Genomic DNA, 59,473 nt, shown 5'->3' with positions numbered 1-59,473 from the left:
GTTCCAAAGTCAGGATGTTTGGAGGCCATTAAGTGCCTTAAGATCTAATCCCTCTTTTCTCCCGCTCCAAACTTTCCACTGCACTTCATTTTACCAGGTCGAGGTCAAAAGTAACAGCCGTGTCCCCCACTGGACACGGCCACATTTCCAGGCTTTGTTTTCGGTTGCAACAGATAATGGAATGTTTATGTAGATGTAATTTAAACACACAGGATATACACATTCATGGAAAACGATTGAAGAATCACGACTTGGTAATGCCATCAGTTTTGTGGTGTTACATATAAGCTATGGTGATTGTTCATATCTAAATTACTACAAGTAAAGAGCAAAGGAGCAGTATCTGTCATAGGTCCATTCAGGTGGGGAGAGACTGTGTAACTGTTGCTGCCACACCCAGTCATGGTGCCATACCAGCCCAAACCTTGTGAATTTGATAAACTGCAACAAAAAAGGGCAAAAAAGCCAAAGGACTGTGATCAGGATGTAATAAGTCATGTTGGCATTTTTAGTTTTCAATGAATTTTATAATACAGTTAGTATCGAATATATTGAAATATGTTCTTTGCCAAATAACATAATGGCTCTCTACAAAATTCAATGACTTTTATCTAATATCATTGATTCTATATCACATATTAGAAAATAATGAATTAATACCACTCAAAAGTAGTAGAACTTGATTATCAGATAATAACAATATAGTGCTTATTATGTAGTAGGTTCTATTCTAAGACATGTTTGTGTGTGTGTATATATATGTATATGTGAGTATACATACATATGTACAGTATGTTTACACACACATACACTCATTTAATCTTTACAACAATCGTATCAGATAGGTTCTATTATCATCCCTATCTTACAGATGAAAACAGACTAAAAAAACTGAGGTTAAGTAACTTGTCCAGATGAAGTGAGGATTATAGAAAATGCTACATAAAACTCAAAGCATTAAGGCTTTACATCAAACTTTTACATCAAACTCAAAGCATTAATGTGTGCATTAAGGCTTTCTCTTTGCACTGCCACATAGCTAATGGTATGGACTTGCAAAGATTTTGGAACAAGTAGGGCACATGAAGATTTTCTATGGCATCTAAGCTTTGCAAGAGTTTTATCTAGGGTTTCTCGGTGGATTTTGAACAGCAGACTAGATATGGAAACATATAAAATCACTATAATAGTATTTCTTCCCTGCTCACCAACCCCCATCAGCTCTGAACTAACAAGGAATCCTGCAATGAAATGGTACCATTTTACCCCCAAAGGCATTTCTCAAATAAAGGTAATATATGGGCTTAGAATCAGATGATAATTCTTTATAGTACAGGTCCCATCATGGGTTTAACATCTACTGTTCTAAGCTCCAATGTTAAATGATCTTATTTATTGACATATATCAGCAAATCACCCTTCTCATATTTGGGTTAAAGCTTAGATTTGTTCTTTTGAATCTATGTCAGTACTAATTCAGTACATCTACCTTCCTTCTCTTGAACTTCCCAGTCTTGACAAGTCATCATCACTATCATATCGTCTTGGGTTGTCAAAGAAGTATGCTCTGGAACTGTAACTGTGACTATTTATCATGCCAGCAGGTGCCTGTGAACAAAGTATTAGATAGCATAAGAAGATTTACTTTTCAACTAAGAAAGGAGGCTGGGATCTATAACGCTTTTTAGTCTTTGCCAAAAATAGAAAATCAATATAAATGTTCCATTATTTTTTAAAATAAGGAGGACAGACATTAGGTAATATTATGACATCATACCAAGTTCTGGTTTAATCTCTGTGCCCGGAAAAACAGTACCACCGACCATGCTGGCACATGTTCCCACAGAAAGAGGACCATTCCAAATACTATATACTCTTCTCCACTTATGTCTTTTACATGAGCCTGTAAATAGAATATGGCAGAGCAATTTTAAAATCTGTTTTATGTGTAAGAAATCACCTTCCACAATCAACTTGCTTCAGGTAGGGTAAGTTAAAACATCAACTTACAAGCACATAAAACTCTAAATTAATTTTCTATATTTCATGGTTTCTCATGTAATGATATTTATCCTTTAAAGGTCATAAAAATGCTTTGTTATTAAATAGAATAAAGAGGTACTAACTTTTTCAATACATCAATTTATGAAAATATTTTAAATACATGGGTAATGGGGTAGACGGTTTAGGCCCCATAGTCTAAGGAGAATTATAAAAGAGACTACTGGTTCCAGCTGCTCCAAAGGCAAAATAATTACACTTACCCTGAGTTATACCTGTAGAGAAATGTAACATGCAAGTCGCTCAGCTCTGTTGCTACTTAAAAACATGCTTTTGGGCTTAAACTCCATGTTGGATTTGTTTCTATTCTAATAGATGTGGGAAGAGAGAAATGGGAAAAGGAGTGAAGGGAATCTGCTACATGGGACCACATGTGAAAATTCCTTCTTAGAAAGATAACTGAAATTCTGATAAAATAGTATCCCACAATGCCTTAAACTCAGTACAAAGTTAAATTAATATAAATAAAGATATGACATGTACCCATGTCAAAATGTACTTCTAGGAAAAGGATGGAGAATGCTGGGAAGTCAAATATGCATAACTAGGACACCAGGAATCACTACAGAAAACACCTGGACACCCAAGGAACTACGAATGCTCTCCCATTATCAAGACTGATAATGCCAGATTTTCATAAAAGTCATACATCTAAAACCGAACCAAATATTTAGGTTATATGTTGCTCTTGGGTAAGAGAGAATTAATTTCATCCTAACAAATTAAACACATAACCATATTCACTAGCTAATGACAGGCAACCAATTTATCTAGAGATATTTAAACACTATCCTTTAAAAACTAGTAAAATAGGTTTATGACCAATAGATTTAAGGCACTGTTAGTATTATTAACAAAAAGAAAAGAAAATACTACTTTGGGAGAAGTTCTCTCTGAAGAATGATTTCAAGTGCCACATATAAATGAGGATTTTTAAACATAGAACTTTTAAGTATGATTACTGATAGTAGCTAGAGATTCCATAAAAGTGTTTGTAAGTCAAGCACTTAAAAGGTTCTCCTAGTCAGGCTAACTTCATTATCATACACTTAGATTGGCAATACATGCTAGGTACTTACCTTATCTGAAAGATTATCCCAGCCATAATTAAATGGACTTTCTAATGTATCCTGAGATATGGTGATCACCACCAAATTATAACATGCTCTTGAAGAGTAGAGAAGAATGACTACAGAGCCTACGACAACAGTCTGGCACAGAGACATACCCTAAAAGAAAAAAAATTCATCATCATGAAACCCCGCACATTTGTCATGACAAGCCATTCATCCATATACAATATAGTCACCTCTTGCAATGCACTCCTAGAAAACACTGAGTGAGCACCAGTTGAAATAAACTCTTGATTATCTTGCTTTACAATTCCTATTTTTAGAACCACTTGTGTTTAAACTACCCTTTTAATACAAATAAGTTCTTTGCCAACTTGCCCAGTGGCAGCTGGAGGAAAATTTTGTTCTGCCAAGGTTACCTTAAGTAGTATAGGAATAAACAACTTGGCAAAAGATCTGAGCTTTAATTGATGTTAATCAGAGAGGTAGTTTTGTCATAATGAGAAAAGAATGGGAAATAAAAGCATTAGTCCATTTGATACACTTAATTTCCAGTAAGATGAAAAATTAAAATAGAAATACAACTCCTGTGCTATTTGCTTTGTTCTATTAGATTTTGTTAGTTGATGTTATTCCTCTATTGATGCTGTTATGTTGATAACAAAATGATGCAGGCACCCAAATGGACTTTCAAATCCAAAATATTTTATTACTAAGGCTTTCACCATTTCCCCAAATACTGTAAATTGAGGGAAATTTGTCCTTCATTTTTTGTTCAGAACTTTATCAAGAATGGTCAACTATTTCAGAAAGGCATGAAACTGACAACAACAATGCTTGTGGTATGTAAAGCACCAAAGCAACACACCTGTAACAGTGTGCATTTATAGCTGTCTCAGTCACAATTTCTATGTATAGATACAAGCATCTGACTACTACATCACCCCAAATTTACATACTGAAATATTTATTAATTACTTTCCTTTTATTTCCTCTTTATATTACAGTTAGGACAATTGCACTGAACATTTGAAGTTATGTGTGTAGGTATGTTAAACAATCTATTAATTTCAGGATAGAAATAGGTTATTAAAATGTTATTAGAAGGGGTCACTGGGTTTGGTAGGATTGAGAACGATTATTATAACTGATTTCCTTACAAGAACAACACATTTTAGACATATATGAGAAGAAAGCAAACTAAAAGATGAAATATATCTTGAAAGATGTTGAAATAGCAAAAGAGTACCTTCTCTGAGCTGACCTACTACCATAGCAAAAAGGATGTGTGAAAATAAATAAAATTCTAGCAAGATTACATTTTTTAATCAAGGCTAAAATTTTCTACAATGTGATTTTTTATTGTTGTGAATCTCCCTAAAAATGTTGTTAATAAAAAGCTAATCTAAAAGCAATCCAGTTTCCAGTTTAAAAGTACTATATTATTAAAGAAAAGTTAGGTAGCAAGAAAAGTTAGAATGCTGTAAGCGTTACTGTCCTTTAATATAACCATAAGTAAATTTACAGTCACTGCTTTGAGAAATAAAGTGACTGCTGAAAATACATCTTATAATATGGAGATACTCTGCTTATACTTGTAAATACTATAAAAACTACAAAAGTATGAGAAAAGAGCAAAGAATAATATCAAAGCAATTAATAAAATTGCAGTCAAATTACCTGCCTATAACAGAGAAAGAAGCCCACCGATTTAGAAAACAAAATAAGATCCTTCCCACAAAATACAGGATTATAAAACAAAAGATATGGATTCAGCCACCTGGAAAGTGGTGTCGAAAAGTTAAAGAAAATCTACCTAAACTGAAAAGTCATGACAAACAATTCCACTCAGGAGCAATCCTCAAGGAATGATTCTCCCTTCTTCCACCTCTGACATCTACATACCACATTTTTAGACATTCCACACTTGGCAAGTAAAGAAGAGTTAGACCTCACTCCAGCATGCATATCATTAACTAGAGTTCAGTATTTGTTTACAGGTATTTTTAGATGCAGATATGCAGAAACCTCAACTTACCATTCATTGAGTTTTGACAAATGAGTATACAAATAGAGAACATTACCATCACTCCCGAATGTTCCCTCACATCCCTTCCCCATTAACCAACTCCCCAGCACAAATACTCTCCTGCTTTTGTCTTTTACCACAACTTAGTTCTGCCTACTCTAGAACTTCACATAAATGGAATCATAGGATATGAACTCCTTGTGTAGGTATCATTCACTTAGCATAATGTTTTGAGATTCATCCATGTTGTTGGATGTACCAGTAGTTAGGTGTTTGTATTACTGAGGTGGACAATTAGGGTGACCAACTCCTGGTTTGCTCATAAGTTTCCTATTAAAAAAAAAGTTTCCTAGTTTTAGACTGAAAGTCCCACGTCCCCCAAAACTTCTCAGTGCCGGGCAAACCAGGACAGTTAGCCACACTAATTCCACTGTATAATTACATGAATTTGTTTACATGAGAATTTGTTTATCCATTTTTTCTGTTGATGGACTGTTTCTGAACGTTCTTATTCAAATCTTTTTCTGGACATACGCTGCTTTCACTTCTTTTAGGTAAATACCTAACAGTGGAATTGCTGGGTCATACAGTAGGTATAAGTTCAGCTGTATAAGAGACTGCCAGATCTTTTTCCAAAATGGATGTACTTCCAACAAAGTATGGGAGTTCCAGTTGTTCCAATTCCTAGAAAACATTTGGGGTTGTCAATCTTTTTCATTTTAGCCATGCTGGTGGATGTTTTGGTTTTAATTTGCATTTCCCTGGATGAATAATGATATTGTGCTTATTGGCCATTTGTATATCTTCTTTGTGAAAAGTCTGTTCATATCTTTGAACATTTTTAAATTGGGTTGTCTTTTTGAAAATTATTGAGTTGTAGGCAGTCTCTATGTATGCCGGAAATGAGTTCCTTATCAGATGTATGTATTGCAAATATTTTCTTGAAGTCTGTGTCTTGCCTTTGCATTTTCTTAGTCTTGTCTTTTGATGGGAAATTTTAAATTTTAATTAAGTCTAGTTTATGAATTTATTCTTTTGTGATTACTTTCAATGACCTGCCTAAGAGATCTTTGCCTATACCCAAATTGTAAAGATAGTCTCCTGTGTTTGGTTTTAAAAGCTTTAGAATTTTTTCAGTTATATTTAAGTTTGCAATCCATTTTGAATTTTTGTGTGTGTGTATAATATGAGATGGAGCTAAAGTTTCATTTTATTTCATGTGGATAACCAGTTCTTCCAGCACTACTAGCTAAAAAGATTTCCTTTCCCTTTGAATTGCTTTAGCTTCTTTGTCAAAAATCAAAGACTACATAAGTGTGGATTGTTTCCAGGCTCTCTATTCTGTTTCATTGATCTGCTTCATGCCAGTAACACACTGTCTTAATTACTGTGGCTTTATACTAAGTTTCAAAGTCATGTAGTCTAAGTCCTCTTCTTTTTCAGAGTTACCTTCTGCACTGTTCAATATAATAGCCATTAGCCACATGTGAGTACTTACATATTCACATTTAAACTAAATGAAAAGATTGGTTTCTTTTGGACTAGCCCTCTTTCGAGTGCTCAGTAGTCACATACTGAATAGTGCAGATATAGAACATTTTCATCATCGCAGAAAGTTCTATTGGAAAGTGCTACTTCTTAAGTATTTTGGGTCCTTTTTATTTCCATATAAATTTTAGAATAAACTTGTCAATTTCTATTTTTAAAACCTCAAGGTAGTGTTATGATTGGGATTGCATTGAATCTATAAATCATTTTGGGGAGAATTGCCATCTTAAAAATACTGCATCTTCTAATCCATGAACAATGGTCTTCATTGATTTATGTCTTTTTAATTTTTCTCAGCATTATTTTATAGTTTTTAGTATAGAGGTATTGCTTGTTTTTTGTAAAATTTATTCCTAAGTATTTTGTTTTTTTATGCTATTAATGTTATAGAATTGCTTTTTGAATTTCATTTTCTAACTGATTGCTCCTGGTATATATGAAAATACAATGTAATTTTGTATTTTGACCTTGTATCCTGATAATTTGCTAGTAGCTGTTTAGTAGATTCCTTAGGATGCTTTACATAAACAATCATGTTATCTACAATTAGAGACAGTTTTACTTCTTAATTTCCAATTTTATACCTTTTTGTTTTTGCTTTATTAGAATATTGAATAGAAATGGTGAGAGTGGGCATCCTTGCTTTGTTCCCAACCTTAGGGGCAAAACATTCAATACTTTAAGTATGACACTGATTGCAGGTTTTTTATAGAACTCCTTTATCAGATTGAGGAACATTCCTTCTATTCCCTATTGGCTGAACATTTCATTGTTGTTATTTTTAAATCATGAATTTTATTCATGTTATTAAATTTTTTTTTTTTTTTTTTGCGGTACGCGGGCCTCTCACTGTTGTGGCCTCTCCCGTTGTGGAGCACAGGCTTTGGACGCGCAGGCTCAGCGGCCATGGCTCATGGGCCCAGCCGCTCCGCGGCATGTGGGATCCTCTCCGACCAGGGCACGAACCCGCGTCCTCTGCATCGGCAGGCGGACTCTCAACAACTGCGCCACCAGAGAAGCCCTCATGTTATTAAATTTTTAATAATCATGTTATTTTAAATCATGAATTTAAAATTCATGGTGCTGAATTTTGTCAAATGTTTTTTCTACATCTATTCAAATGATTATTTGGTTTTTCTCCTTTATTCTCTCAATGTAGTGAATTACAGTGACTGATTTTCAAATGTTAAACCAATGTTGCATTCCTTGGATAAACTCTTTTTAGTCATGATGTATTATCCTTTTTATATGCTGCTTAGATTCTGTATCTCTAAGCATAAGGGATACTAGTGTATAATTTTTATTTGTTTAATAATGTCTTTGTCAAGTTTTGGTATCAGAGTAATGCTGTTCTCATAAAACATGTTAGGAAGTGTTACTTTCTCCTCTATTTTCAAAAGAGTTTGTTTACTATTGGTGTTATTTCTTCTTTAAATATTTGATAAAATTAACCAGTGAAACCATCTAGGTTTGGAGTTTTGAGGGAAATTTCTGATAACAAATTCAATTTCTTTAATAAATATGGGGCTATTTATATTTGGTATTTTATCTTTAATTAATTTTGTGATGTTGTATTTTTTTTAATTTGTCCATTTCATCTAAGTTGTCAAATTTATCCACAAGGAGTTGCTCATAATATTTCCTCATTTTTCTTTTAATGTCTATAAGATCTATTGTGATTGTCCCTCTTTTATTCATGGAATTGGCAATTTGTATTTTCACTCTGCCTTTTTTGGTACATCAAATTTGTTGATCTATTAGAAGAATTAACTTTTGGCTTTAATTTCTCTATGGTTTATTTTCTGTTTCATTGATGTCTATTTTTATCTTTATTATTTCAGTCCTTCTACTTACTTTGGGCTAACTTAAAAACAAAAAACAAAAAACTTTTTCATAGTTTCCCCCAGTTGTTTCTAAGGTGAAACCTTAGGTCACTGATTTTATATCTTTCTCCTTTTCTAATATAGCATTTAAAGCTGTATTTTTCTCTTCAAGCGTTATTTTAGCTGCATCCCACAAATACTCGTATACTGTTTTTCACTATTCTTCAGTTTGAAATATTTTCTAATTTCCCTTGTGATTTCTTCTTTTTCCCATGGGTTATTTGTAATTATGTTGCATAATTTCTAAATATTTGGATTTTTAAGAAGATATCATGTTGTTATTGATACTTAATTGCATTGTGGCCAGACTACATTCTTTGATTCCAGTCCTTTTCATTCTTCGATTGATACCTGTCTTATGGTCCACTGTATGGTTTATTTTGATGACCATTTCCATGATCAACTGAAAGGAATGTATATCCTCCAGTTATTGGGAGTCAGTTGGCTCAGGGGTGTTGATAGTGTTGTTCAGATTTTCTATGTCTACTGATTTTTTCTTTTATCAACTTCTGAGTATGGGGCATTAAAATCTCCACTATGATTGTAGAGATTTTTCCCCCTTTTTTTCTTACTATTTGTTAAGTCTTTTTTCCCCTCTTTATTCCTATTATTTGGCTTCATGTACACATTTATGATTTTTATGTCTTTCTGATGAAATGTACTTCTTTATATTTGGTAATATTCTTTGCTTACCTTTTTATATCTGGTAATACCCTTTGTCTTGAAGTCTCTTTTATCTGATATTAAAGTGCCTTCTAATACTTACTGAATGAATAGTATATTAGTTTTCCATCTGATTATTTTTAACTTATATCTGTCTTTATATTTATTTAAAGTGCATTCCAGAAGCCAGAGTATAGATGGGTCTTGTTTTTTTAGAAATTCATTTTGACAGTCTCTACATTTTAACAGGAGTGTTTACTCCATTAACATTTAATATAATTAGTGATGTGTTTAGATTTAGGTCTTACATTTTACTATTTGCTTTCTGTTTGCCCTTCTTTTTGTTGACATTGTTTATTTGTTGCTCCTCTATCCATCATTTTCTGCATTCTTGTGGGTTAATTGAATATTTTTTAGAACTCCATTTTAATTTATCTATTGAACTTTTAACTATACTTTTCTATTTCTTTGTTTTGTTTTGTTTTGCTTTTTGCCTTAAGTGGTTGTTCTAGGGCAACAGTTCTTAAAGTGTGGTCCAGGGACCTTAAAGATCAAAATCAAAATGATTTAAAAAAAGAGTACTAAGATGTTATTTGCCTATTGTATTCTCATTCTCTTTTGTATACACAGCAGAGTTTCCCAGTGGCTCTATGACATGTGACGGTGTCAACACTCTGTGTACATGTATGTTCTTGTGTTTTCTAGATTCCTGATATAATAGAATTAGGGTATAAATATATGCATTTTCAGAGATTAACTCAGCTTGTTCTCTGTAATTTTACTGGGTTCTTGTTAGTTTTCTTTGGTTATACCTGCTATATCTGATAAAACCTCATTATTACCAAACAAGTAGTTATTTTAAAATCCTAAAATTTTCCTTGTATCTACATGGCAGCACAACAAGAATAGGTACAATTTACAGATTTGTTTTATAATATTTAAGAATTTTTTTCAAACACTTAAAAATTTTTTAATTTAATATTAAACTATTTTAGAAATTAATCATTTTACTCTAAGATGAAAAATTTATAATTTTTTTCATATTTAAGAATGGATTATTGGCTGAGGATTGGGGACTTACTGTTTCACTGGTACAAAGTTTCAGTGTGGGATGATGAAGATGTTCTGGAGATGGATAGTGGTGATGGTTGCACAGCAGTGTGAATGTACTTAATGCCACTGAACTGTACATTTAAAAATGCTTAAAATGGTAAATTTTATGTTACATATATTTTGTCACAATAAAAAATATTTTTCTCTACATACAGCTTCTTTGTTTACTTCTAAGATGCTGAGAAAGATGAAAGTGTTAGAATTCTCTGGTTCAATGAAGAAAGAAATCTACATCAAAGTAATTGGGTGAAACTGATTTCTTGTTTTGTTTTATCAAATGAAGTGCAATGAAAACTAACTTTCAATAGGTTTTATAAACGTTAATAACTTACCTTATTGTGTCTGCTGTGACAGAACATTATGTCCAAGTTAAGCTGCAGCATCATTTGGAGACCAATCATTCAGAGTATAAAGCACAAGGAATTGAAATTTTAAATGCAGGTGTGGTGGGCACTTTAAACACCACGAATTGTTTTTATTACTTTCCAAACTAGAAATTAAAAAGCCACTCAGGCATTTTACAGGTTAAATTACTATATTGCATTGGCTGGCAAAGCACTCATAGTAGATGAGAGACTAGTAAAGCCTTGTACAGTTAATATTGCTGAATGCCTGCTGGATGAAAAGTCCATAAAAGAAATTATGGCATTGTCATTTTCCAAGATAGAAATTCACTGATTCAAAGATTTAGCTGAAAACATAGTGATTTAATGTATTGTCAATAGACTTGTATTTTTGCCTTACAAATATATTAATCTGATATAGAAGGACTAATTTTGTTTATATTCATCAATTATATTCATAATTTTTTTATGTTCAAAATTCATTCATCATTTTGTTTATATTCATTCAGTAGCAACTAATCATCCAAGAGGGCATTCTTTTATGTCAATGCCTGAGAAGAAACACAAGTAGTACTGAAATATTCAAAGTGTTGAAAATTCTTCTGATTGTTTATCCTGGGCCAATTGTACTGATAATCTCACTAATGGTACAAAAGCAATGGTGGGTAAAACTTTCAGTCTTAGCACAAATCAATGCAGTGTCACCAAACTGTATTGTATTCTTCACTACTATGCACTCCCAGTTAAAAAAGAAAGCTTCACTTAAGAATCTCCTTGATGAAGGGACTTCCCTGGTGGTACAGTGGTTAAGAATCCACCTGCCAGTGCAGGCGATACGGGTTCGATCCCTGTTCCAGGAAGATCCCACATGCCGTGGAACAACTAGGCCTGTGAGCCACAATTACTGAAGCCCGCTCACCCTAGAGCCCGTGCGCCACAACTACTGAGCCCGAGTGCTGCAACTACTGAAGCCTGTGCACCTAGATCCCGTGCACTGCAGCAAGAGAAGCTACTGCAATGAGAAGCCTGTGCACTGCAACAAAGAGTAGACCCTGCTCTCTGCAACTAGAGAAAGCCCACGCGCAGCAATGAAGACCCAATGCAGACGACAAAAAAAAAAAGAAAGAAAAAAAGAATATCATTGATGAAGCAGTGAAAATATTTATTAAATACTGAGCCTAGAGTACGTGTCTATTTAATATTCTGTGTGATGAAATAAGACACGCAGTTAAAGAAATTCTGCTGCATCCTGAAGCATAGTAGTTGTCTTGAGGAGAAGCACTTATGTGATTACTTGACTTGCGAGCTGAACTAACCTCTTTTTTCATGAAATCCCATTTTCTACTTAACAGACAACTATGGCAGACAAACAATGGTTATTCAGACTTGGTTAATGGGCACATATTTTTTGAAAAATAAATGAAATGAGCCTGTCATGTCAAAGAAAACATCTGACAGTATTTATGGCCAATGATGAAATATGAACTTACAAGTGAAAATCAAAACTTTTGAAAAATTGTAAGCATTTGTATCCACTGTAAGACTGGCAGCTTCCCAAAACTTAAATACTTTTCTGATGAGATTGCTGGTGATATTAACAAATGTGATTTAGGTTACTGTCTAATGAAATGTATCAACATTTTGAAGATCTGTGACCACTGTTTTCTAATGATCAATGCATGATGTTACAAACTCATTCAAAGTGCAAGATAGACCAATGGAGAGTACAGAAAGTTCACTAATATCATTTTAAGTTCCACACGGCAACTAACCTTTAAGAAACCTCCACTTCAGAGTTTTGGTGTAGTATTAAAGAAGAATATCCACAATTATCTGAAAAGGCTATTAAAATTCTCCTCCATTTTCCAACTACATATATTTGTGAGGATGGATTTTCTTCATATACTTCAACCTAAACAACATATCACAACAGATTGAATGCAGAAGCAGACATGAAAATCCAGCTGTCTTCTATTATGTCAGACATTAAAGAGATTTGCAAAATGTATAACAATGTCAATCTTCTCGCTATTTATTTTTGTTTTGGAAAATATAATTATTTAGCATAAAATATGTTATTCATGTTAACATATAATGGATTTATTATTGGCATTTTAAATGAATTAATAAATGAATATTTTTTAAATTTCTCAATTTTTTTTCTAAAATGTATATATAGGTAGATATAATCTACATAAACAAAAGCTCTTTGGGGTCCTCAATAATTCTTAGGAGTGTAATGGGATCTTGAGACCAAAAAGTTTGAGAATCACTGCTCTAGGGATTATAATATATATCCTTAACTTTTCACAGTCTAAGTAATAGTTAATATCATACCACTTGATGTAAAATGTAAGAATTTCAACCATATAGGCCCTGTCCTTGATGCTATAGTGCTATAGTTGTTATATATACTATATAGAGAATTAGGTATGATATCTACATATGTAAGCCTCACATTATGTTATAATTTTTGCTTTGCACAGTCACATTTATTTTAAAGAAATTAAGAAATTATATTTACCCAAATATTTATTATTTCTTTTGTTCTTCATTCCTTCCCGAAGGGCTAAAATCCAAGCTGATTTTATTTCCCATCAGTCTGTAGAATTTTCTTAGCATTTCTTGTAGTATAGGTCTGTTGGTAATGAACCCTCTTAGTTTTCTTTTATCTGAAGATGTTTTTTATTTCTTCATCATTCTTTATGAATATTTTCACTTGATGTAGATTTCAGAGTTGACAGCATTTTTCTTTCAGCATTTCAAAGATATTGTTTCCAAGTTTCCTGGCTCCATTTTATCTGATGAGAAGTGAGTGATCATTTGAATCAATGTTCCCTTATGTATATGTCATTTTTCTTTGCTCTCAAAATTTTTTTTCTTTTTGATTTTAAGCACTTTGAGTACAATGAACTTAGGTAAGATTTTCTATATATTTATCCTGATTGGGCTTTGTTGAGCTTCATGAAACTATAAATTTATGTCTTTCATCAAAACTGGAAAATTTAGGTCACATTTCTTCAAATATTTTTTTCCAATCTCATTTTCTCCCTCTTTTCCTTTGGGAATTCCAATTATACATAATTTGGCCCTGAAGCTCTGTTCATTTTATTATCATCTTTACCCCCAATACCCTCTGTTCTTCAGATTGGATAATTTCTTTTGATTTAAGTTCATTGACTCTTCTTTCATCTCCAATCTGCTGCTAAGCACAACTAGTGACTATTTAAATACTGTATTTTTTAATTCTAAAATTTCTGGTAGTTTTTAAAAATAGTTTCTATTTCTCTGAGATTTCTTATTTATTCATTCATTCAAATATATTTTCCTTCACATCCTTGAGCATATTATAAAATCTTTGTCTGATAAATCCAACATCTGGGTCATCTGTGGGGGACTGCCACCAATGATTGCTTTTTGAGTTCTGTTTTTTGTTCTTGAGTATGAGTTAAATTTTTCCTGTTTCTTCATATATCTAGAGACCTTGGATTGTATTTTGGACATTGTGAGTGCCATGTTTTAGAGTCTGGATGCTGTTATAGTCCTCTGAAACGTATTGATTTTCCTTTTTTTCCCTTAAATTTTTTTTATTTTTTTATTTTTAGCAAATATTTAACCTGGCTAGACTCAAATACCAAACTATCTCCCATGAATGGATAGCAGCTGAAATCTCAGTTCAATTTCTTTATCCTTAACTGTGCTGCTGCTTGGAGTATGTCCTGCACATGCTTAGTTCAGGTATCAGATAAAAATTTGGCAGAGTTTATAATCAGAATTTGGAGCTTCCTCTATCTGGCTATCTTCTTCCCGAGATTTCCCACTCACTTTCCATCTGGAATAGTTTCTTGAATTTTGTCCTATGATTCTTCAAGCAAGTAAAATAGCAGGTTTCTCTTCAAGTTTTGGCTGCCCCATGGATGGGACTTTCCCTCAGGCTAGAAGCTGTAAAAAATAGGAAACTCACTCAGTGTCGGTTCCTTCTTCTAAGGGGTTGCTCTCCAGTGCCTTCAGTGCTTTTTATATTTTGTCCAGAATTTATCTTTGCTTTCTGTAGAAGGTTGGGTCCAATGGAAGCTACTGAGCCAATACCAGAAGTAGAACCCTGCACACAGTTTTTGAATTCATCTCACAAATGCTACTTCCATTTTGAAATTAGAATGCCAAACTAAGCATCAAAAATAAGAAAATAAGGTAGTCTCAATTAATAAATTTTAAAATGTATTTTGATAATTATAAGGCCTAAAACAGTCTCAAAAAGAGTTTCACGGTGCTAAGACACAATGAAATTAGATCTCTGGCTCCTATGACCCTACCATTACAGAATAGATGGCTTTTAGTGGATGGACCTTATGACCATGGAAAAATAAAAAATTCTGAAAATGCTGGCTGGTCTAGTAAAAGAGTCTAGAAGTATAAGGGAAAGCTACTTGAGCTTAGGAGTAGATAAAATATATAAACCCAGGGTTGTAAGCAGGGATTTTTCAAATGGGACAAGTGTGTGGAGGGTTGGCTCAGCAACAGAATAGAACAGAATAGGAAATAAGGCTTGGGGTATAAGAACTGGAGTAATGAAAGGAGTAAATTAAAGAAGTACCACAGCTTAAGATAGATAAAGAAAATCCCAGTGACTCAGGAGAGAAATTATAACAGAATATTGGGAAGGTGGCAATCATTCCTATTACAGAGGATGATGCAGCCTCTATTTTTTTTTACCACCATCCTCACCAAATTCTGGTGAAGTCATATTTCAGGATGGTGGAAGTGAGACACTAATGGCATTTTAGCCTATTTCTTTAATTATGGCCTAAATTACCATACACTTCTTCATTAGTCTTATAGGATCAGCTGGTCTGCATGAAAGATCAGAAATGTAGTTTAGCTGAATGTTATTGTGTCTCTGCAAGATGGTAACGATGCCTCCCATCCTAATACATTAATTAATATGGCTCAAGGATTGAGTGAACATGGGACAGAAAGGTTTACATAGTAATTAAAACTGTTAGACATTCGGGAGAGAGAGAGAAAATGCATTATTTGTAAATGGCTAACTGGGCAGGGAGATAAGCTGACCTTGAGTCAGATAATGATTCCTTTTACACTCTTATCCAGGTATAAAATTGTATGTGTCCTTGACCAGAGATGTAAGGCTGAAAGCTTAACTTTTATTCTCACCCCACCTTTGAGTGGTCTTTCATGTAGATAATTCTAACTTGCCATTATAGGGACTAAGCATCTACCATCGGTTTACACCTTTTTGTGCCAATCAGTTATTTTTTTCCATTAAAAATGATATGTCTCCTATATTCTTATAAATATGCTTATTTTTTTCTAAAATGGAAAGGAATATTAGAATAAAAATAATTTTATTGTGTGCATTTTAATGTTAAAAGTTATAATTCTGATAGAAGTAAATAAATTCAAATATACCACAGAAATCATACAAATAAAGGCAAAGCAAACAGCAATAAAAAAACCTTAATGGGAGAAAAGGACCAATACCAACAAACAATCATATCAATAAATATAAACTATTTGTTTACCCTATAAAGTTTATATAAAAAACTATAATATTTTGTTTAAAGTTAATGAGACACACTTGAAATGTCAGCAATAGACAAAAACTTAAAAGCTAATATCAAAAAAAGAAAAAAAAACAAATAAAAAGGCCATTACATAATTTCAACAATACATGTTCCAAAAATTTCTAAGAAAAATGAGTTAAACAATGAAATGTAATCTATCAGAGACTTCAACCCTTACAAAATCTGTGTGGGATGGGATATAAATAGAGTCAAATAAAATTACAATAAATTATTTAAAAGAGAGATCCTGTTCTTCAGTAATCCTTATTCTTTTACACTGTTCCTTTTGAGAATTTGATTACATATATAGGATCTGTCTCCAGATACAATTTGCCAACAATTTCAGGTATTCAAGAACTTCCTGAAGCCACATTACCATCCCTTAGTACACATTAGGATAATTATGGCTAACATTTGTAAGTTAATGCATTCCCAAGTGCGAGGTATTATACTAAACACTTTATATGCATTTTAATTTAATTCTTATAACACCTTTATAAGGTAGGTACTACTTTTACCCTCAACTTATGAGATCAATACTGTCATTATTTCCATTTTACAGATCAGGAGAGTGATGCTTAGATGTACTGTTACTTGTGCAATGTCATACAGCCAATGAACAGGAGAGATGGGATTTATTTAGATCCTTATCTCTCTGATCCCAGGTTTCCAGCTCTTAATCACTATGATATACTGTCTCTCACTAAGGTCTTTTCATATTAATTAAAAAATCAATATACCTGAAAAAGAGATATAAACATATCCCAAAGTATATCCAATCCCATTTTTTATTTATATCACCCTCATTGCAAAAGAGAATTTGAAGTAGTTACAGAGATACACACAGAATAAAAAATAAACATAGGAATGTGCGGGGGTGGGGGTAAGAAAGTGAGATGAAACTAGAGGTAGACCCAGAACCAAAAATGAGTATCATAAGGTCATCTACGATTGATATAAAGGTGAGTCACATATTTGCCTCTGAACAACATAGTAGCCAGGGAAAAGAAGAATTTAATCAATAATGTTTTACCTAGTACTGAATTGGAGGAAAAGATCTTTTCTAGGGAACATTGATTGTGTGGACAATATCCTTAAGAACATAATACAGTAGAGACTTTAAGATAAATGTTTCTTACAAGAATTTCATACATATTTCTTGATGTAGGCCAAAGCATAATGTCACAGTATATGTTGGGAAAGACAATTCTATCCAGGGTACAATGTAGTCTCAGAATACAATTCTGTAATGAACTGGATTGGGCAGAGGAGAAGATATGGAATAGACAGGGAAATGGACAGACTGTACATACTTCAGGTAATTTTTCCAGCAATTAAGCCTTTGAATTTAACAGTTGATAGTAAATTTTTTCTAACAAGAACCTGGAGTACAGAAATTCTACATTGTTTAGTAGGCCACATTCATATGCATGGACAATCAAGCAGAAGGTAAAACTGATAATTTCTTATGGAGGTTAGGGGGCCTGAAGAGGACAGATATCTGAATTTCAGACTTTCCACCAAAGGGAGTGTAGAGATAGTATCTATCTATATGTAGAGATAATGTGTAATTCGCACTGATGTGTAAATATGTAGTACTTGAGACATGGCTGGAATCCAAATGGAAAATTTTCTTTTTTTGTTGTTAAATAAGAATGTTGCTATAATATAACGATATTATGGAAAGCTGCCAAGGCAGTACTTGAGAAAACATATTGCTCTTAATACCTTTATTAGTTTACAAAATAATAAATTAAGTATCTATATAAGAACATAGATATGGAAAAAAGTAACAAAAATTAAAAAATGAAAGAGCAGAAATAAACTATTCAAATTGACAATAACTAATATTTAAAACGCAAGTTAGAGTTGCTACTTTGAAAAAGACCCAAATCACAGCATTGTTCTAGTTGCTAAAAGTATAAAATTAAATTTAAAAGAATTCAGATAGAGAGTTATTTCTAAATTTTATTCTGGAGATGGAGGAGAAGGGACCAAATTGAGGTCATAAAAAGGGGTAGGGTTTCCCTGGTGGCACAGTGGTTGAGAGTCTGCTGCCGATGCAGGGGAACACGGGTTCGTGCCCCGGTCCGGGAAGATCCCCATACCGCGGAGCAGCTGGGTCCGTGAGCCATGGCCGCTGAGCCTGCGCGTCCGGAGCCTGTGCTCCGCAACGGGAGAGGCCACAGCAGTGAGAAGCCCGCGTACCACAAAAAAAAAAAAAAAAAAAAGGGGGTAACATTAGAGTTATGCCTTTAAAGTTGGGTAAGATAAGGACAAACAGGAATAGAGCACTGGGAGGGAAAAACATTCCTGGAAGATGAAACGGCCTAAGGATATACAGACAGGGAAGCATACTGTGTGCCATTTAGAAATAAGGTAGGTAAGATTGGTTGAGACAAATCATGGAGGATCTCATTATCACCAAATATGTAGAAGAAGGAAGGAAGAATAAAGAGAAAAACAGACTGAAGTCTGAACTTTAAGGAAACTCTCTGAGAGATAGCAAGAAACAAGGTCAGTTTGAAAGTGGAGGATATAAATGCTCAACAGACGTTTGTTGATTGAATAAAAGAAATGGCCATGACTATATGTTGTTATAGAAGTCAAAACACAAAAATGAGCCTAGTGATTTTACAAAGAGAAGGTGAAAGCAAGATGACGTACTATTTGAATAAAGAAGTTTATAACCTAATTTAGGAAGACCAAGAACTATGGAACATATATTACAAATAATCTAATATCTCATATTATATTTACCTTTATAGGTATGTATTTGAACATGTTTCTCTGTAGTGTTCCTAGAGAATTCTGAATCCATGTACCTTTTAAATTTAATACCTTTCATATGATAGCGAGGGAAAGGTATGTGAAATAATTCTGGAGGAGTTATCAGATGAACTTCCCTCCTGAGACTGGCAAATTAACTCTATTCAGAGAATTTTCTATATCAGAGTGAGTAAAACCAAACTTAGAAAGTTGCTAGGTATTCAGAAAAGAAGCCCTTTAAATTCAACCACATCTGTGTATGCTTTATCACTAGACAACAAGAGGTATGGATTCTATGGTGATGTTATCACACTATGAAAAGATGCTGTTGCTACACCAAAAGGTTATGCACCACAACAACAGTGAGTGTATTATTCTTAACACTGAAACTGAAGCCAGAGTTAGCTAAAATATTTAACTTTTAGGAAGTAAAATTTAGAAGTTGAATAAAATAATTTTCTGGGTGAGATTAATGGGTTGAAAGTAAGTCTGTCTGTCTATCTGTCTCTCTCCTCTATTTCTATTTTTATTTCTATATTTATATTTCTACTGATACATGTTTAAAAAATAAAGGTAACATCTCCACATAAACTTAAAGGACAAGTTAATTACCATGCATTTAATTAACTTTAGTAGGACTATATTAAGGATAATAACAATATAGAAGTCTAAAAATATTTCAGAAGACTGTTCTGTTTAAGACACTATCTTGTTTATCTTCAGTGAATAGGCAATGATGCCACATTAAAGCAAGCTTGTATGTATGCATAAGCCCAACGAGCCCAACACCACTCTGGAAGCATAGATGAGGAACTCAGCCTGCGATGGGCTATGAGCCAATATCCATACATCTACACCCCACATCCCATGCCATACATACACTGGGACACTGATTCATCACTCAACCACATTGTCAATCAACAACAGTAGAAACATTCAGGGTTTTCTGTTAATAGGTTAACACTGGCTTTTGTTTACTGACCCAAAGTATAAGGAAAGGGAGAAGCAAGGCATTTATAAATTTAGTCACATGACTAGCTGTTTCAAATGTCATAGGGACTTCATATTATGGGGTGAAGTAACATTTTCTAAACCTTTATACAAATAAACACCCCTTTACCAATATGACATCTTAACATTGCTAACCCAAATACAAATAGACATGATGTGGTAAATTTGTTTAATGACAATACTGTCACCCTTACTGATGAAATCTTGTTAGTATGGCTTTGTATATTAGACTATTTGTGATACATTCGTATAAATTCTGGTTTATATCATTTAATTAGCCTCCAGTGTAGAGGATATAAGTCATAGAAAATACAATATGCTCATCATGAGCTTCTTTTTTTTTAAAAAAAACATTGTTTAGTAAGGGCTAAGTTTTGAATACCTTTTAATTTCTTGTGATCATTCTTTCATGCTCAAAAATGTACCTGACATTCAGAATGCTTTCTGAAGAATTATAAAATTTCCATTAAAATATGGTTCATAGGATGAAGATTTGAAGTTAGATTTTCAAGTATAAATTTAAGAAATATACTTACCTTTGATTCGAGGTAGACATTTGCTGATGACATTTTTGTAATTTTGCATATGTAACTAACTAAAGAGATGGCACAAAGAATAAACAGGCTATCGTTAATTAATGCTCGAACAAACACAGTCCATTTCAACTGATTTTCTGGGACATCTCCGTGGACTAGCATTGCACAAGTCAAGTTCACCACTAAAAAGAGAAGGCTTGCCAATATAAAGCCCAAATGCAACAGAATTCTGAAAGAAAAAAATGAGTTTATTAGATGTTTATAAAACTAATGAGAAATTAAACTTAATACTGAATTCGTGTGTACTTACTTTAAGTACAATAGTTCCTTCAGTTTAAACTGCTTGTAATTTAATTTAATACAAATTTAATAATTACTTAGAGTTACTTGGGATATTTTTGCCATTATGAAATTAGTATCTAAGCCATTTAAAAATGGCATGAGATTCTAAAGCACTAATTTAAAAATAATCTCATGTGGACTTGAATTCAGTTGTCTCTACCAGGAAGAATAATATTGGACTATTTTAACATTAATTCAAGTAATCCTGAATTTTTCATTTTTGTAACTGCTGAGCACATTTTCATTGACCTTTCCATTCTAAGAATTATCAGGTTTTTATAATTTGCTTGGAAAATTAATATACAGTATATAAATTTAAATTGATCACTAATATTAACTTTAAGAGGTAAGGGAAATGTGTTTTAAACAATGTTCAGTTTTATGAACATCTGATTATCTATAGCAAACATTTCTTTCAAACAAGACTAAAGAGGAACATAGGGACAATATATGTAGAGTTTCACACACTCATCAATACCTCATCTTCTTATAAAGTTGCATATTTACTATGCATACAGAACTACTCCCAAAGTAAAATGCTTAACCACTTCCCCCTAAGAAAAATTGGACCACCTCTAATTTTTAAACTCTTCAGGTAAGGTGTGGCTGTCTGTATCAAGTAGCTGGAACAGCTTCCTGTATGAAAGTAATCCTAGTTCAAATACATTTATACCCCAAATTAACATGATCTAGAAACTTATTTGCCATTCTAATATCTTCCATTTTGGTCACTTTCAATAGTGGGAATCATAAAATGTTGTTTGCCTTTGGGAGTAATTTACACAAGGAAAAATTGAAGGTAATGTGTAATCTGTAACAAGCAATCTTTATTAAGTATACATGCAAAGTACAAAGATTTTAGTTTGAGAAGTTTAGATCTTAATATTCCTTCAGATTAAATAATAAAAATAATAATTATATACTTTGAAACCCAAAATGGATCTTGAAATTATCCATGCATCCAGAGGATTATAGTAGTTTAGGAAACAAAGCACCAAGACGTTAGATGAGTTGCATAGCTGGCAGGTTTGTGGGAGAATTGGTCTGAAACCCAAGTCTTCTGATTCCCAGGTTTAGCAATCTCATTTTTGAGGTGAATCAGTACTGAAATATTACTTATTTCATGGAACTGTACTATATATTCTTACTCTAAACAGCATAATCTATCTTGAGTATTTGTGGACCCTATGAAACAGTACTAAAACATCTGACATCTGAAGTGGGCCAGTGACAGAGCAGCAAAAAAAGGTGTTTGCAGCAATACTGCTGAAGGGGAACGATCGGATTACTCAATTCACTTCCTATAAACTAATCTAACTACTTGATCTATAAAACTGCTAAGGCAGCCTCAACTACAAAGCCCTTCTACCTTGGGAAGTGTACTGTGAAACAAAATATAGATCTTGCTACTCATGAAACTTACTTGTGTTTGTCAAGTTCAGTTGCACATCTGACTTTACATATAACCTATAAAGAGAGTACAGAAAGAAAGTTTTGAAAACACGTGTAATATAGTATTCTTAAATTTGTTTTGATTTTGTGTTTCAAAGTGATACAACAAATAATAATAGATAGCAAGTAAAACTCAAAAGTTAACAGTTGAACTATGCTGAAGAAAAAATAGGCAGATTTCCAAAGGTTTAATATAAGAAATTAATAACTTTCTATGGTAAAATCTTAAATTTCTATATATATATATATATATATATATATATATATATATATTTTTTTTTTTTTTTTGCGGCACGCAGGCCTCTCACTGTTGTGGCCTCTCCCGTTGCGGAGCACAGGCTCCGGATGCACAGGTTCAGCGGCCACGGCTCACGGGCCTAGCCGTTCCGCGGCATGTGGGATCTTCCCAGACTGGGGCACGAACCCGTGTCCCCTGCATCGGCAGGCGGACTCTCAACCACTGTGCCACCAGGGAAGCCCCTAAATTTCTATATTTTTAAACAAAATTAATTCAGTTTAAACATTTATTGAACTTATTTTTTACATTGGAGTATAGTTGATTAACAATGTTGTATTAGTTTCAGGTGTACGTACAGCAAAGTGATTCAGTTATACATATACATGTATCTATTCTTTTTCAAATTCTTTTCCCATTTAGATAATTACAGAATATCAATCAGAGTTCCCTGTGCTATACAGTAGGTCCTTGTTGGTTACCCATTTTAAATATAGCAGTGTGTACATATCAATCCCAAACTCCCTAACTATCCCTCCCTGCTACCCTTCCCCTTGGTAACCATAAGGTCATTCTGTACATCTGTGAGTCTGTTTCTGTTTTGCAAATAAGCCAGACAATGGGCAGGATGGCTTGCCACCTATTCTAAACTTCATTATATCACTCATGTTTTGTCTTAAAATGGAACAACTTACTTAAATATGAATATGGGTGAGTGTTCTTCCAATATTATTTACCCCTAAGATGAAATAAAATAGTAAAAAGAAAGAAGGGAAAAAAAAATGAACACAACGATGAGATCATATTTAGTGAACTTACTTTCTTCATAAAGCCTTGCAAAAGGCAGGTCCTCAAATATTTGATGAATAAAGTTAAGCAGGTAGGTTAAGTAGAATTTGAATAAACATGGTAACTTCTGAAAACATTCTGTGGAAGGTCTCAATTCCTAACTGGTGAATATGGACTTTATTATTTAGATAATGGGAAGATATGGAGGGTTTTTATGTAAGCACTCCAAATCACAGAATTTCATTAATCTGGCATCAACGTAAGGCAACTGCAGAGAAACTTCAGACTAGAAGTAAAAAGACTAATTACAAGACTACTGAAATAGAGTATGAACTTTGAGCGGGGGTTGGGAGGGCCTGGAAAGAAAGAGGCAAGTACAGAACATTATAAAGGAAAAGAGTGTAAGTACTCAATAACTTACTGATTCCATTCAAACAGTTACTGAGCACACACTATGAAGGGTACCATGGATTCATACATACAGTAACTGTTTCTGCCCTCAAGGAGCTCAGTATATGGAAGAAAGAGATAAACCAACTATTTTGAAACATTATGTCAATGCAAAAGATGCTACCACAACAGCTAAGAAGGGGGATAGACTAATACAGTGCAGGAAATGGTGAGAGGTAAGGGGAAAGAGGAGAGACTGTGTAAAGGGTCAGGCAGGCAGGACTTAGAGAAGTCACATTTGAGTCAAGTTATGAAGGATAAATGAGTGTTAGACAGGTAAAGGCTCAAGCAGAGATAGCAGCCTGTGCTTCTACTCATATCTATTGTATTTTGGTTAACAAGCTAGATGTGATAGAGGATTTTAAAATACTACCCTATTAATCTCAAATTGTACCACTTAAATCATCCTCAGATACATCTGTTTTTTTTTGTCTTTACTACTATATAGCTTTTTAATTGGTCTCTCTGCTTCCATTCTTAACTCCATCTGTATCTTTAGAAGATAACTATTCATTTTGCTATTTTTCCTTTATTCTCGCCTCTCTACATGTTTTATTTTTACCTAAAAGTTGTACTAAAATATATATGACATAAAACTACAATTTAACTAGTTTTTAAGTATACAGTTTCATTGCACTGAGTACATTCACACTGTTGTGTAACCATCACCACCATCTATCTCCGAAACTTTTTCATCCTCCCAAATTGAAACTCTGTATCCATCTAACAATAACTGCTTATTCCTCTCCCCTACAGCCTCTGGCAACCACCATTCTAATTTCTGTCTCTATGAATTTGGCTACTCTAAGTACCTCGTATAAGGGAAATTATACAATATTTGTCCCTTTGTGACTGGCTTACTTCACTCAGCATAATGACTTCAAGGTTTATCCATGATATCACACATGTAGATGTGTCAGAATTTCCTTCCTTTTAAGGCTGAATAATATTCCATTTTATGTGTATATCAAATTTTGTTTAAACATTCATCCACTGATGTTCACCTGAGCAGCTTCTACCTTTTGGATACTGTGAATAATGCTGCTATAAACATGTCCTATACGTGAACATGTTTTATATATGATTTAAAAAATCATTTGAGAGTAAGTTGCATATGTGATGTCCCTTTACCTCTAAATATTTCAATGTATATTTCCTTAAAAAAGAAATTCTCTTATATAACCAGTATGATTATAAAAATCATAAAATTGATACTGATAAAATACTATTATCTAATCTTCAGACCTTACTCAGATTTTGCCATTTGGTCCCCAAAATGCCATTTATGGGAGGGAAAAATCCAAGATTATACATTACACATAGATCTCATGTATACTTAATCCCTTAATTGTCATTTTTCCCCTTTGTCTTTCATGATATTCAGTTTTAAAGAGTTCAGACCAGTGGTTTTGTAGAATGCTTCTCACTGGGTTTATCAGATGTTTCCTCATGATTAGATTCAGAATTTGCATTTTGGTAGGAATGCCACAGAAATGATGGTGCTGCATTCTTCTCAGTGCATTATATCATGAGGTTCATGATGTTGATTTGTCCCATTATTGTGAGGTTAACTTTGATCATTGGTTAAGATGGTATCTACCAGGTTTCTCCATGGTTAAGTTACTGTTTTTCCCACTGTAATGAGTATCATGTGGAGAGGTATTCAGAGACTAGTAAATATCTTTTATTCGTCAAACTTCCATACGCTAGTTTTAGCATCTATCATTCTTGCCTGAATAAATTATTACTATGATGGAACACCTTCTTTTAAAAAAGTAAATCTGATCATACTATTCCAGGAAAAAGCCCATACTCCTTTGATACAGAAAAGGTCTTTTATCACCTAGTTCCACCTTCCCATCATTATATCCTTTTATCCCCATCTTCAATCTTATGGTCTGCTCATTCTGAATTATTTACAACTTTCAAATAAGGGGTTTAATTTCACATCTCCATGCCTCTGTACATGCTTTTACTTCACCTGAAATATGATTTCATGGTCATAAAGCAAATTCCAACTCATCCTTCAATAACTTACTCTATGTCATTTTTTACGTTGTCACCTTAAGTGCCTTAGGAAGAGGGAAACCACTCTGTATCCCTGCATTACAAATCATACTTTATGGCATTTGTTTACATTTTTATTCCCTTCTTAAGAGAGACTGTAACTTACTCATATGTATAGCCCCAGTGCCCAGCAAGATACCTGGTTCACAGTAGGTTCAGAAAATGTTTGCATAAATGAGCAGTGAATTTAGGTCAAAGCAAGTACTTTGGCATGTTGTGGTATGGGTGTGTATGGGAAATACAGCACAAGCAGAAACTGAAGGGGAAAGCAGTCGTCTGATCACAGAGACCTTGTATAAAAATGTCAAAGGATTAGACCTTAACTCCCACAAACTCTGTAATATGATTTTTGCTCAAGTGATTTCTTAGGTGACAGTGTAGACAATGGATTAGAATGGCATAAAGAATTCCAGTTAAAAGACTGTTGCATTTGAGTGAGTCCACGCAATCTCATTCTCAGGTTTTGAATCTAAAGAACTGATAGAATGAAAGTCCCACTGACAACAATTTTAAAAAGTCAGGTCATAGAATTGATTCTTAGTTTTAAAATTTATTAGATATAGGCAGAAACAGAGATGGCAGGTGAGTTTTGGAATATAAGAAGTAAATCACAATCACCTACAGAGGGGACAGCTGCAACTCAAAGTAGAATATATTTGGGGGAGCAAATGTAGAATGAGAAATCAACCTGTGATATGTTCACATTTAATAGTCAAAATGAAAAAGCCCAAAAAGTGAAGAAAAGAGAGATGAGCAAAGGACACAGACTTAAGAATCAGACTAGTCACAGCAGTGGAGTAGTTCAGAGGTGAAAGGAAGAAAGTTCAGCCATTGTTAAATTCTGCAAAAAGTCAAGAATAATTAAGAAACAACCATTTGATTGAGGTATCTTGAAGAGAATAGTTTTCAGTGGAATGACAGGAAAAAATACAAGGAAGTAAGATGAAAAAGGCAGTGAGCACAGTCTATATGAGATATATTTGAAGACAGGAGATAAGAAAAGGAAAATTTGTATTGGAAATCATGTATTGGAATATTGCAGGTTTCTGCATGCCAGGTTTTCTACTATGCAAGGGGTTTGCACAGCAAACATCCTTGAAAATTAGAGATAGTGTCTACCTTAGGGTCAGAGGGAAGATCTGTCTCCTGACTGGTATAATATAGAGAACATTTCCCTCCCTGGAGATATTCCAGGGGAGTAAAATCTTCTTCTCTCTCCTTGGTGAAGATTTGCTTACATTCCAGAGTAAAGATAAGGTCTGTCTGTCTTCCTCATTTTGGGGTTTCTCTCCTGCAACATACTTTGCTGCATACACAGGTAACATCTGGCTCTCACTGTGTTGCCTTACAGGAATTGGGCTTGGGCGCTTGATTCAAAACATTGCTTTGGTTGCTTTTTGTTTTTTGCCATGAGTTATAAATGGTCTTTTTCTCTGACCCATGGGTCTTCTGTTTTCTGTTGGTATATGTATTATAAAACTGTGGCAGGCTAACCTGTCAGCTTTCAAGTAGGGTAAAATCTCAGATTTTCACAGTTTCTGATTTAATAATCTGCTGACCAAAAATGAACTAGAGGGGGCGAAATGGTAAATGGAGGAGAGTGGGAGTGAGGAAAGGAGAGTTCAATTGCTAAAGAAGGCTCTAGGTGAGGTAGGTCAGCCCTGAAAAGGAAAACACATACTATTGAGTCAAGAGGGTAGAAAAGATAGTTGAAGAAAAACTTGGAGGTCTGCACAGAAAATTTAAAATAATCTATAAACCTCTCTTTGCTAGAATAAGAAGTGGGGATGTAGCATAGACACAACATTTTGATGTAGAGAAGATGGATGAGAGAATTTGGCAGATGGATTCTATTCTTTTCTAGTAAAGTAGGAGGCAAGGTCATATCCTGAGAAGGGATGTTAGATTTAAGCCCTTGGAATATGGAAAACATTTGGAACACATGAATAGAAGGGCTATAATAGATTATATTGAGAAGCAGAGAGGTCCAGTTAAAGTCAGGCAGTTGACAGTATATGTGGTCAGTAAGGGTTCCTAATTTGAAAATTGAAACACTCTAACAGAAAAAAAAGATGCCATTATAAAAAGTTCAAATAACTACACTGCATTTTTTCAAGCAAAAATTTAGAACTATTTAGACACGTGGAACTATTGTAGAGAAAGAAAAAGTGGGTGAGTGAACCACATCGGCACAGCAAAGTCAAGGGATGAGGAATACTAGACTGACCATAGGTTCTAAATGCAAATGACATCAAAAAGAAGCTAATGGAGTGGGGAAACAAAAGGGGTAAAGTGAGTAAAGGTTAGGATGAGGGTAAAAAACATATAAAGGGATGAATTTCAGATGTATAAGGGGAAAGAGAAGAAACTTGTTGGAAAGAATTGCTTCATTTTCAAGAGTTGATCCAAGGTGTGGTCATGTTGTTGAGTAGCTCAAATAGAAATGGAGGGTTTTAGAGCTCTGAGAAGCCACTGAACTGAGAGACATTGGATGCATTATCAATATGGGCTTTGAAGAACATCTATAGATGTTCAAGAGACAGGGCCAGGGGAAAGAAAGCGATGATTCATCCAGGAAAGTGGAAGTTATGATTATAGCCAGTGATGACCTAATCAGATGGCATGGGTTTAAGAGAGATGATGATGATATAACATCAGAAGGTGTACCGGGAAACATAAAACAGGCTGACTGTTCTTCCCACAAATTGAGATGGGGTGTTTACGAAGGGTTGTCTGGAAAAAGCTAGAGTTCAGTGAGGGCATTTAAAAGGTTCAAATGACGAAGAGGATGGGGACAGGGTAGAAAGTGTAATCTAAAAGGTCATGGGATGGGATAAATAATGAGTGTGAGAGGGAGTTGAGCTGAACAAGGAAAGAATTAAAGGTCAGCAGTGGTCCCAGATTTGCAGAATGTTACAATGCATCATATAAACACAACCAGGTGCTTCAATCACATTGAGATTATAATAAGGTTAAAAATGATGACCTGATATTAGTAGATTCCAAGTATTTTGTAGAATGTAGCTAACAGGACATGATGCTAGGTAAACAAAATTAATATAAAAAATGTCAAGCAATTATCATTTGTTAAGATGTTAAGACAGTGAATGATAGTTCATGAAGCACAGTAAACATGTACTTTATGTAGATTTCCAGAAGTTTAAAATAGTAAATAGCATACATGTAAATGATTTGCTGATGCCAATTTATGTCAGAGGGGCCATATCTTTCCAGGTCTTTCTTAGTATCACAAAAACTGAATAAATGGGCCATTTTATTTTACTTTTTAATTAAACATTAAAAAAATTGAAGTATATTTGATTATATTAGTTTCAGGTGCACAACATAGTGATTCAAAAATTTTTTGTAAATTATACTCCATTTAAAGTTATTATAAAATATTGGCCATATTCCCTGTGTTGTATAATATATCTTTGCAATTTATGTACTGTACATAGTAGTCTGTACCTCTTAATACCCCTATCTTAATACCCCCTCTTCCCTCTCTCCCCGGTAACCACTAGTTTGTTCTCTATATCCGTGAGTCTGTTTCTGTTTTGTTATATTCATTAGTTTATTTTTTAGATTCCACATACAAATGATAACATACGGTATTTGTCTTTCTCTGTCTGACTTATTTTACTGAGCATAATACCCTCCAAGTACATCCATGTTGTTGCAAATGGTAAACTTTCATCCTATTTTTATGGCTGAGTAGTACTTCACTGTATGTGTATACCACATCTTCTTTACCCATTTATCTGTTGATGGACACTTAGGTTGTTTCCATATTTTGGCTATTGTAAATGATGCTGCTATGAACATTGGGGTGCATGTATCTTTTTGAATTAGTGTTTTCACTTTCTTCAGATATAAACCCAAGAGTGGAATTGCTTGATCATATGGTAGCTTTATCTTTAGTTTTTGAGGAAACTCCATACTGTTTTCCATAGTGGTTGCACCAATTTACACTCTCACCAACAGTGTATGAGGGTTCTCTTTTCTCCACATGCTCACCAACATTTATTTGTGGTCTTTTTGATGATAGCCATTCTGACAGGTGTGAGGTGATATTTCAATGTGGTTTTGATTTGCATTTCTCTGATGATTAGTGTCTGTTGGCCATCTATATGTCTTCTATGGAAAAATCTGTTTAGGTCTTCTGCCCATATTTTAATCAGGTTGTTTGTTTTTATTGATGTTGAGTTGAATGAGCTGTTTCTATGTTTTGGATATTAACCCCTTATTGGTCATATCTGCAAATATTTTCTCCCATTCAGTAGGTTGTCTTTTTGTTTTGTTGATGGTTTCCTTTGCTATACAAAAGCTTTTATGTTTGATTGGGTCCCATTTGTTTATTTTTGTGTTTGTTTTCTTTGCCTTAGATCCAAAAAATAGTGCTATGATTCAGGTTAAAGAGTGTTCTGCCTATGTTTTCTTCTAGGAGTTTTATGGCTTCTGGTCTTTAATCCATTTTGAGTTTATTTGTGTATATGGTGTGAGAATATGTTCTAATTTCATTCTTTTACATGTAGCTATTCATTTTTCCCACACCACTTATTGAAGAGACTTGTCTTTTCCTCATTGTATATTCTTGCCTCTTTTGTCCTAGATTAATTGACCATAAGTGCATGCATTTACTTTTGGGCTCTTTATTTTGTTCCATTCATCTATGAGTCTGTTTTTGTGCAGTGATAGACTGTTTTGATGACTTAGCTTTGTAGTATAGTCTGAAGTCAGGAGCGTATCTCCAGCTCTGTTCTTCTTTCTCAGGTTTACTTTGGCTATTTGGGGTCTTTTGCATTTCCACACAAATTTTAGAATTTAAATGGGCTATTTTAGAAGGATATGATTCTTTATTCTAAAATTATGAACAATTATATGGGTTGATGGATATCAAATGTTTTTCATCATATAACCTACCTTTTTCCCTACCTACAAACTAGCAGTCCCTAATTTAGAAAATATCGGTTTATAATTTTTGAATTAATGAAGATTTAAAACACTTATCACTAGCAAACTTATTTTAAAATATTTAACCTATTTATGAGTGATCTGAAACGATTTTGTTATTTTGTAATTCAAACTCTCATTTTTGTCTCCCTATTTAGTTCTTCAAGTAAAGGGAAGAAATATGAGAGTATGATAAATATATTTTATTTGTGAATGTTATCTAATATAACTTTAGTTAATACAGGTATCCCAAGATTTGAGGAAGAGTCACCATGGAGCTATATATCACTTACTGTCCCCCATGGCATTCAGAACCATGCTGCTTGGAGATAGTAGATACTGAAATACCTATAGAATGGGTGCTTTTCTATACAATTTCTTTTTGTCAAGTCAATTTTCCCATGTTTGTTGATTTGAAATAGAAACTTTATTGGAGAACATATCTATATAAACTTTGGAATTGATGCAAAAATAAATTGGGGTGAACAAAGTCTCTTCCGCATTCTGAATAGATAGGCATATATTTCCAACTATGTAGATTTCTTTCACAGAAGCAGTTTCCTTAGATTCCATCTCAATTTAAGTTCCTATGCAGAGTAGTGCACCATTCCCAAGCTTGCCATTGCTAGTGCTGCATATTAAAAAAATGAAGCTTTTATATGCCTTAGCTATAAGGTGAGTAGCCAGACTTTTCTCAGATGTTCTCTTTCAATGCCTATCCTATATTTCATTTTTTTAAAACTCCTTTTTAAAAATCTTCTAAATATTTTTTTCTTTATGGCAGCCTCTTCTTTCTAGGATACAGAGGATACAATCTCTTTTTGTCACTCTCTTAGGATACTAACATCTTTTTTTAAATTTAAAGTTTCTTCTCTTTGCTTAGTCTGTTTTCTCTCAAGTTGCTTAAAAATTTTATAAATTAAAGTGGGGTGTTTTGATTTACAATTTAATAAAATTCCAGGTTAATACTGAAGATACATGTCTACTTGTTCTCACCTGAAACTCCACTAAAACAATAGCAAAGGGATTTTCTTAAAAGATATAAACCCATAAATGTGAGTAGAATGGGAAAGGATACAATAACAAAGTATTGGAAGCTAGAAAGCAGATGGATATGTGTTCAGAAAAGAGTTAATATAGTATGCCTGAGACTGCTATCCTTAGAAAAGCCTGCTTTTAAGGCTGGTACTTGGCTGGCATTTGGGAACTTGAATTTTTGGGAAGATTCTCACCATTCCCTAAATGATAAATGTATTTCATTGTGACTAAGCTTTTTGTGCAAACAATATGGTTTATACACAACACCTGCTTTCCTTATGGAAGTCTGGAATTTTGGTGTTGGGCAAAGAGTACTTACATGACTAAGCCCCAATAAAAAACTTTGGCACTGAATTTCTAATGAGTTTCCTTGGTAAGTAACATTTCACATGTTGTCACAACTCATTATGGAAGGAATGTGGCCCTACTGGGAGAGGACTCTTGGAAGCTTGTTCCTGGTTTCCTCTGGACCTTACTCCATGTGTCGTTTCCCTTTGCTGATTTTACCCTATCCATGAACTGTAACAAACTGTAACCATGAGTATAACAACTCTAAGTCCTTCTAGCAAGTCATTGAGGCTGAGGGTGGTCTTAGGGATCATCAACAAAATGTGATGAATCCCAAGCCAGTAGTGAGGAGGACTGAGAACCAACCTGATAAATATTTCAGAATCTTTAAAAGGTTCAGGAACCAAGAGAACCAAGTACCACTGGAACTGAGATGTGGAAGCGGCTAAAACAGGGGTAGATAAAAGCTGTTTAAGAGCAGTTAGATCCCTAAATTTCTTTCCCTAGTCCATGCCCTGAAATGACACTTATTCATTCTGCCAGATATCTGGGTGTTTATTCTCTGAAGAGGCTATTCTGGCCTGGAGTAAGAGTTAGAAAACAGGGAGATTAGTAATGAACACCAAGTAAAGGGATTCTCCCATGCCCAAACCCTCTTCCCTGACTAGGTTCTCAAAGTGTTGTAAACTACACCTTTATTCTCTGAAGGATTAGAATACTTTTCCCCCAGAGAAATCTGAGTGGCCCAAGAGGAAAGACCTAAGTATACCATCATCATAGGTTCCCTAACAAATCGTCCAGCCAGATCACCTAGTGTGTACATGCCTCACCTACATGCTTAGAGCTTCCACCCTTAATTATGAACAGACAGCCAAGGATAACCAGATAGCTCAAAAGTTTTCAATGAAAGATAGAGATTTCAACAAACTAATAGAAAAAAGAAAACTATAAAGAAAAAACTAAACAAACAATGTTATCATTAATAGAATCAGAGAGATAAAATATTGCATTCATGAAACAAAAACAAGATGCTGTTAGTAAAAAAAATTCAGAGGAAAAAAAAGAGCTTATAGAAATTAAACACGCTAGTAGAAATTAAAATGTCAAGAGAAGGGCTAGAAGTTGGGGGAATGTCCCTAAAAAAAGTAGAGACAAAAGACAGATGAAAAATAGGAGAGAAGAGGTAAGAAAAAGATCTGTTTGGATGTCCAACATCCAAATGTTAGGAGTTCCAGAAGGAGAGAACAGAAACAAAGGAGGGGAGAAAATCAATGAAAAATTCAAGAATGTTTCCCCAAACTAAAGGATACATGCGACTAAATTAAAAGGGCATGTTCAATGCCCATCAAAATGGATAGAAAACAGATCCATGTGAAGAGACATCATTTCAGAACCCTAGGGTCAAAGAAAAATCTAATAGTTTTCAGTAAAGAAAAAAACAATTCACATAGAAAGGATCAAGAATCAGAATGGTTTTCAAGCTTCAATAACAACACTGGAAGTGGAGCAACACCTTAAAAATCCTCAGGGAAAATTATCTCCAACCTAGAATTCTATAAACTATCAATTAAATATGACAGTAGAGCAAAAAATATTTGACATGAAAAGCCCCCAGAAATTGCTCACCAAGTACCCTTTCTCAAGAAGGCTCTAGAGGATTACTTCACTGAAAAGTATGCAGCAAAGGGTTAACTCAGCAGGCCTGAGTTGTCTAAACCCTGCACATTCCACAGAAAGATCTGGCTCTTGCCTAGCTCTTGGAAGGTATTTCTGAATTCTTGGAATATCTTGCCTGATAAGAATGTCTTTGTTTACCTGGGGCCTTGGGCCATACCAAATAATTTATGCTAACAATGTGATTTATGGTGGCCATGTGACCACCATAATAATTTATGCTAACATGTGATTAATGTGACCCAGGCCATTTGGTATCATTTTGACCTTTGAGGAGGTTGGAGACTGAGTAATTAAAGTCTGCCAGGGAGATGCTCCATGCCTATCTGGCTGATCCCAATAAAAAACCTGGACAGCATGTCTTAGGTGAGCTCTCCTGGTTGGCAATACTTCATAGGTGTTGTCACATATTGTTGCTAGGAGAATAAGCACTGTCCGTAAGACTCTGCTGGGATAGGACAACTGGAAACTTGCCCCAGCTTCTCCTGGACTAAGAGAAACCTTAGAGATTTAATTCAATAACTTAATTTTATAAATAAAGCTGTGCTTTAGAGATTAAGTACATTGTCTAGGAATACACAGGAAATTGAAAGGATTAAAACCCAGGTGTCCTGACTCCTAATTCAAGGCTCATAGGGATCCTGGTTTTCTTTGATACATTTGTACATTTAGATCTTTGATGGTACACAGTTCAAGTTAATTCCTTCATTTTTAGGGTGACAAATACTGCTTTATTAATAGTAGTGTCATATATATGTTACTGCAACTATTTGTTAGTTGTTCAAGATTTGCAGAATTAACATGCCCAAGAAAAAGATATTCAGAAACCAAATGATCAGTTTAGTAAAATATAATGATCTAGAAGCAGTTTAACACCTTCATTTTGTGTTGTTTTGCAGACTATCAAGTACTTTTACCATACCCTCTACTTAACTAGAAGTATATATATATATATATATATATATATATATATATATATATATATATATATTTTTTTTTTTTTGCAGTACGCGGGCCTCTCACTGTTGTGGCCTCTCCTGTTGCAGAGAACAGGCTCCGGATGTGCAGGCTCAGCGGCCATGGCTCATGGGCCCAGCCGCTCCGTGGCATGTGGGATCTTCCCGGACCGGGGCACGAACCCGTTTCCCCTGCATTGGGGGGACACGGACTCTCAACCACTGCGCCACCAGGGAAGCCCCTAGAAGTATATTTTTTTAAAAGCACAAATAACTATTTTTTCAGGAATGAAGTATTAATTTTATACGTAAGGAGGAAAATTTGTGAGCTTTCATTATTGAAAATCACCCTGAAATATAACAGGTTACTATGGATTGCTCATTAGTTTACTATGCACAGCTCTGAAGAAAATTTAACATATATTAAGGAATATAAAGAATTTATTTCTGAACTAAGAGTCTCATACATTATGGATTTAGAATTGTTAGGAAACTAATTTAAATTGTATTTGGGCTGAAACTGTGCTATCCTTTAAAAAGTTTTTCCAACACAAAATCCCCCATTGTATATTACTGATTTTCATAAAACCTTTCATGCTTTTCAAACTAGGAAGATAACAGAATTGCTTTTTTGTAAAGATAAAGACAGAGAGCCAGAGTCATTGGAGAATATCGTTCTGACAGATACTGGTGGGGGAAAAAAAGGGCAGAATGTATCAGAAGAAGTAATAGAATATCCCAAGGGAGAAAAAGGCAGAAGGAACACTGCTTACTTTCTTTCCATCTAGATTTCTTAAGGACAATAACAGTTTGAACATAATCAGTGATGATGATCATTCACATTAGCTTAAAACCTGCTAATTCCATGGTATGACAGAAAAGTTCCCTAGAGTACACAGTATCACCTCAAACCAGCCTAGGTGGCTTCATCAGCAACTGGACAAAGTCCTACACAATAGCTGAGGAAAGAGCACAAAAGTTGAAGAAAATATTACTTAAGCATTTTTATACTGAGAGATTAAAGCTGGAAAAAAATCGTAGCATGTGATCAACATGCTAATGAAAAATGGCAGCTGTAATTGAATTTTTGTTAAAAGTTAGAAGATACAGATTTGAAATATACAGCTACACCTTATTTTAGAAAGCAGATGATTCTAAATATTTATGTCCCAAACAAACTAAACTTTGGTTTTAACATGATATGTGTAATTTAAAAATTGGCATTCATATCTCAGAGGTAGCATTCACAGACACTGTATTAGATTTCAGAACTAGGTCATAAAGTAAGAAGAGATTTTTTAAAGAAACCCTCAAATTCTAGATGCTTTATCAGTGTCAGACTATGAGAACTACAGGTGTCTTAGATATCACTGAGACTAACCACTTTACAAATTAAACAACTGGCCCAGAAAAGTAGTGATTTGACAAATATCAATTAGCCAAGTAGAATAGGATTTGGACCAGAACTCATATTCTCAGAATTGTAGTTCAGGACTATTGATGAAATTATACTACTTAAACAGACCCCTCAACAAAGTTAAAATAAAAAGATAACAAGGACACTTAATTTATAGAAGTTTGTCTTTATTTAAAACAAGTTAGATGCAAAGTTCTACTTCGCTAAGTTAGAGATTCTGATTTTATTTGTGTGGAGGAAGAGAAGGAAACACTTCTTTCTTTACTATGAATTTGCTCAACCATCCAAGTCATTAAGCATTGATCACACATATTAGGTGCTGAAAAGCATGCAAAATTTCCTTCAAAACAAATGTACAATAGTGGCTGACCTAAAGCAATGTATATAGTATAGTAGAGCGAGGCAGACATTGATGGTATATCACAAGGGGATGTATGGTACTTTCTTTATATTTGGTCAAACTTAGAACAACATAAACTTCCCATAAGTTAAGGTGTAAATTACTCAGAGTTCATTTTAACTAATGTTGATGGGTATTAAATGTAATTTAGCTTTGTTATATGGACATTATAAAGAAAATATGGTGTTGATTTGTTTTATTCCTCTAAGGAAGATAATACAGAAAAAACAAAAGGGGGAAGAGAAGGAAATGCAAATTAGTAGCATATGGGTTGGATCTGATTCACAAAATGTTTTGTTTGGCTTAACCAGTGTTAGCCTATGGGTTTTTTTTTTTAAAACGATACTTCAATTCCATTATTTAAAAGGTAGACTTCCTATTAAAAAAATCCAAATTTCTGATTTCTCTTGAAAAATCAGATGACTTGACAATGTCATCTCACAGCTGGAACTGAATTAATGTAGTGCCCTCTTTAGATATATGCTCTCTAGTACACCATAGTCACTACCATTCCCTATTATCTCTCAGAGGGTAATATCCAGGGCCCTCTAGGCCTTTGAGTTTGGGACCCCTGTTTTAAAGGAAGCTCTTTTTGAGTGAGAGCCAGAGGATATAGACACAGCAATTAGGAGGCTAACTGCCATAGACTAGGCAATAGATAGATGGTAGTATGCACCAGGCATTGTGGATGGGAAGAAGTGAATGGACTTAAGAGATGTTAGGAGGTAACAGACAGGATTTGGTAATGGGGTGAATGTGAGATATGAGAGAGAAGGCAGCATCAATGACTCATAGGTTTCTGAACTATGTAAATACATGGATAGCAGTGCCAGTCACTGAAATGGGGAAGAAAAGAGGAAGTTGAGGTTTTGGGGAAAATAGGTGTAGAGTGGGGAGGGAGGAGGAAAGATCCTGAGCTCAGTTGAATGCACTGGATATGGATATGCTGAATCTGAGGGCTTCAGATATCCTTGAAGAGATGTCAAATAGGTGTAGAATATAGAAAGCGACAGCTCAGAGTCTGTGTTAGGATCATAGATATGTGTACGTGAGTCATCTGCTTTTAAGTGGTACGATACCAAGAATGTGGATGCATTCACTTGGCAAGAGCAAGGGACCTAGGCTTAGGTCTTGAGAAACTTCAATCTCTGAGGGCAAGGCAGAGGCGGATGAGCGTGAAGAGAAGCAAGCCAGGTAGTAAAAAAAAACAACAACAAGAACAACAACAAAAAAAACAGGACAGTGTGCTAGCCAGTGGAAGTGTTATAGAGAAAAATATGGAGTCAATTGCTGCTGAGAGATGAACCTGGGTGAGGATTGAAAAGTGCCTAATGAACTTGTTGATAGGAAGGTCACTGTGAGCCTTAGGCAACAGCTCTTTTGGTAGAGTGATGGGGCAAAGCAGATTAGAGTGGCTGGGGAAGTGAGAAGATGGTGAGTACATACATGGTCACCCCTGAAGAAATTTGACCATCAAAAAAAAGTATGAGGTAGCTCTTGGTTTTGTTAAGCCTCTTTATTATTATGTTTTCTATTTTATTAATCTCTACATTAATTTCTTTCTGCTTGTTTCCTTTGGGTTTATTTTTTTTTAACATAAAATTGGATGCTTACTTAACTTGTTAATTTTCAGGCTCTTCTTTTCTAATGTAAACATTTAAAGTTCCAGATTTACTTCTGTGTGCCAGTTTAGCTGCTTCATATGAAGTTCTGATATATAGTATTTTATTATCATATTCTAAGTATTTTCTAAATTTCATTGTGATTACATCCTTTACCCATGTGTTCATAAGTGTTTAAAATTTTTCTAAATAAACGTTCACACCTTATTTCTGTTACTGAATTCAAAGAGTTATTTGGGGGTGAGAGAACGTAGTCTAAGAAATCCCAATTTTTTGAAATTTAATATTAATACCTAACAATCAACACCACTTGGCAGGTACCACTCTAAAGATTTTATATGAATTATATACTTTACTCCTCACAATGATTCTATGAGGTAAGTACTATTATTATTCTCATTTTTATAAATGAGGAAATAGGCATTAGGGGTTATGTCATTTACCCACATAACTTTATGAAGTTACACAGGGCTGCTAAGTGACGGGGCTACACTTTTTACATTCTTCCTCACTTTAGGTTTTATTCTCAGATTATATTTCAAACCTCTGCACTGTTTTTGTTTGTTTGTTTCTGTTTTTGCAGGGGGAATCAATTTCATTGAGGTATAATATATGTATGTAGGTGTACATATTTGATGAGTTTTGTCATACTTTTGCAACCTGTGAAACCACCATTGCAATCAAATACAGAATCTTTCCACACCCACTAAATTTCATCCTGCCCCAGGCCCCAAGCAATAGGTAATCCACTTTTTGTGACTATAGGTTAGTCTGCATTTTCTAAAATTTAATATAAATGTAATGACATAGTGTGAGCTCATTTTTGTCTGGCTTCTTTCATTCTACATACTGATTTTTTAGATACATCCATGTTGTTGTTTTTATCACTAGCATGTTCCTTTCTTACTGCAAAGTATACCCCTTTGTATGGATATACCATATTTTGTTTATCCCTTTGCTTTTTATGGATATTTGGGTTAATTTCAGTTTTGGACCATTGTGAATAAAGCTACTACAAACATTCACATTCAAGTTTTTGTATGGACATATGCTTTTGTTTCTCTTGGGCCTCTAGGACTTCAACAGCTGTTTTATGGCATTTCATTTTTCAAAAACTGTCCAACTGCTTTCCAAAGTGGTTGTAAAACTTTATATTCCTATCATCAGGGTATATTTTCTTATTAATACACATCTTTGGCAATACTTGGTATAATCTTTTTAATTTTAGTCTTTCTAGTCAATATTTAATGGTATCTCGTAATTTTCATTTTCCTGATGACTAACGAGCATGAGCATCTTTTCATGTGCTTCTTGGCCACGCATACATCTTCTTTTGTGAAGTGTCTGTTAAAATATTTTGCCCATATTTATTGGATTTTCTTACTGTTGAGTTGTAAGAGTTCTTCATATATTCTGGATACAAGTACTTTGCCAGATACATGTGCTGCAAATCATTATCTGTTTTGCAAAAAACAAGCTTTTATTTTGATAAAATCTTGTTTGTCAATTTTGGTTCATGCTTTTTGTTTCCTAAGAAATGTTTGGCTCCTACAAAGTAATGAAGATTTTCTTCTACGAGTTTTAGCTTTTACATTTAGGTCTATGATCCATAGCAAGTAGATTTCTAAGTATGGTGTGACGTAAGAATCAGTATTCATTGTTCCCCATATGGATACCCAATTATTTCAGAACCATTTATTGAAAAAAATGTTCGTTTCCTCACTCAATTACCTGGGCACCTTTGTAAAAAGTCTGTTGACTATATATGTGTGGGTCTAATTCTGCATTCTCATTTCTTCTCCATTGCTCTATATGTCTATCTTTTCCTTAGTATTACAATGTCTCAATTACTATAGCTTTATAGGAAGTCTTGAAATCAGGTAGTGTGATCATCCAACTTTGGTTTCCTTTTTCAAAATTGTTTCCGCTATTCTAAATGCTTTGTATTTCTACATACATTTAAAAATAATCTTGGCAACTGCTACCAAAAAATCCTGCTAATATTTTAATTGGGATTGCATTGAATGTATATATCAATTTAGGGAAGAAGTGACATCTTAAAAATAATGGGTCTTCCAGGGTATTTTTTGCCATTTAGTTAGGCCTTCTATAATTTCTCTCAGTAGTTTTGTAGTTTTCATTGTAAAGATCTTGCACATATATTATTTATTCATAAATATTTTAATTTGGGGTGGGGCACTATCGTAAATGGAATTGTCTTTATATTTCTTTTTTAAATTGTTTTCTGCTAGTATATGAAATAGTTTTATCCTGCAAACTTCTTAAATTCACTTATTAGCTCTAGTTGATTTTTGTAGGTTCATTAAAATTTTTTCCTCAATCATGTCACCTACAAATAAAGACAATTTTACTTCTTTCTTTCCAATGTTTGTCTTCTTTTCCTTACCTTGTTGCAATGGCTGAAACTCCAGCACAATGGCTAGGACAAGAAGTGAAGTACCTGCCTCTTGCCTAGGGAGTAATCTTTCAGTCTTTCATCATTAAGTATTATGTTGGCTATAGGTACTTTTGTAGATGCTCTTTAGTAGACTGAGGAATTTCTGTTCTTAGTTTGCTAAAAGTAGATTTTTTAAAAAAATCATGAATGGTTGTTGAATTTTGTCAAATTCTTTTTCTGTATCTATTGAGATGATATGATTTTCTCCCTTACACTGCAAATATGGTTTATTACATTGATTTTTGAATGTTAAACCAATGCTGTATTCTTGGGATAAAACATATTTGGTCATAATATGTTATCCTTTATATATTTGGATTTGATTTGTCAAGGATTTTTGAATCTATGTTCATGAGAGATATTTGCAATTATTTTTTTTAAAAAAATTATTGAAGTATAGTTGATTTACAATGTTGTGTTAATTTCTGCTGTATAGCAAAGTGATTCAGTTATACATATATATTCATTTTCATATTCTTTTCCATTATGGTTTATGAGAGGATATTGAATATAGTTCCCTGAAGTTATTTTTATAATTATTTTTTCTGATTTTTGTATCAGTTAGTCCTCACAATAACCCTATGGAGTATGCATTATTATTATCCATTTTTGGAAATGGGACATAGGCAGAGCCAGTAAGTGGTTGAGATGTACTCAGTCACTGTGTCTCACTGCCTCTAATTTGTTAAGTGTTGCTTTCATGCTCTAGTATGTTGTCAATTTCTAAAAGTGTTCCATGAAATAAAAAGAAATTATACTCAATGACTGGCATTTTTTGTTATTTCCTTGCATATTTTTTATATTCTTTATATTTTCTAAGAGCAGAAGTAAAACTAGAAAATTAAACAACACATTCTTGAAGAACCATTGGGTCAAGGAAGAAAGCAAAAGGGAAATTAGAAAATATCTCAAGACATTAAAAAAAATGATGTTAGTTGTAGCTTTTTTTTGTTACATTGAAGTAATTTTTTTCTATTCTTAGTTTGTTGAGTTTTTATCATGAAAGGGTGTTAAATTTTGTCAAATGCCTTTTCTGCATCTATCGTAAAGATGTGACTTATCTTTTGTTCTGTTAATGTGGTATATTACATTAATTGATTTTCTTGAACCATCCATATATCTCAGAGGTAATTCCCACTTGGTCATGGTGTATAATACTTTTAATGTGCTGTTGGATTCAGTTTGCTAGTATTTTGTTGAGGACTTTTGTATCTATATTCATCAGGAATACTGGCCTGTAGTTTTCTTTTCAGGTGGTATCTTTGGCATTAGTATCAAGGTGATGCTGGCCTCATTGAACTAGTTAGGAAGTCTTCTCTCCTCTTCAATTTTTTTGGAAATGTTTGAGAATAACTGACATTAACCCTTTAAATATTTGGTAGAATTCTCCAGTGAAGCCATCTGGGTCTGGACTTTTCTTTATTGGGAGCTTTTTGATTATTGATTCAATCTTCATACTAGTTATAGGTCTGTTCATACTTTCTGTTTCTTCATGATTCAGTCTTGGTAGGTTGTATGTTTATGGGAATTTATCCATTTCTTCTCGGTTATTCAGCTTGTTGGTATATAACTGCTTATAGTAGTCTCTTATGATCCTTTTTATTTGTGTGGCCTCAGTTGTAATGTCTCTTCTTTCATTTCTGCTTTTACTTTTTTTTTTTTTTTTGTGGTACGCAGGCCTCTCACTGTTGTGGCCTCTGCCGTTGCAGAGCACAGGCTCTGGACACGCAGGCTCAGCGGCCATGGCTCATGGGCCTAGCCGCTCCGCGGCATGTGGGATCTTCCCAGACTGGGACACGAACCCATGTCCCCTGCATCGGCAGGCGGACTCTCAACCACTGCGCCACCGGGGAAGCCCTGTCTTTTTTTCTTAATTGTCTAGCTAAGAGTTTGTCAATTTTATTTATCTTTTCAAAAAACTGATTTAGTTTCATAAATTTTCTTCTATTGTTTTTTAATTCTCTATTTTGTTTATTTCTGCTCTGATCTTTGTTATCTCCTTCCTTCTGCTAATTTTGGGCTTAGTTTGTTCTTTTTTCCAGCTCCTTGAGGTGTAAAGTTAGGCTGTTCATCTGAGATCTTTCTTCTTTTTAAATGTAGGTGCTTATCACTATGGAACTCTCTCTTAGTACTGCTTTTGCTGCAACCTATAATTTTGGGAATGCTGTGTTTTCTTTTGTCAAGACATATTTTCTAATTTCCTTTTTGATTTCTTCTTTGACCCAGTGGTTGTTGAACAGTGTGTTAATTTTCACATAGTTGTAAATTTTCCAGTTTTACTTCTGCTATTGAGTTTTAGTTTCATTCCACTGTAGTCAGAAAAGATACTTTGTATGATCTTAATCTTCTTAAATGTGCTAAGACTTATTTTGTGACCTAACATGCAATCCACCCTGGAGCAAGATCTATGTGTGCTTGAGAAGAATGTGTATTTTGCTGCTGTTGTGTGAAATGTTCTACATATGTCTGTCAGTGCCATTTGGTCCATAATGTTGCTCAAGTGCTTGGTTTCTTTATTGATCTTCTGTCTGGATGTTCTATCCGTTATTGAAAGTGGGGCATTGAAGTCTCTTACTGTTATGGTGTTACTGCCTTATTTCTCCCTTCAGTTCTGTCAATATTTGTTTTATATGTTTAGGTACTCTGATGTTGGATGCATATTTATAACTGTTTTATCTTCCTGGTGGATTGACCCTTTCATAATATAATAATATAATGTCCTTCTTTGCCTCTTATGACAGTTTTTGACTTAAAGTCTATTTTGTCTAACTAAAGCAATCCGTGCATTCTTTTGGTTACTATTTGCATAGTATCTTTTTCCATCCTTTTACTTTCAGTCTATGTGTACCCTTAAATCAAAAGTGAGTTTCTTGTAGACAGCATACAGTTTGATCTTTTATATTTTTAGTCCATTCAGCAACTCTTATGTCATTTGATTGGGGAGTTTAATCAATTTACATTTACTTACTGGAAAGAAACAAGTTATATTGCTATTTTGTTGATGTTCTTCTATTAGCTTTGTAGTTCTTTGGTCTGTTATTTCCTCTCTTGCTGTCTTCCTGTTTTGTTAATTTTTTTTCATATTGATATACTTTGATTATTTTCCATTTTAATTTTGTGTAACTTCTATAGTGTGTGTATGGTGTATGTCCGTGTGTGTGGTTACCTTAAGGCTTACAAAAAATATCTTATGAAACAGTCTATTTAAAGCTGATAAATTCAACTGCATACAAAAACTCTACACTTAAACTTCTTCCACCCACCCTCCAACATTTTATTGTTGTCATAATTTACATGTTTATCTTGTGTATCTTTTAATATATAGTTATTTTAATATTTATTCTTAACTTTTATACTAGAATTAAAAGAGATTTACCCACCACCATTATAGTAATACAATATTCTGTATTTGTCTGTATATTCATCTTTATTAATGAGTTTCATACTTATGCTACTGTGCTGCTTTTTAGCATCATTTTGTTTCAACCTGAAGAACTCTCTTTAGCATTTCTTATAAGACAGGTCTAGTGGTGACCTTCAGCTTTTGTTTATCTGGGAAGGTCATGATCTCTATTTTTTGAAGGCTAGTTTTGCAGAGTATGTTATTCTTACTTGGCGTTTTGTTGTTGTTGTTGTTTTCTCTTAGCACTTTAATAAGATTATCCTGCTCTTTTTCTGGCCTGCAAAATTTCTGCTGAAAAATTTCTAGTCTTGTAGGGGTTCCCCTGTATGTGACAAGTCTCTTCTCTGCTTTCAAAATTCAAAGGCCTTTGACTTCTGATAATTTGATTATAATGTGTCTTGGTGTGGATTTCTTTGTATACTTTTGACTTCTTGGATCTGGATGTCCATTTTCTACTCTAGTTTTGGGAATTTTTCAGTCATCATTGTCATCATCAAATAAGCCTTCTGGTACTTTCTTCTCTGTCTGGGATTCAATGTGTATATTGATCTGTTTGATGGTGTACCATAAGTCCCTTTAGTTTTGTTCATTCTTTTCCATTCCTTTTTCTTTTCTGACTAAATTATTTCCAATGACTTGTCTTCAAGTTCACTGATCCTTTCTCCTGTCTGATATCTAGTTTGTTGATGAACTGCTCAAGTGAATTTTTCACTTCAGTTTTCATGTTCTTCAGCTCCATGATTTCTGTTTTGTACTATTTTTTTATTTTTGGCTGTGCTGTGTGGCTTGTGGGATCTTAGTTTCCTTACCAGGGTTTGAACCCATATCCCCTGCAGTGGAAGAGTGAAGTCCTAACCACTGGACCACCAAGGAATTCCCTTAACATTTTCTATCTCTGTTGAAATTTCTCATGCTTTGTTCTCTTGCCTGTAGTTAACATCTTTATGACAGTTATTTTGAATTCTCTATCAGGCAAATTATATACCTCTGTTTCATTAGGGTTTCTGGAGATTTATCTTGCTTTGTTTGAAACATCTCTGCCTGATTCTTCATTTTTCTCAACTCTCTGCATTACTGTCTGTGCATTAGACAAAATAGGTACCTCTCCCAATTTCATGGACTGGCCTTGGACAGTAGAACACTGTCACCAATCAACTTGTCCAGAGACTTTGGGGGCCTCCACCAACTCTTTCCCTCCTCAGGGAGTAGCAGGAAGCTGTAGTTCTGGTTTGCTCGTTCTGTGCTGAGGAAGCAGGGGAGCTATGTTGTCTGCCAGTTCAAATTGCTGTCTCCATTCTTCTCCAGGTGTCTAAACTGTATTGAACCTGTCAGAGTTCTAAGACTAGCAAGACATAAGCCTGATCTCTGGGGAGCCCCCTAAAAAAAGCTGGGGTGCTGGACATGTGAACTAACCCCTTCCCTCCTCTGGGAGAAGCTGAGACCTAGGAGGTCTCTTCCCAATTTTATGGCACTGTGCTGGGGTCAGGGACTCTGACGAGAGTCTGTCCCAAATCTCCCTACTGGTTTTGGTGATTCTTGTTTTGTGTTCACCTGCAGTGCAGGAGCCTTTCATTTCTGGATTCCTCATGAAGGGAATTTGTGATTTGTTGCTGATCAGTATGTTTTCAGGGGGATGGAGGGTCCATCACCATTTTGCTGATGTCACTCCCAACTTGGCTTTTATTTCACCCTTATTATTGATAGTTTTATTGTGGGTAGAATTTTGCTGGTTATTTTCTCTCAGCATTTTCAAGATGTTTCACCATCTTCTGGATTCCTTAGTTGTTAATGAAATGCCAACAAAAACTAACTTTCATTCCTTTGTTGGTAATATTATCTCTGTCTAATTGTTTTAAAAACATTTTTGTCTTTGGTATTTTGAGGTTTTACTCTTTGTTCATTTTCTTTTAACCTGTCTTGGGTTTTTTGGGCTCTCTGAATTTGAAATTTGGCATCTTTCATAAATTTGGGAAAACTCTAAGTCATTATTCTTTTAAGTAATTTCTCTGAAATTCTAATTAGATATACACTGGACCTGCTCAGTATATCTTCATTCTCTCTTAATCTCTTGTTCATATTTCCATCTTTTATTTCTCTGGGCTATATTCTGGGTGATTTTTTCCCTCAGATCTTTGAGCTTAATGATTTCTTTTCAGCTATTTAATCTGTTCAGTTCATTTCAGTTTCTAATTTTAATTGTATTTTTCATTTAAAAAATGATTTTTCTCCAAATGTGCCTAGTCAATTTTGATTATTTCTTTATCATATATCACCAGTGTTTACTTACTTAAATCAGATAAGGGAATATTTTATACAATCTATCTGATAATTCTGACATCTTCAATCTTTGCAGGGAAGAGTCCCTAGAGTGATTTTTCATTTTGAGCTCATGTTCTTTCAAATTTTATTTGTCAGGATTCTGGGAGTATAGTACACTCCTCGACAGATTATTTGCATTTGCTCCTTCCAGGTCCTTGAGGTTTCCACCAAGCCAGGATCTTTCCCCCTCTAAAATCACAGAAGTGTGATTTCAGGCTTCAAACTTGTGTAAGAATAAGCTTGTTATGCATTTTCAGAGAAGACATTTCTTTCCTCAATTTGTACCTCCTTCATCCAGAGCCAAGGCAGAGACAAGCATAAATCCCACCACCAACCTGTGAGGACTTGCTTATTTTTCCCATAATTCATCCACTGAAGATGTGTGTTCCGAGAGTCCTGGCATTAAGTTGGAGGGGATGAGTTCTTTGATTAGACCTCACCACAAGGTATTACCTCCTATGTCACCTCTTCAGAACCCCAGCACATTGAAATCCAGGCTTTAGGTTAGCAGGAAGCAGCTAGCAACCACCCCCAAACCCAAGACAAACATCTGTGTGGTACTTTATAATTTCATATTCACTTTTTTTTTGTGGTTTCTTGTCTCTGAGGAACTTCCTCACTTACCAGCTCAATCATTCATTGAAAGGGATTAAATGCTCTCTGTAGCATTTTAAGGCATTTCTCGGAATCTCTGTTCAGCCAGATGGCCCTGGTTTCTATTTCTATAAACTAGGAGGCGAGGGTCATATGCTGAGTATGAAGGAGGAAAAAAGTTTGCTGGAGAGTGGAAAAGGTTTGAAATGTGGAAAATGGGAAAGCAAGTTAAATAGTGAGCACTAAATAATAAACAGTGTTAATGGTATTCAGAAAAGTTCACAGGGAGCGATCACTCGACAAGACTTTATAGCCTGTGGGCTATGCAGTAGTCTCATTTCTGATACATATTACATTAGCCATAAAACCTTGGACAAATCACACCTTGTTTATATCTACCTATTTCATAGGGATTATGAAGACAATTGTTATGAAGTGCTTTGAAAATATTAAATCACACAGAATGTAAGGTATTGTAATCAGGTCTTTGCCATGGAATTGTATCTCAAACTCTTGCTTCACAGATGATCTCAGTAAAAACAGAATCAAGTTAATGGATAGAATAGTTTAGAAGATTTGGGTAAAAACAGTTCATAATCACAGTTATGGATAAAAACCCAACATTGACAAAACCACAATTTCCAGTAAATAGTAACTGACTCATGATGTGAGACTTGCTTGTTCTGCAGACTTTTCTGTTTAATAGAATTTGTTGAAATCAAATTAGCAAAGCCCTAATTATCATGGGCCATTTGCCATGATATAAGAACAGTTTTGCTAAGCAAAACTCTAATATATTAAAGTGGCTTCATTAGTAAGATTTTACCTGTAGTAATCAGAAGTAACTAACTAAACCAAGAAAATCTAAGAGAATCTTAGCATTCATATCATAAGCAGAAAATATAAAGATCCCAGAAAGTACACAAATAATTTACCTCACATATTCATCAAAATTAACTCTCAAATTTTAGATAGCTAAATATTTTCAAGATTTTGGCCTTTTCAAGATTGTAATTCAAAAATATATTCACCATTGTTCTATGACATTAAAGTATGATAAAATAACTTCTTATCCTTAAGGAGTTTCTATTTTAGGTGGTAGAAATGCTTTTGTGAGAAATCACAGAACATTATAACAAAACCAAAGTACCTGTTAGGTTACACTCCATGTTATTTGACATTCCATCAATATTTGGAAGAATATATCCAATGTCAGGGACAATGATAGCATCCATGAATGTAAGAGTTAAGATTCTGAATTTAATTTTCCTAGCTGTTCTGGCATTGTGATTTAGTCACTGCATTTTATCCCCATTAAGCACCTGGCACTCATTTTACAAAATTGCAAGAAAAAATGTCAGTATGGGTCTTGGAGATGAACTCATTGATTTTGGCATGCATCAACAATACTCCAAAGATAGTATACTATCAACACCCATTTTTAGTCCTTTTGCTTGTTCCAATGGTAGGTAGCATGTTTTATCACATAATTTGTTTTAAAGACTGAAACCTTCTCTGTTAAACATACAGGAGTGTGAACCGTTCTCTGGTAAAGTACATGTTCTATTAATCATGCCGGAAAAAGTTCAATAGGTGTTTTTAACTCAGTGTACAGGTTTTTCCTTTTTTTTTTCCAACTATCTGCTTCCAGGAAGTTAAGTATGGTAAATCTAATTATTTCAGAAAGGGCTACTCCCCTCATCTGAATTCCATTCAAGTGTAGTCAACAAAAGAAAGAGTGGTTTAGGCAGTCTTAACTTTTTTTTTTAACATAAATTTTTTTAAAATTTTATTTATTTTTGGCTGCATTGGGTCTTCGTTACTGTGCATGGGCTTTCTCTAGTTGCAGCGAGGGGGGCTGCTCTTCTTTGCAGTGTGCGGGCTTCTTACTGCAGTGGCTTCTTTTGTTGTGAAGCATGGGCTCTAGGCACATGGGCTCAGTAGTTGTGGCTTGCTGGCTCTAGAGTGCAGGCTCAGTAGTTGTGGCACACGGGCTTAGTTGCTCCACAGCATGTGGGATCTTCCCGGACCAGGGCTTGGACCTGTGTCCCCTGCATTGGCAGGGGGATTCTTAACCACTGCGCCACCAGGGAAGCCCAGTCTTAACTTTTTGAAAACTTATTTTTAGAAGAACTAGCAAAACGTATTCAAAGTAGTAATGGTTGTTTTACTAACTTTATTTTTACACTGCTTTATGGTTCTTTGTAACTAAGTCCTTAAATTTAGGATGCTTTTAATTAGTGAGAAATGGACACAACAAATGCTTTAAAGAGGTGAAAAGTAAAATGAAGTTGGCATTTAATATGACAGTAAAGACAGAGTGATTTGGTAATCAAGAAGCACAACTATTTAAAACAGATATAAGGGCCTTTTGTTAAAAAAAAAAGTCAAATTTTAGTTAAGTTTTGTTTTTGTCACCATGTAGACTTTCCCTACCGCTTTGCTATAATTCAAAGAGCTCACTGGGGGGATTCTCTGGTGGCGCAGTGGTTAAGAATCTGCCTGCCAATGCAGGGGACACGGGTTCGAGCCCTGGTCTGGGAAGATCCCACATGCCGCGGAGCAACTAAGCCCGTGCACCAGAACTACTGAGCCTGTGCTCTAGAGTCTGCAAGCCACAACTACTGAGCCTGCGTGTCACAACTACTGAAGCCCGCGCACCTAGAGCCCCTGCTCCACAATGAGAGAAGCCACCGCAATGAGAAGCCCACGCACTGCAATGAACAGTAGCCCCCACTCGCTGCAACTAGAGAAAGCCTGGGCACAGCAACGAAGACCCAATGCAGCCAAAAATAAATAAATAAAATAAATAAATTGATTAAAAAAAACCCAAAGAACTCATCGGGGAAGCTTTATTCATGCAGAATGATCAATAAGAAGTGTGCTTCCAGTTACTTGAAATTGATATAAAAATTTGAATTCAAATACTATTTTAAATATAGATTCCTTTGGATTTTTTCTAATGAATATGGAAATGATTTCTGGTTAAAATATCTCTTTAAACAGGTTGAAAATTTGTTCAAGTTATAGTTATGTGTCTTAAAATTGTTAATTTTATTTTAAAAAAAGGATAGACAAACAACATACACTCTTTCTAGGAGACACTACAAAATAAAAAAAACTTTAGTCCAGCTTCTTTCCAAATTATGTTTTCTAGGGTAATAGAATCTTATTGCTTTTTAAAAAGTACATGAAACAAACAAGAGATCCATTCAACAGGAAGACTTTTTAGACGTTTAAATTCTCCGTCACTAGCTTGGAATAACAGCAATCAAAAGACTGAAAACCCAATCTGGATATTGTGTAGTTTATGCCGAAGAAGTATACTTTTAGAATTTTGAGCTTAAATACAGATGCTTTTTTTCTATTGTGATAATGTTTAGTCACATTGTGTTTACCTCAGGGTGACAGGTATGACTGATAGAGGGCACAAGGGGACCTTCTGGGGCACTGAAAATGCTGTATATTTTCATCTAGTGGTGGTAACATGAGTGTATGTAAAATTTCACCTAGCTGTATACTTAAGCTTTATGTACTTTATGTTATATGTTATATTTCAAGAAAAAAGTAAAAAGAGTATTTAGCTACTTTATGAAATGTCCACCAATTATTTTACGATGAGTCATTAATATGACTTTGTTAGTCAAAAATGCATGGGGAAAAACAAATTATCTGATACTCATGGCCTAAGGACTGCTAGTCACTCTGAGGTAAATTAACTATATCTGAAGCTAGAGCAAAGCTTTAGTGATGAGATGTCGCTGGTAGTGTATCAGAAATTGTGTCAGGAAGAATACAATGTATCAGCTTACCTATGAAGGACTGAAGCGTTATAACAGTTTAAACAACAACTAGAAGATCAGAACATCTTCAAATAAGTGACATGACTATGGCATGTTTATTTGATTTATGATTACCCATGCTTTTTACTTACTGCTTCTTACTGTTTGGGTTCTTGTCATTGTATTGCTTGGACTTCCAAATGATGGGGAATTAAAGTTAAATTAGTTTTGTTGCCTATTCTGAACTGTTGTTTTTAGTGTGGTAAAAAGCTGAAGTTATGACTGTGCTTTTAAAATTATGCATTCTACTTCCTAGCTATTATGGGAGAAGAGAGTTGGTTTACGTAGCGAATATAAACACTTAATCTGCCTCAAATGTTTTTTTACTTTTGCTCAGAACTATGTTAATTCTCATCACCTCCAAAAGCCTTTGAGAGGATTAGCTGCATAGACCAATATTGTTCTATATTAGTCAGTATTAAGCATATGATGTCACCTTGTTTCCTCTCCTCCTCAAGATTTTTTTTTTTGCGGGGAGGGCGGGGGAATTGTTTTTTTTTTTTTTTTTTTTGGCAATTCTCAAAATTCTGTGGCTTAAATACCACTAGCTGGCACACATGATTGACAACCTTACACTCCCAAACCTGTTTGAAATGGGTTAAATACCTAAGTGCTGCAGAACAATGCAAACCAACCAGCAATTCCTCATAAAAGAGAAAGGGGGTGTGATTAGGTTCCAGCTATTAAGCAAGTTATTGCAAAAACAGTTTGGTGGTTTGTTTCTGCAATAGGCGCAGGTTAAGCTAGTATTTTCTCTCTTAATTAGCTCAAAAAAAAAAAAAGACTAGGCTATAAGAGGTAGGATAAATAGCTAAAACAAAACATGAAGCAAGTGGGGCAAACACACTCGGGGCTCTACGGAGGTCTTTATACTGATCCTCGACATTGGTTATTGCTTATTAACCCCGCTGGAGAACTATCGAATGGAATCTGTGTGAGGCTTATCGAGCCCGGGGAAAGGAGATGCAGGAGAGAATAAAGCTTCTAATAAAAGAAACGCAGCAACAATAGCAGAGGAACAGCTCTGCCTGGTGACGTAATGGCTGGCAGCAGTCCAGCTTCAGCAGAGCTGCTGCTACCTCAGCATCCAACCTCTCTCAACACAGTCCAGCTTCGGCAGAGCTACCGGGGCTGCTACTTTTTGCGATGCCACTTTGTCGGTGGCACCGACACCTTCCCTTAGAGGGCCAGGACGCTGAACAAAGGCTAGTCCTGCTGTTTCAAGTTGTCGGAACACATACTCTCGCTCACCCCCCGCAAGCCCCTCAGTCGCCGAGCCGATCGGCTGCTTAAGTTTAGGACGAGAACCCTGGCGCACACACCATCCGTGCCTCGGTTTCCCCCGGGCTGCTCTCGGGTCCGCCTCTCGCGGTTCGCACCCACCCCCCCCACCGGTCCTCAGCCCGAGTTGAACTCGGCGGCCCCGCTCTCCCGCCCGGCCCCGCGTGCCGGTCCTCCCGCCTTACCTCCGCTAGGTAGAGGTTGAGGAGACAGAGCGTGGAGAACTGGAGACAGGAGGGGAAGCAGTAGAGCAGCCAGTGGGGGAAGAAGTGCAGGTGAGCGGGCGGCCGTAGCAGGGGCAGGGAGCCGCTGAGCGAGAAGGCGGCGGAGAAGAGGGTGGTCCTGAGCGCTGCCCACAGGAGACAGAGGAAGAGGCAGAGGCTCTGGTAACTCAGCCGCCGCTCACGGTACAGGAGCAGCCGCCACAGCTGCAGGTAGGCAAAGGCGAAGAGCGCGGCGTAGAGCAGGGCGTGCAGGATGCTCAGCGCCAACTGCACGGAGCCCGGCACCGCGGCGCCTCCGCCGCCCCCGCCGGGCGTGGAGGGCTCGCGGCCGGCCGCCGGACCCGGCACGGACGCCCTCATGAGGGGGCTAGGGGGCGGGCGAAAGAGCGCGGGAAGCAAGGGGCCGGACTCGGAGCCGCCGTCGAGGGGGAGAAGGATGTCTCCCTGACCCCCCACCCACCCCAACCTCCAACCCCAGGAAGCGCCGTGACAGGACCCGGAGCCCCGCGGAGAGCAGCCGCGGCTCCTGGGACCCCGCCTCCTCTCCCCGCCCCCCCCCCCCTCCCGGGGGGTCTCGGCTCCTCCTGCTGCGGCTCGACTTGGTAGCTGCAAAAAACAACTCTCGGCTGGAGACAATCAGCTGAGAAACCCGAGCATTTGAGGTGCTCGCTCCGCACCGTGGGCTCCCGCCGATTGGCCCAAGCGGGCTCGCCCCCTGCGCGCCGCGCTCGGAAGGCCACAGGCCGCTGGACCTGTCGCTCCAGAAGGCTAAGCTCTGATTGGGTGCCCGCTTTCCCCTCTTGCTCCTCCCCTTCACTCCCCACCCATGCTGCCGATTGGCCCAGCAACTGCACGGCCAGCTCGCGCCTGCGGGCGGGCTCGGTTGTTGCCTGTCACCGGGGCGGCTGTCGCTCCGCCCCCTGCGCTTCCCATTGGCTGGAAAGGCCTCACGTAAGACCCACGAGGAACGGGAGGAGCCTCGCGGTTGTTTTTTGCCCAGCAGGCTGACTCCACTGAGCGGTGGAGGCTGCTGGCGCGGAGGGTTGGGATCGCTGCGAGCCCGCAGGTAGGGGGAGCGGTTCGCGGATGCCTGGCAAGCGAGGCATGGGCCCGCCCTCTGCCTCTCATCCTTCTTGTGGCGGGAACTGTCGGTCAGCCGTCCGGGTCCCAGCCCTCAGGTCTTGTCCTCAGGTCTCGATAGGTAGGTGGCAGCGCGGGTCCTGCAGGCGGGGGCTGTGGTTTCTGACGGCAGGGATGCCTGCAGGGATTCAGACCTGGCGGCTCTCCCCCAGCAAGGACTGCACTGCCCAGCTCTGGAGTTTGGATTAGAAGGGGCCTCACCTGGATCCTTCTAAGGGACGTTTTGCTTTCTTTTTTTTTCCCTAGCGTGAGCGGCTAGTAAAACGGGAGCCTTTCTGTGGGAGAGGGCAAGGAATGAGGCGAAGGCTGAACGGAAGCTCTAAGTAAAAGAACCTCGCTCCCTCGGGATATGTCCCAGAAGGAAGAGTGGAATTAGAATGGGATGGATATGGAAGCCGTCTCAGAGTGGGGGGAAGGTGGGTCTTTGAAACTTAGAATTTGGAAAGATGCTGTGGGCATAAGTTTAGGCAAAACGGCAGAATCAGAATTTTAAGTCTTTGATGAATGTCTAGAGAGGAAAAGGTAGAATAGTCTGTGCTTCTTAAATTCCACATGTATTTCTTCAAGCCTTAGTCCTCTGTGTGGTGGATGGTGGCGCTATTTCTAGGGCTCAGAGATATACAAAACACGTGCTATATTATGTTACTGCTGTAAATGAGGAATAAATAGATCTTCCCAGGCATATTGGACTGAGATAATATTTGTTGACTTTTTTGGGGGGTGTTTGGTAATAAAATGAGCAAAGTAGTGCAAAATGGTGAGGGAATAATTTGTGTTCCCCTTAGGATGGGTGGTATATCGCTAAATAAGTATCCCTGTGAAAGACAGTGCTACATTTATTGGTGCAGCTAAGACTCAGCCTTTCCTAACTCACCATTCTAAGAAGAGTGTTGCTACTTTCTTTCTTAGCTAAGTGATCCACAGGGAAGGTAAAAGTCTCTTGTGCTCCAGATTGTGGGACAGTAGTTTACCCAGGCACCACATGCTGGTGTGTTTTGGATTCTTTGTAGGTGTGCTGACAAACTGTGATAGATGTTTAGGCCTGGCACTGTTATGTGGCGATCCCTCTGATGAAACATTCAGCTGAGCAGGTTGTGCTGTGCAGCCTACAGTAGGGTACAACTTGCTGTAAGAAGTTAACAGTCCTAATCCAACATCCGCGCTCTAAAGAAGGATCTCAGCTTTATTGGAATTGAAGACATTTGCCTCATGGATTCATAGGGAATGTGGTTAGGGCAGTACACAGTTCTATATGAAAGGGGACAGAGTGCTCCGGGCCCCAGTGAGGTAACTGATTGCAGTTACGTTCTTAAGCCCATAAATTAAGCATGAACTCAGAGTTATGTGCTTTTAGGCACTTGTCAAAATCAGGAAAGCCTCTTATTCTCTGGCATGACCTATTTTTGTATCTTCTATAATCAATGAATCAGGTCATGAATAGATTTTCACCATGAAGGGGTTTTTCTTTTTTTCTCTATTCTTTACTCATAGTGAGAGTAAACAACATTTGGATAGCACCCATACTAGTTTTACATCTTTGCTTGTGAGACTTTTTATTCCAGTGTCATAGCAAATCGGAATAGCCGCTTTTTTTCCCCTTCCTTTTTTGGGGGCATATATATGGGGGGTGCAGGTAGAAGATTTTGCCCCACTCCCTTGAGGGAACTCTTAAGTGGAGAGATGTTGACTCCTTTTTATTGCCTCCTTTGGGTCTTAAGTGGTAAACTGTGATGAGATCTAATCAACATTTTATTTGAGGCTGGTTCATTGAGCAGGTTCTGTTCTCTAAAAGCAGCATTAAACTGTAAGCAAGCTAATTTTTGACAGAATGTTCCTACAGGAACTTTGTAAGCATTATATGCCCCATTTGTTGCAGAATATGAAATGTGGCTTTTCCCAGAGAATGATGCCTGTAGATCTTGGTGTAATTTGTTTAATGTTTACAGTTGTTAATTTCCTCTCTTTCTTGAGAGGGGAAACCATTAGTTTTATGTTTAATTGTAAGGGAAATTTAGGCCTTTAAAGGGGAAACTAACCAAGTGTCTTCTAGAAAAGCTTGCTCCTGGGTAACCTAAAATTGGAAATATGTCCAAATGCACAATGGTTGAATATTGTTGTTTTGAGAGAGCAGATTACTCTAGCACAATGGTCTTTCAAACATTTAAAAGCAGAACCATTTGCCAAGTGTTATTATATATAGGACCTAATCCCAAAGTGTGATTGCTGTAGCTGAAGAGGGCCACCAGTTGCTCCACCTACTCAGAAAGGCAAATCTTTGCCCCCTCCTCTCACTAGCAAGATGATCAGTGTTTTTCTCTTGAAGTACTTCCTTGTCATTGCCCTTGGGGGCTTTCTCAGAATTCTGGTGCTGAGCAAAACAAACTTTTGTTGCCTTTAACATTTTATTTGCAAGCTTTAGCCCTTTTTGTACTATAGCCTAACTCATCCATTCTTACAGTGCTTGTCATCCTCCTGTATTTGTCCTTAGTTAATGTCACATTTTTTCCAATTTTTAAATGACCTGTGCATGCATACGTGTTTAGAGTTTAGGGATCAGGCAAAAGTTACATCTTGCCTACTAACTCTGATTAGTTCCACCAGGAACGTTATACTGAGGAACTGAGGGCTCCTTCCAGCCCCAAAGGTTAATAGGAGTCTGCACTTAGTTGTGAGGTGTCCGTGTGTAGGATAGGCAAACATTTGCCTATGACTTCCATTTTCTTTTTGTATTGGCACTGGTGTGGTAACAGTTGTATTTTAAAGAGTCATCTTCCCTTTTAGAATCTTTCTAAAGTGAAATTGGGTCAATTTCTTGTGAACTCTTTGAAATATACTGCTTTAAAAATCTAGGATATGTATTTATGTTCAAGTCACTCTCCTCTTAGCTGTTACTAAAACAAATAGGGCTAGGTTGGGTTATACTGTAATAACAACCCTAAATCTTCAGAGATTTAAAGTAAAGTTTATTTTACGTTAACACTGAGTTGGCTGGGAACCTTGCCCCATGTTGTCCTCTTTCTGAGACTTGGTTCAACAGAGAAGACCTTGGTTTGAGTGTTTTCAATCATCATAGCAGAGAAAAAAGTGTGTCATGCTTCATGATACATATATGTTAACTCTTTTTTTTTTTTTTTTTGTGGTATGTGGGCCTCTGACGGTTGTGGCCTCTCCCGTTGTGGAGCACAGGCTCCGGACGCGCAGGCCCAGCGGCCATGGCTCACGGGCCCAGCCGCTCCGCGGCATGTGGGATCTTCCCGGACCGGGGCACAAACCCGTGTCCCCTGCATCGGCAGGCGGACTCTCAACCACTGCACCACCAGGGAAGCGCAGGAAGTTAACTCTTTTTTTTTTTTTTTTTAAATTTTATTTATTTATTTATTTTTGGCTGTGTTGGGTCTTCGTTTCTGTGCGAGGGCTTTCTCTAGTTGCGGCGAGCAGGGGCCACTCTTCATCGCGGTGCACAGGCCTCTCACTGTCGTGGCCTCTCTTGTTGCGGAGCACAGGCTCCAGATGCGCAGGCTCAGTAGTTGTGGCTCACGGGCCCAGTTGCTCCGCGGCATGTGGGATCTTCCCAGACCAGGGCTCGAACCCGTGTCCCCTGCGTTGGCAGGCAGATTCTCAACCACTGCACCACCAGGGAAGCCCAGGAAGTTAACTCTTAAAAGCTTCCAGAAGTTACATATGTCACTTTGCACATTTCATTGGCCAAATCAAGTCATGGCCATACCTAACTCAAGGAAGTGGGGAGTAGAATTTTAACATGTGTAGAGAACTAGAAGCATTTGGACAGTCTACCCTTTTTGTCAATAGATATTCTCCTTCCTACATGTACTTCATCCTTGGCTCTTCCCAGTGGAGATAACCCCTAAATCCTATCCAGTCACTGTCAAGCTCAAAGTCTGGGATCTCTGAGTAATGCCCAGTAGCCATAATCTCTTGTAGCCTCTATCTTTATAAATTATCTGTCTCCGTCACCCTGTTGAATACATAGAATAGTGTAGGGACAGATAACTATAATAAGTGTTCCCATTTGGAGAGGAGAAGAATGGAAGGCATATACCAGACTCTAGACTGTAGCAATTTTGGAATCTTGCTGGGCAGATATTGCTAGGGCTCTAAATTATAAGAAAAATGAAATGAAAAAACACATCAAATGACTAGCCCCATTTAGAAATAATTAGATGCAACAGACACAACATTACTGTGTGAAATTGCTGTAAAAGCTTCTAAACATTTATATGCATTTTCTGTGTTTATCTCATTATTGTGGGCCAGTGACATACAGTTCATATTCTAGCACATGCCCTGGAGCATAGTTCTCTATGGTCCTTGGCTTTGCCCTGCAAGAGATCCTTCCATTTTTATTATCTTTGTCCCCACCTGAAGTTGGCTTTGGAGAATGTGGCTTCTTTCCATGGCTGAGCAGTTTAGTCAGCTTGTTTCCGGACCCTACAAGCATGGGGGCTTAAGGATTGTTTTAAGTTTTGAACAGCTAGTCTTTTGGATGGTGGTGCTTCTTTGAGTACCTTTCTTTTAATACGTCGTTAAACACAATCAACAGCAACTATCACACAGTACTCATTTCTGTCTTCCAGCCTCTTCTCTTAGGGCCATATATAAGTTCTTTAGCCACATGAACCTAGCTACATGCTCATAAATTCATTAGGTACTTGTCACCTCCAACTTACTGTAGCAACAGTTTCATCAAATGTTTTGTTACTCCTTAACATGGATCATTTGTTGAGGTCTTGTCTCTGTTTCTTTGAAGAGAGTTTCCTTGAGTACTCCCAGAACAGCTTTCCTGCTGCTTGGCGCCTGAGCCAGTATGTGGGGTTCTTGTTAAGGCAGCACCTCACTTCTAGTTTGTATACCAGTGAAGATAAACTAGATTATGCTATAATAAAAACCCCCCAATCTCAGTGGCTTAAGACAACAAAGTTTATTTCTTCCTATATCATATGCTCATTGCATACCAGCTGGGGGTTCTCTGGGCTGTGCTTAATCTGGGACCCGTGCTGACAAACAGCCACCATCTGAGTGTTTTCAGTGACTGTGACAGAAGAAAAGAAAGGCAGGCATATCACACAGTAGCTGTTAAACTGTTGCCTGAGACAGGCCACTTTGGCTCCCATTTTATTGGCCAGGGTAAGTCACATGGTGGCCTCAAACTTCAGTAGTGGTGGGAAGTGCAGAAAGCTAAGTGTGATCCTAGGTATACCTGACAGGAGAACTGGAACTGTTTATCCCATACTGATGAACCATCACACCAAGGTAACAAGGCCACATTCCTCTCAAGGAACTCAGCACTTTGTGGTGATACTTAAATTTTGAAGCATTAAGTGTTGTTTTCTATCCCATTTTCTAGCTACCAGAGAAAAAAGTCACCAAGTACCCTCTGTAGCTTTGTTTTTAACTCTGTTCTTGCTAGGTGTTCTCTTGCCTCACTATTTCCCATCCACACTTGCCTTCTCTTTGTTTAAAGTTATTTTTATGAGGAGACCATGTCTCTGGGCAAAAGCATTTCAATTACCATGCATGTGAAATGAACACTTTTTAGTGACACCACAGAGGTAGATTGGATTAATATGAGTAGTAGCTATGGAAGATTTGATTACATACAAGTAATAATTTTTCTTTTTAAGTCAAAGTGAAAAGGTACACTGTTTAAAAGAGTCAGTTCTAGAAGGCTTCAAAATTCCCCTTGGTATCTTACCCCCTCCAATTTCTTGTTCCTTAGAGGCAATTACTTTGAACCACTCACAGTTTCTTTTGGTGTTGATCTTTCCATTTCCAATAAACTTGGCTTTTGGTCTCGTGAAAAATGAAGATTTAGCTCTCTTTCATCTCTTTTCCCACCCTGACTGTATGCTCCCTTACTTTCTGTCTCCCCATCCACTCAACTCTGGTTGTTATGGAT

At 36.1% G+C, this 59,473-nt stretch overlaps 1 protein-coding gene across 1 annotated transcript; it reads right to left on the bottom strand.

The window, feature by feature from the left end:
* Positions 1-263: 263 nt before the first annotated feature.
* Positions 264-52,776, bottom strand: GPR137C (G protein-coupled receptor 137C; the record flags this gene model as incomplete). Its single annotated transcript, XM_079698930.1, is given in 10 exon segments — positions 264-441; positions 1,490-1,608; positions 1,778-1,903; positions 3,141-3,290; positions 14,540-14,574; positions 14,577-14,646; positions 14,648-14,656; positions 20,613-20,841; positions 22,378-22,421; positions 52,378-52,776. Coding segments are annotated over 10 exon segments (1,359 nt in total).
* Between the last annotated feature and the right edge of the window lie 6,697 nt (positions 52,777-59,473).

The sequence above is a fragment of the Hyperoodon ampullatus genome, assembly GCF_949752795.1.
Source record: "Hyperoodon ampullatus genome assembly, chromosome: 3".
Lineage (NCBI taxonomy): Eukaryota > Metazoa > Chordata > Mammalia > Artiodactyla > Ziphiidae > Hyperoodon > Hyperoodon ampullatus.
The sequence above is the reverse complement of the archived record's forward strand: the minus strand, read 5'-3'. Positions and strand labels throughout refer to the sequence as shown.